The following is a 70521-nucleotide window of genomic DNA, read 5'->3' as shown; positions in this document are numbered from 1 at the left end:
CGTAAAACCGGATCGTCTCTTCAGGCTGTCAAGTGCCCCTTTATATATATATCCAAAAACATCTACTTGTGACCTTAAACGTGTGACCCATGGGTGCAGTTAAAAATAACTATTTTTTATTTATGGTAGAAGGAGTCGACAATTTATTTTTTTCAAGATTTATTTATTTTTCAGAGTGGCGGCGATTTTACTTTGGATACTTTGTGCCAATTGGTTTCTATAGTCGGGTGTTTACACTTTCTCCTGTGGAATATTACGTTTAACTTTATGAGTGTTCGTTGGGATCGAGACAGTGTTCCTTTTCCTTTTTCTTATTTTAATTTATTTCCCCCTCCTATTATATTGCACTTGTGTACGACAAACCTCCCCTTCCTCCCTGTTTATAAGTATATTTTATATATATCAAGGCATTCGTTCTTGACCTTTTTTCTTTTTTTTCTCGTGTGGGATCGACAACCACTAGCACTTAACTAGGAGAGTTTTTTTAAAACTTGTTGTTATTCTGATCTATAGTTACGTCTGAAAAGTACTTTGCAAATCGTTTATAAGGGAAGTAGTTTCTTTGTGGGTGTATATGTGCGTGTGTGTATACATGCATGTGTGTGGGAGTGAGCGTGGGCGTGTATGTGTGTGGTATATTTTTAGGAAAGGAAATTTTTCCTAAAAAAGAAAAAAAAAAAAAAAGAAAGAAAAGTAAATCCAGGACTGCTTTCCTTTGTGACAACCAAAAAAATTCTATAACCTGAAAATATTTCATGTTCTTTGCTGTGAATCTCTTAAAACAAGAAGCGCATTCTAGGGACAAAAGAGAAGAAGAAAAACCACATCTGCTATCCAAAGATTTTAGTCTTTTTCAGGGTTTTTTTGTGTGTCTCTGTTGCTTTATATAATGCAATATTTTGTAGTGAAAATAGATAAATCTGGTTTCTATCTGATGCGTTTTTCATATCTCTCATGAATGGTGAGCTGTTTTGCATATAAATAAAAGTATCAAATAAAAGCTGTTTTTTCCTAATTATTTTTCCCTGTTGGTCTTTCTGTAAGATGGGGATGCGGTGCCCTTACGAATAAGGATTGCAAAGGCTTCTCAAGTCATGCGTGGGAAAGCTTCAACAGGTTACCTGCCTCTTCCCAGGGAGGCTCGGGCTGCGCTCCCTGCACCACAGCTCCCCTGCTCCGGCTACGCTCCCACCGGCACGGGGGGCACAGCACCGGTGCTGCCACTTTCTCCCGGTCACATTACCACGAGCATCTAGTCACACGCTTCGAAGTTCGGGCAGTAAAATCAAACCCGACACTTGCAAGCGCCTGCTTTGCCACATCACTCTTCGATATGTACGACTTTTCCGCCACAATGTACGTGCTTTTTGTCCTGCCTGAGCGTGCTGGATTTTCTTTCTCTTGTTCAAATTCAGTTTCAATCCCTTTCTAGCCAGGGCCAATTCTACTGAAATATCTTGGGCCCTTCCCCTATTTTTGAAAACCTCAGCCATGCTCCTTTATAGAAGGCTCCGCTGCCAAAGCTTGTCGTTTGAGACATGGCGCAGACACAGACTCAGTAACAGACAGGTTATTACCTGAGTGATGTGACACCTCTGCGCCATCTCATTGATCACATCCTTTTCTTGTTTGGGGTTAATTTTACCTATAATTTGAATATTGCCGTTGATTCAGCGTGGCTGTGTCATCCATTGTTACTTGGTGGAGAAATAAAACCCTTCCCCCCTACCCCCCCCCCCCCCCAACCATTTTTATGGCTGACACTTTGCACGGTGGTTTAATTAAGTGTGGGCTTGACCAGCTGAAAAGCTCCATACAGAAAACCTGTCAGGGAGGCTGTTAATTCCACTTTCTACCAACGCACGCTTCCCACATCCCAAGGGAGCACCCGCAGGTTTTGGGTAGTTCAATTCACAGTTTTCAAATCCTGCATCTTTGGGGGCTGAAAGAACTCCCCCAACTTTGGAGCTGGTTTTCTTTGGGATGGGCTTGTTTCTTAGGTTCCGTCAACAGCTGGACACTGGGCCGAGTTTGACGCTCATTGCCTGAGTGATATTGTAGATCCTGCCATCCAGCAAGCCTTCGTGCTGCCGGCGTTTGGGAGGACTGGGTTCAGAAAAAGATGAACATACTATTTCCTTCTTGAGTGTGAGAACGCACGTTTTTAGGGAAGAGAGTGCTCTGCATCTCCTGACTGTGAAATACGGTGCTGCAGTCACTGGCGGTTGATCCAAGCACACAGGCGGTGGGATGAGGAGGTGGGAACCCAGCATCCCCCCGGCCACGCTCCCCACTCTTGCAAACACATCAGGTCCCAGGCTGAGAGGTGCCCAAGGTAGGTCCATGCAGTGAAGATGCTGTGGACTGAGCAGCGGTTGTTAGCCCAGGGTCTCGAGTTCCCAGCCACAGGGTCCTGTGCCCAAGTGATGAGCCAGTGAGCCCCCTGTGCTGTGAGCGTAGGAGAGCACGGAGTGTGGAGATGTGTGGGAACCGCTCAGGTTTGAAAGTAAGAGTATCCTCTGGGTCATTTGGTTTCCAATGTCCCCTGAGACACCAGAGAGCTTGCTTGCCCTCCGAGGGAGGGCGGGGGGGGCTTTGCTTTTGGTGGTATCCACAGGATCGAGTGTAACCTGCAGAAGGGTCAGGGCACTTGACCTGAGGGTATGTCCTTTTCTTCCAGAGGTTTATCTGATGGAAGAATGCTGTTCCCTATGAGCCCCTTCTCACTTCCATCCGCTCACCACCTTGCTTATATCCTCTTACCACCATAACATCATCCTGACCACTTGTGTATTTCCTGCTGGCACCAAGAAGGAAACTCATTCTCATCTAGCAGTTGATGACTGCTGAAAACAAAATATTGGGTTTTGCTTCCCCATCCTATGCCTTTTTTTATTCTTAAGAAAGATCTGAGTAGTACGTACAAGCCACAAGGCCAAAGCAATAAAAAGGCTGCACAGCTAAGTGCTCAAAAGTCTGAATTTAGGAGGAATGGGTAAACAACTTCAACTCCGCTTCATTGCAAGTCTGCATTAGACAGCAATAAAATCTAATTATATAAATCAAAGTTACTTTGCCTACATCTACGTTCCCTCAGTGATACAGGAATGAATGACCTTGAATGATAATATTATGGGAGGAATGGGGTGGAACTACTCAGTGCAAGTTTATATCATGCCTGGCCAATCTAACAATTGGCAGGAAAGAACCGGAGAGTTAATATTTCCTTTTTTTTTTTCTCTTTTTCTTTTAGGGACGGAAGCTAAGATTAAAACTATATTCAGATAGCTTGCTTTCACATGTAAAGAGGAGCTCATCATACGAAGCATGAAAGAAAGCATACTCAAGGACAGAGAAGGCTGAGAACTACCTCTGGACCTTTAGTTGGGGCTAAAAGAGGTGCTTTAAGCCTGACTCAAGCCAATATATAAAACATTGCATGGAAACTTCCAGCATTCACGGAGAGGAGGTGCTTCCAAATAGATAGATCCAGAATATCCCAGCACAAGGGATATCCAGTGCACGCTTAACATAAGGTGATAACACCTATTAAGACACATTTGCAGACCTATATGGACATACAGGGACACAAGGCGCAAAACGCACTCACATTGGTATCATTATGAAATGGCATCTAATGCATTCATCGGAGCCCTGGAGACGAGGACAGACAGCAAGCCAAAAGTAAATCCTACAAATAAACGTACTGATTTCCATGGGACAGTACAGTCAAGGGGGAACTGTTTCTGTGCGTATCATTTACTTTCCTAAGAGATTGTAGGATGTAGGGCACCCAATATTCCAAAATATAGGCTTGCATTTATGCTGCTATTAGATATGCATATTCAAAAGGAATATTTTTCTAGATTTCTAGACATGGACTGTCACTCACCAGCAGAGTCCACAGTACATGTGCATTCAGCATCACACTATTCACCAGCTACAAAATAGTAGTCTTATTGCTTGTGTTAAGAAGTGGGTGAGCCGGGCGGGATATTACCGCTGATACTTACAGCACAGAAATTCTGAGGGTCTTGGATGTGATTTGATATCTTTGCTGTATTTCTCGCAAAGAGTGTGTGTGTGTGAGAGAGAGGGAGACATGGGGGGGCAGGGGGTGGGGAGGGAGCTGAAGAAGATGCTGTATATGAAATTCAACAAAGAAATGGATCTTTTCCATTATATAGCCATGAAGAAATACCAGTGACATTCTATCTGTCTATTCACATCTCTAGCCATCTAGCCATCCTGTAACCCATTTAACCCAGCCCTTTTAGGGTGAATAAATGTGTTCTAATATCAGCCATTATTTTTCAGTACTCTCAGTTTATTCTCCAGGGTGGGACAGATCAATAACCGCAATAGCAACCGACCCAAACAGAAGAGGCAATCTCCTGGCACTTCTTATTTATTTCTTCAGCGGCAGTTTTGTTTTTCCTGCCTCTTCCCCTGGTGAGGGATTTTGCCTTTCTTGCCCAGAATGGCCATGTTGTTTTATCCTGGGCTCTATTTGCATGTGGGCTTCAGATTCGTCTTTGGCTCCTTGCACGGTTTGGGATGAGACCCTCCTGTCCCCAGAGAGGGGGGCAGGTGTTGCTCCAGTCGAGCGAATGGAACCAAATTACAGGACCGTCTGTCGCCTCCTCTGGGAGCCGGCGGAGGGAGGGGAAGAAGGGGAGGGGAGTGGGATGCCGTATGACAGAAAAGAAAAGCAGAACATCATACTGATGCCGATAAGAGCTTGAAAACATGAGTCGCCCCAGCCCACAGCCCCACCCAAGACCAGCCAGCAGCCACCTGAAAGAGAAATGTCGGGAGCAGAGACAGAACTAAATTGAGTCACTGGGCTGGAATAACTCAGGCTTAAAATGAAAGAGAGCTCAGACCCCATCCGCTTTCAGACAGATGAACACAGGCACAAAGTTGGGCCAGCTAACGCCGCTTTTTTCTCAGCTCCCTGCCCTGCATTTTGATGTCCCTCCTCCGTCCCTCCAGCACAGGCTCCTCTGCCCACCACCGCTCTCCACCAGCCTCTTGCCACTCAGGTCTGCAAGCAGCTCCTTGTTTCCCCCCCAGCAGCTCCTCCTGCCCTCCCCACAGCCACCCTGCCCTTCCAGGTCCCCGAGAGCTCCACAACTGCATAGGGGTCCTGCTTCTCCACCACCACCGCTGGTCCTTGCTCCTGCACGGAGCTGCTTGGTGCTCCAGCTTGGGGCAGAGTGACAGGACTGGTCTCCCATTTCCCCTCTAATCTGTGCAGATTTTTACCCAACTGGCCTGAGAGCGGGTGATGCTACAAAAGTGACACTCTTTTCACACCCACCTGGCTGCTTCAGGCATTCTTACCCATTTAATACACCACTCCCCCTCCCCTGTCTTTGGTGCTTTTTCCTCCCAAGCTTCACACACACCACGCATGCACATTTGCATGTGCAACGATAGCTGTCGGTGTGGCAGGGCAGAGTCACTTGGAAAGCAACAGGTGACAGTTGTTCTGCTGCTCCTCACTGAAACATGATCAGAAGAGAAAGCTGCTCTGGGGAAAATTCAGAGGACACCTGGGAGAAGGGACAAAAAAAGGTGTCATTGGAAGTGCTTAAATCAAAGCAGAAGCAGTGCAGGGTGGAAGAGAGAAAGGCAGAAGCAGCCAGGTCACACAGGTGGGGAGGGCCACATCAACCGGAGACTGGGCGTAACGTGAAGGATTTTGCATGAGGGTGGGAGGGAGCAGATGCAGATGGAGCAATGAGAAAAAAATTGTGTATGAAAAGGTAGGCAGCAAACATGGGGAAAGATGGTAGCAGATAGTGTGAGGAAGGAGAAGGGCATGAGTGGCTGGGCAGAGCTGCTTGCGTGGGTGGATGGGGAGAAGGTGCTGCAGCAAACCAGAAGCAGCAGATCACTCGGGGGGTTAGAAGCGAGTTCAGTCCAGGAACAGGCACCAGGCAGGGAAGGAACTGGAAAGAGTCATTAATTAGACATTCAGGACTACTGAGGAGAGAGCACCACAGCTTTAATCATGGCCAGAGGGATGGATTGGCACAGTAACATTTTTTCAAGGACCAGAATGTGAGGGGTTCGACATATGATGTCTATCCTCCAGAGAAGTCCTCTGTCTTTCTCCTTGCTCAAACCCATGCTGTGTTTGGAAGTGGCAGAAAGATTTGCAAACCCCAGGGCTAGAGCTGGACACAGGCTCACAGAAAAGAAACACGAAGAAAGAAAAGAAATGCAGAGCAGAGCAGGAGAGAGCAGAATTTGACTGTGTGCAGACATGACATTCAAAGACAACTCTTTTCCACGTCTTAGACTCAGTATTCCCAACATCAAGGGTCTTCTGCCCATTTAAGCAATTTCAGGATTTAAGACAGGCTTCAAGCCTTCCCTAGAAAAGACCCCTACAGCATAGAGCCACAAACCTGTATTGGGCTTTTGTTATTGCAGATAATAAAGACAAGGACTGACCATGAAAAATTGCAGAAGGACTGCGTAAGACTGATAAAACAGCACAAGAAATTCAATCTAAATAAAGTGATAAGGTGATGCATGCAGAGAATAACATTTCTAACTTCACATATAACTGATAGGTCCTGAGCCAGCCATGGAAGCAAGATCTTGTAGTTATGATTTATTGTTTCATGATAACATCAGCTCGGTTCTTGGTGGCATGGAAAAAGAAAATGAAATGTTAGCTATTGTTATCATTGTAGAGAGAACAGAATGGGTAGAGAACAAGAGACAGAGCATCATTATGCCATTGCACAAAACCAAAGTCACTCTGTGTCCTGAATCCCATGTGCAGCTCTGGTCCTCCAGTCTTTCAATGAGAATGAGTAAAAGTCTGAAAGCACCTGAGAGCGGCAGCAAGAATAACCCAGAGCACAGAGCAGCTTCCGTACAAAAAATGACTGAGCCGAAAGGACTGAGTCAGAGATGATTTTGCAGAAAGCAATCGTATCCCAGTTAAGAAGGGGATGGTGCAAAAGAAAAAAAAAAGTTGTTCCCTGTCTCTTCCAATACAATTTGATGGCAGGAGGCATCAAAAGAAACTGTTGGGTGCCAGGTTCAAAACAAACAAAAGGAGGTGTCTCGTCACACCATGTGCAGCAAAGCTGTGGAGCTCCTTCTTTGTGAAAGCAAGAACGTTGTAAGATGTTCAAGGACAGAAGCTTACGGAAGAAAAATCTGCTGAGGATTTTTATATGTGTAGAAGTTACTTCCAGCTCAGGCTGTCCTCGGGCCATAGATGGCTGAAGGCCAGCAGACTTCTAGCTGGAAGTATCACACACACCTCCCTTGTGGTGTTCCCCAGGCATCTGGTTGTGGCCCCCATTTGAACTGGGATGCTGGGCCAGGTGGATGTTCGGCCTGGCTCAGTACAGCAGCTCTTATATACATCATGAGCTGAGGGAAATGGAGCTTTGACAGAGACCAGCCTCTTTCAAGCCTCAAAGCCAAAGGGTTGGAGTTTGATGTCAGACACACAAAGGCAAACCTGATCTCAGTGGAGTTACTTATGATTGTCACCAGAGTAACAAGCCTAAGAAGGATCCTGAAGATAATCATGGCACAGTAGGATGGGGTCCTGCCTTGAATTTGGTCCCAGTCTTTCTTGTCTTGATGGTTTTTTCTGTCCTTAGTTGGACAGGACTACCTACTGGACAGGTAGGTCCTAATAGTCAAGGTCACAGGTTCTTACTTTGCTTGAATTGCCCCAGGCAAACCTAAGACCTTAATTATTCTAGCAAAGTGTTTAAAAGAAGAAAGGACTGCTGACAGACTAGAGAGTTTAGATTCAGCTATCCTGGTCATCCAAACGGATCAAAATTTGACATACTTTAGAGTCAAGCTGCAGAAAGCAGAAAGAAACAAGGAAGAGGAAGAGGAAGGAGAAGTTAAAATGGTGACAAAGAGGAGGGTGAACAGGGGAGCGCATGAAACACGGAGGGAACAGTCAGTCATCTTCTAAGCTAAGCTGGGGCTTCTTATCTATTCTAAGGTGTCTCAGACAGCCAAGCAGACTCAGACACCACGTGCAGTTGTTCAGACAATCCCAGTACCAACAGGCCAGCCTAAGTCTCCAGTATGAGCCAGGTCTTGCTGCTCTGCTAGGTGCAGCTGTGGAGTCTCCAAAAGTGGTTTGGGGATGCTCATCCCTGATTTCAAGGTGGGGAAACAGAACATAGAAAGGACCCAGAGATTCAGAAATTATCTTTGAAGGCAAAAATCACTTTCCTGTATATAGTCATACGTGTGTCTCAAAGTCTACACTCTCTAGTTCAGCCTATATCAGAGAAAGCATGGCTTTCAAAGAAAGTATCTTAAAAAACCTGCAGAGCAGCCCCTCAGCTCTCCCGGGCCAGGGTTCCTCACACAAAGCTCATCAGTGCCAAAGGATTTCTTGAGAACTACCAGATTTCTTTCCCCATGAAGTAGCTTCAGACAAATTGCAAAGCAAATCAATGCAAGACTTCCCCACTCTATTCACCCTGTAACAGCATCCAGGATTCGAACCTTACTCTGTAAAGGTGAATTCACCTTACTTGACATTTTCTTGAACCATTCTTAAAGCCGCTCTCAGTGCTGGGTTTACAGTGCATGCTTGGCCTACAGACACTCATAGCACATCCTCTGTATCACTTCAAGACATCCAGGACTCTTGCTACCGAACAACTTGCTTCTCAGTAGCATGCAAAAGGTGAAAGCACTTCATGAAACAGGATTCAGAGTACAGATTTACAGGCTCCCAGAGTGCACAGTGTCATGAGCAGCCAAGGCCAGGGCCAAGACCCATCAGTGGCACAGGGTTTCTAGCACACAGCTGCATTGAAGCCAAAGGGTAGAATGCCCCTGCGACCTTTTGAACCACGCAGATGGTGTCAGTAGTCTCTTAAATATTTCCATCTGAAATCGAGGTTCAGGTGAGAGCCAGCTCAGTACGGGCTATTGAGGCAGATCCTAGTGGGATGAACATTTCAGAGTCTCAGAACCTGAAACCCAAGGGGCATTTGTCAGCCATCTGAGAAGACAGCCCAAGGACTAAACGCACGGTGAAGCTTGCATCTGGCCTAAAACACAGTCTCTCTAGGGTAGGGTTAAGCCACGCTGGCGGGATGGCAGAGTGAAACCTGCATTGCTTGCTAGCATAAACAAGCCGTAATAGCATTCATTGCCTTTCTGCTCAGACAAACCGCATTTAATTACCGTGCGTCCAAGTTGCAGTAATCTGGATGCAGACAGATCTGAAGTAAATTGAAAGGAAATGGATTTTATGTGACAATGTAGAAAGGGAAAGCACATTCAAATAAAGATGATTAGGTGGATTGGAAGAACCTTGTAAAAGATAATTGCATTCAAAACAATAGCATCTTCAGCAGGGGGATTTCTGTCAAACGAAAGTTATACCATTGTCACACTCTGAGAATTGTCCATACCAGATCGGTATGGACCTGGTATCTTACTTTGCATGGTGACTCCTGGAGTTTCCCTAAGAGCTGCAGCTTCTGGCTTGACTGACACCAGCAAAGCCATTTCTCTGAATCTCTGAATCTCACAGCCAGTCTGGTATTTCTCTGTGCCTCACATCCTCCTGGGAGACAACATATGCTTCCCTTTTCCACCCTTTACGTGTTTAGACTGCAAATGCTCTGTCAGCGGTACAAGGACCTGACCCACACCCAGTGGGAGAATTCACAGCCTGCCCAGTCCCACCCTGTCTCTGAAGCCGACGAGTCCCCCCTAGCTCCATCCCACCGCGAGAGGTGTATAAACCCTTGGCTCACACAGGTGCTTGCTCAGTCTCGTGAGGTGATGGAGCTACTCTGCTGTGTGCCTCTGAAGAAAAGAGAACTGGCTCTTACTCGTTGAGGGGAGTCGCGTGGGGATCTAATCACTGTTTCTAGCAGTGGCATCCGAAGCAGAGGAAGGGAGCTGAGCAGGACTCTGTTTGCCCATCTGCAGTCAGCCAACTTGTTAAGGCATCATTAGATCCATCCACCGAACTGGGAGCCAGTTTTCAAGCGGTTCAACGTCCCAGGCTGCTCTGATACAGAGCAGTGGGTTAGTTCTGCTTTGCTGCTGGCTGCTGCATTGCAGGGGCAGAAACTCTCCCTAGTTCCTGAGCGTGAGTAAAAGGTTGCACCCTTCAGCAAGTGCTCAGAAGCAAGAAGGTCACCATCCATCATCACTCCTGGAGTGGGTGGTACAGTATGACATGAGTCTCCGTATGTGCTGCACCACAGCTGTTCCTGCCTGCTTGTCCCAGAAGCCAGTTACCGACAGGGATCCCCATATAACAGGATCCTTGCCTGACATCCCTGCAGCACAGAACTTTGCATAAATACCTCAAAAAACTAGAAATATGCAGTTAATCTCTGGGTTTGCCGGTCCAACAACGCTAAGCCTATTGTGTTTTAATGTTTCCTTTGCAAGAGCAACAGGACGGCTGGTCCAGGCAGCAGCAAGTCTGCTCGATACGGTCACGTTATGTCACCCGTCTCATTGTGACCCTGCTGTCTTTGCATGAGGCCCTTCCAAAAAGATGGCTGCCTTACTCCAGCTTCATTTTTACCAATGGTGTGAGAAGATGCTTCTTGTTTCCTCACTGTATGCATCTACCTGACAACAGCCTTCCGTGGTGGTAGGGCTAATCCCACCGTTTGCAACTTTGCCTCCTATCATAAGGATGGGTAATAGAAACTCCTGGGTCCCTGAATCTCATATTATTTGTTTTGTCTTGGGTTTTTGTGTGTTGGCGTCCCCAGGAACTCTGATTCCCAGCATTTTGGTCAGGATTTTTCTTGTTCCTCAGTCTCCTATTGACCATGTGACACCCCACACTGCTGTGGTACCACTCTGAACCTTTATATGGTGCTGAGCATCCCTCTGAATCTGGGTCTGTGTCTTTCTTCAGTAAGTACTTTAGGAATCAATCCAATAGGTTGGGGACTACATATATTTTGGTGTCAGGTATACTGCATCAGGAAAAATTGCTTCCCTGCATATGGAATCCTCTCGACTGCTGACAATTGACTGGTTTTGGAATGGGTCCTTCAGTCAGCTGTATTTACAGGATTAATTTTTGCTTCAGAGTCTTGTTCACTTCAGCCTCCGTGAACCTGAGGCTCAGTTGGCACCCAGCACCTCTGAGTTCTCATTTTGGGCACCTTGTGGTTATTTTCCTGCCTTCCTTTTGGGATAACAGGAAGATCAATGACATGTTTGATGTGCTGTAATCTCGCTGCCGTCCTCCTGTTCATCAGAGCCCGTATCTGCTGAGGAGATACCTATCCGTGCTGGGGCACTGTTGAAGTCCAGGCCTGAGATAAACAGCATCTTCCTCAGTGTCTACAGGTTTGATTGCTGTCCATCATACCCTTGATGCCCAATACAGACCAGCCTTTCCACCCTTGCTCTATTTCTTCTCCCTGTGGTTTCACACAGATCCATTTTTCTGTTCATATTTCATTCGCAGTGGTCTTACTATTTCACTCATGGCAACCCTACTATTTCTGCTACTTATCTCTAGATACTCGACAAGCTTCATCAGCTTCCTTGATGCCACTGGCCTTCTGATGCCATCATCAAACACCTTTGGCTCCTCTTTGATTTTTTCAGTTCCTGAATACCTTTGATGTATCACTTCGAACATATTTTTCTTGCCTACCTGGCTGTGTTAACTTCTCTTTCAGGCACATCATTTCCATCATAAGAAATAGACAGTTTTACTTGTTCAGATGGAAACCCAGCTTTTTCCAAGGTTCCTCCAAGCCACCAGTCATGCTATTTGTCTGTTCTTCCCCATACCCACATATCACCGCTGCAGACCTAAGTAACATTATACCACCAGCCTCGCTGCTATTTCCTGGGAGGGGGGTAGGATGTGAAACGCAGCCCGAATGTCACTCAAAGGAAGGGATGTTTCCCAGAAAGGGTGTTGGACACATGCCAGTGAGCGTTCTGTTTTCCTAAGGCCTTGTGCCAGAAGCCTTCTGATACATCACGTTCAGGTAAAATATTTGAGGATCACAAAAACTGCCTCTGAGGGCCTGCAGTGAAAAATATTGCCTTTAGTTTGTTTGTCTCACATCAGGAACTAAAGGAAGAATTTTATCTATTTCACGTATGACAGCAAATATCTGCCTAACTGACTTTTCTCCTTGCTCAGTGACTGCTGAGATGCTGTAAGTCTATCTGGCTATGCTTTTGGCCATTGGTGAAATGCAGAAGAAACGCTCCTCTGTGCACCTCTCAGCTATACTCCCACAGTCTGTGCTTCATGCTCGACCTTGTGGTACCCAGCCCCACATGGTGAAGCACCTTGCAAGAAAAAGCAGTAGGGATGGGTCACGCACAGTGGCTGGGCGTGCCAAGGGTGGACAGGCAGTCTGGCTGTTAAAGTCTGACAAAACCCCACTGGGCAAGCGCAGATGAGGTTTAGTCTGATTTTCTTTGGAGGTTCACGATCTGGCCAGGCTGGGACAGTTTTTCAGGATATTAGGGAAGTTACGTTTGGCTTTGTTGTAGGACATCGGGAATAGATTCTTACAAGGCAACCAGCCTTGTAGAAAGCGTTGTCAAAACCTGCGTTTTCTTGTTTTCTACAAATAGCTGTTGCAGAGAGCAAATAGAGGAGCAGAAAGCAACCACCTATTGATCTGTCCCTATCTGCAATGCTAAGGGCCCCATTTCTGCCACATTTGTTTTGCTGCCTTTTCAGTAAACCAGCTACTACGGTGCTCCCTTCTTTCAACCTCTGCATACACCCACCAGCGCATTAATCCCTCGAAATCGCCTCTTGCGGTTGCCTGATGGATGAATTCAGCAGAGGCACGTTCTGCTAATATATCAATAGCGTGTGGCTAGGCTGGGCTCAAGGGGTCTGCTTTCAAATGATAGACAAGAGAGCAGCCATGGCGTGCACTCGGTGTGTGAGATGGATCCCCTGCGAGAAGAGGTGCAGAGAGGAGAGGGGGTGTGCTGCTCATGCAAATTTTCTACATTAGATTAGCCCCCAGCATGGAGGCACAGAAGCAGGTTGCTCCCGATCGCTAGGATTCAAAAGGAAAGGGACACAAAGGAGCAGTGCTGGCCAGTCCTATGATCCCTGCACCTTGTCTAATCCAGCCCTGGAGAAGAATAAGTGATGCCTGCTGGAGCCGAACAGCTCCTGTCTGAAAGGAGCATGTACCTGCCTCGCTTGGAGTGGGAGATGCCAGCCAAGGGAGGATTTCATCCATAAGGAAACAGCTCCACCTGTGCGATTGAAACAAGATGTGAGGCACTTAGATTTCTAAAGCTTACATGAGCATAACCACTGCTTGCACTCGTTGCTTTTAAAATGTATTTATTTGCATTTCTGTTGGCATGAACAGGTCAGCTTCATCTTGTTCGTTGTTTTTGATCTGTTTTGTTTTTTCTGGCTCCTTCTTTTTGAGCCGGTGGGCGTCAGGCACCCTGGGGTGAGGCACCCGCACGCACATCAATGAACCTGCTGGATCGGTAGGGGGTGATGGACACCTTCGGTGGGATCTGTTGTGCGCCGCTTCTGAAAACAAGGCAGAACTGCTACCATAGCTCTAGAAATCTCACTTGAAATGATGGTTTCTGAAAATCCTGGCCAGGACCGGATCTTGTGTTTTGCAAAACTCTCTCTTCTCCTCCCCAAGACTGATTCTGTTACTTTGCTATGTTGATTGCAACCTGGGTGCAACTGGTTCTCAAGGTGAATATCCCTTTAACAGTCCTGCACTGATGACTCATGTGCTACCTGCTCTATGGAAAAGAACCAGTGAATCTCCATTCTTTACTCATCAAGGATTCCCTTGCCTCCCTTTGCATCGTTACATTTCTGGAAGCTCTTTTCCTCCTTTTTATTTTAGTCCTGGGTGTCCCCTGAGCTCCGTGATTGCATTTAAAACAGACACAACGACATTATGAAGCATTAAACTAATGGCATTTGAGACCATTTTTCTCCCGTAAACCATTACGACGTCCCTGGAACGGCTGGCAGAGGGCTGAGCACCAGCGCTGCCATCCAGGGCTGCATCCCTCTCTGCCGCTCAGTACCCGCTTTGGGATTCGAGGTGCCGTCTCTTGTGCTGCTCTCACTGTAACAGTCCCCGAGAAAGCTGTTTTGATCTTCAGATGAGTTGTTTGGCACGACCATAATGACAAATATGTGAATGGGGGTTAACCATGAATTGCAAAGTACCCATCAAATCCCCAAGGTGGAGAGGAATATATCTTCCTTCACACCCTTTTGATGTATAGTTAATTACACGAATCTGGAACTGTTACCATGTGCAAACACAGTGAAAATTGACTTTCCAAGCCATCCCTGGCCCCTCTGCATATGCCGCTTGCTCTAGCCCAGTGCCATGCTCTGTCTGTACACACACACATATATAATCAGTGCTGGTTTAGACTCTTTTTTGATAATTCAGTTTTTTTAAATGTTAGAGGGATAGAACAGAATGTAGCAACCTTCAGGCCTGATGCAGCTTTTTTAAAAAGAAGAAAAAAAACTTATTTTATATTGGTTGTTCTTTCTCTTGCCTGAATAAAAGCTTTAGCACAGCTTGAAAGGGTTGCATGTGCTGAAATGTAGCCCAAGGATATGTGTTATTATCCATCCCCTCTTGACCAGCAGGGTCTCGGCTCTCTCTCCCTTTCAGCCTTTTGTTTGAACAGATGGGATTGGGGAATGAAGGGAAAGAAAGGCAGTCTGTTCTCATTAACGCTCCCAGTACACAAACACAAACCTGAGCACTGGGGACCTTACAGAACAGGACTGCTTCCACTCCATACACATCCACCGAGACCATATGTACCCACACACAAAGGCAGACAGAAGACCCACATCGAGCCAGCTACTAGGCATTTACCAAGGATGATTCCTCACCAACTAATTAAAAATATCTTTTTTTCAAAAGCCCTCATAGGTAATTTCTTTTTTTTTCAGCTGCACAATTGAAAAAACAACCTTCAACTGATGTGGTGTTGAGGCTGCTTGAAAAAGATTGTCATCAAATTAGCTTAAAAACTGAGCTGGGAACATTTACTGTGGGTTTTTTTGCGAAGAGCTATCAGGCTGAACCTGCCAGACCAGGGGCAAGGTTCATCCAGCCCAGCCTCCCAGCAAGGGCCAAGGCTGCTTCTTCTGGAAAAGGTGCTCAAAAACTTGCTATCAGCCATGAAGGACCACCTGTCCATTGAGAACATCTTCTCACAGTCTCTGCAGCCAGGGTAGGCTGTAACACTTGAAAGCTGAGTTCTTCTGTTGCCATCATGGCTTTTGCATAGTTTTTCCATATTTACTGGTAGAAGTCTTGGAAGCACCATGTAAACAAATACTTAATGCTTTTTTTTAAATTGTGCATGGTCATTGACCCTCATGATCTCCTGTGGCAGCATATGAGGAAACATCTCCTTCCAGCAAAGCTTGACTCCTCACTTCAGAGATGGACAAGCAGCTCCAAGCTCTGCAGCTTGGTGGCTCACCATCCCACAGCAGCCAAGCAGAGGTGACCACCTACAGCTTGCGAGGAACCCAAAGCCATTTGAACTAGCTTGGCTTGTGAAGATGGGGAGGTGAGGTGGGTTCCTTAACACCCCACCGCACACCACACATCCATCAGGGGCGCGGGGCACACAGAGGTGGCTACTGCGGCATGGCTGGGACACGGCAACTCATTAAGCTGCTGTACCACAGCCACACACCGTGCTCGGACTATGCTCCTCTGGATCCAGAGCTTCTCCTGCTCCCCTTCCCTGGTGGCAACCTGCACTGCAGCACGGAAAGGGATTTTGGGCAACTTGGGTCTTGGTGCCTCCTCCTTCCTTTCCAGGCCAGCTCTGGCTCTGTGTGCGCCCCCCTGCCCTCCCCAGCTCTAACGGGGTCTGGCCTGAAGGGAATACATGTCAGACATCTGCAGGTGCTCAACAAAGTGCCCCCAGATCAGAAGCACGATGGGCACTGGTGGCTTTGAAACAAGAACTGGTGAAAACGAGTAGAGTCAGGAACCGATTCCCCAAACAGGGTCCTTGGTTAAAGCCCCCGGCTGACCTCTGTATTTGATCATATTTCCCCAGGAGCCTTACTATACCCTAACGAACGTCATATCTTTATTTAGCTGCTGGGTAACAAGGTGAGCGAAGCTTGAGAGTGGCTCTCCTCCAGCTGCTGCAGGCTGCTGCAAGCTGGAGATGTGGCAGGCTCTTTCCTCAAGTGTATAAGGAAACACCCTTGTGCTATGGCCAGCATCAGGTAGATCTATATTTCATTACAGCCCCAGGCATTTGACATGTAGTCTCAAGAAAAGATAGCTGTCATTTTTTCCCCAGGGAAATATATATTCCCCAGGCAAGTATAGCGAATGCAGAGCAGAAAATGAAGTGGTTCTCCCCACAGGGCTGTTTGCAGGAGGAACACGTTGGGGGGGGTTGGGCGCGCGGCAGAGAAGCATTAGTACCTCTGCTCACAAGCTCTCATGTGTTCTCTGGGCATGCAGAGGCAGGTTTCCACAGCCACATACCTCCTTTGCACATCATTGCTGCGACATGTGAGCTTCAGATTATTGCCAGCAGATGAGCGACTGGCAAGGTACCCTCTCCTGACTTTTTTCCACGTGCAGTTGCCCCGTTTCCACAAATAAGAGCAGCAGGGGCAGAGCCCCAGTGCAGCCCCCTGCCACCCAGCTGGCACGGAGTGAGCTGAAGGCTTATGGGTGGCTCTGTGGGTGGTGGGTCCAGGTTGCACGTGAGCTGCACCATGAAGGTGGAGGCTCCGTGACAAGCCACCTCGGGCCTTACTGCTCTTATTAGCTGAAGTACCGCTGGTGTCTTGAAGCAGCATCACCTCAGCGCGGTGCAGAGCACGGCTCATAAACCCTGGTGGGCCCATGTGGGCAGCGAGCAGGCATGGCACGGCCTCTCCAGATCGCAGCGCAAGTAGCACAGCAAAGGGAGCCAGCGCCAGGAAGCATCACTCGGCACAAAAGTTCCGGAGAAACCCCTGTATCTCTGCAGCACACCTCCCAGTGCTCCCAGCCCAGGACTGGGGCTGCAGCACACCAACACCTGCAGTTAGCACCATTCCCCACCAACACCTGCAGTTAGCAGCATCCCCCCCCCCCCCAAGGTCTGCCCCACCCCACAAGCAATGAACTTCAGCTTTAATTGCACAGCACTTTAGGCAGGCAATGGTTAGCAGAAGAGACCAAACCACCAACCACCATTCTCAGCAGCCTGTAAGAACAACATCATTATCTCTAGGCTGACACTTTGCCATTAGCACACCTGTACGGCACCAGGAATAGAAAATAGTTCCTGCTCTTAAAAACCCAGTCAGCCAACCAAGGAACGCAGGCCCCCAAGCTTTTCAAAGCAAAACACTTGAAGTTTGGGCTCGGCAAACATGATATGGCTCAGCAGCTTTCACTCTTCCCAGCAATGCTTTCAGCCAGACTATTACAACCTGTTTACAAGGGGAAAAAATACTCAAAAACCCCAACAATCCAGAAAAATCAAAACTTACAAGTCAGAAGGGTCAGCTGAAGTCTAGGAGTACTGTGGTTCCTCCCTTTTCCTCCACCTTCCTGACAGAGGCAATTCTACAAATTCAACTCTTGCTTTCACCGCATGCCAGAAAACCAGTTAAGTTTCACATCTAACAAAATCTCTTTGCAAAGAAATGAATTTCAGGTCAATGAAAATATTTTGCTTCACCTTAAAAAAATCCCAACAACAAACAACCCTAAGTGACAAGCTTCTTTAAAATGAAATATTTGAAATATTCAGAACATTTCAATAACTTGGAGATATTCCACCTCTAAATTATTTGGGGCGGGGGGTGGGTGGGAAGTTCCTCACAGTGCAGCTGCAAAGCCAGCAAATAGCTTGGGCTGAGAGTGTCCTGCTCCAGTTACGCTGTGACATAGGAAGATTGATCAAACTCCTCTCCGTGGGTATTTCCAAAATGCCCCAAAGTTATAAAAGTAAGCCTGGTAGGTAGAAAGCGATCCTCCTCCTGGTAGCTATACCTTTTCCCTACTCAGCTGCTACTAGCCAGGCTTGGAACCAGGATGCTGAAAGACAGCTCTTTGGTCCAATAAAGTTGTCACAAAATTGCATGTGATGTTTTGCTCCATCATGTACCAGAGACTCTCTTTCAGACCATCTGTGCCTCTGAGCGCAGGACAGCACGGTGCTACCTGAGCCTGCAGTGCCACGGGAGGGGTCAGCCTGAGCCAGGCTGTGTCCTGGTGCTCCCAGACCACCGCTGCTTGAGCTCCATCCTCTCACACTTTCTTGGGACAGCAGCTGTCAGCAGCTGGATACAGCCTGGCGTACCCCAGCTCCCGCATCCTTTCAGATGCCTGGAACAGTAAACGGGCACAGCCCCAGGGTACCACCAGTAATGGGGATCAGGGGGCTACATCCCAAATGCCAGCTAGCAGGGGGGGAGGGGGGCTCAGTGCCATCAGCAGCACTCCTTGGACCTTTATGATCTGTTAGTGCAGAAATACCCGTTTGTGTCCAGCTGGAAAGGACCGAGCGATTACATGTGGAGGCCAAGCGGAGTGGCCTCATCGCAAATAATGCCACCCACCTTCTGGGCTACATTAGGAGGAAGGTGGCCAGCAGACTGAGAGAAATTATTATCCCAAGCTGCTCAGCGCTGGTGAGGCTGTGCCTGGATATTTTCTCCTGTTTGGATCCCCCCCAGTTCCAGGGGGATATTGAGAAACTTACAAGCATCAGCTGAGACATTGAGGTGCTTGGAGCACAGAACCTATGAGAAAAGGTTACAGGAGGTGGACTTGTACCCTGGTGAAGAGACACTGCTAGGCAATGTAAGAGCAGCCTGTGCTTATTTCAAAGGGAGCTCCAGAGGCGATGGAGCCAAACCCTCACAGAGTCCCAGCTACCCACAGGCTGCGGAGATGGTGCGGAGGGGCTGGAGGGAGAGTTCTCGGTGACGGCTCCTGACGGCAGGCGGAGCGGCTCAGGGGTTGGAGCCGCTGCAGGACGCGGCTGCCCACTCTCCCAAGTTTTCCTGAGATCAATAGCCAGAGGTCTCAGTGCAAGTCAAGGGTCAAGTGTTTTCATTGAGCTTCAAAAGTTGTGGTAACTCCTCTGTGCAGCAGAGGCTGCTCCAGAAATACCTCAGCTGTGCAGGGATGCTGTTAAACCAGTTCTGGCTCTAGTTTTGAGTTATTTCCCTCCACCGCCCTGCATAGCTCCCCTGTGCTGTGGGAGCATGACCATTCTAATCCACCTACAGTGTTTAAACTTGGATCCCAGCTAATACAAAGCCGATGGAGACAGCAAGTAAAGCACTGTACGTTAATTAACTTTGAAAATTGCAAAAGTCCAAAGCCAAAATTTGCATTCATCGGAACTCTGCAGAACTGCTGATACAGATGGAGATCTGAATCTTGCGCCTGGCTGATCCAAGTGCTCCTAAGTGGCAATCCCCTATTGATGGGGGAGGATGGGCTGGCTGCTGGACTGCCACTGCTAGCTGCTGCCAGCTCCCGGTACTTCAGCTCTGCCCAGCCTGCCACGCGCTCTGTTGTCACCAAAAGAGCTGAAGCTGGGATATCCAGCTTGAACAGATCTTCGGCTTTGCTGCTTGAACCGTTTTCTACCTGACAGCTCACTCTTGCTCCCAGTCACACAGAAAAAACAAGACACCCAGTGTAGCTATGGCACAGACTGGGGCTTAGATGCCAAGCTGTCAAAGAAAAGGGAAACTGAGGTGGGTAAGGAGGCCCACCTGAAGATGGGCTCCACCTTGCTTCTCGCTCCAGGGCCCAGCTCCATCAGTAGCTGTGTTATCAGTAGTCAGGAGAGCTCAGCTCCCCAGCAGCTGGCTCTATGCATTTGCATTTAAGCCCTGCCTATGTGATTGAGGGTCCTCAGGAAAAAACTTGGTCCTTTGGTCTTAGATGGTGGGTGCACACGGAAGATAGCGGAGAGAACAAGCAGCCCACCTCGCAATCCAAAATGAAATAAGAGGGCTTGGCAGTGGCAGCACTGGCAGGAGGAGCCACGGTCCCTCCATGCTGTCTGGAGCATTTCCCAGAAGGGACGGCAAGGCCTATTTAATCAGGCTCAGCTGGTAATCAGGCAAAGTCCAAACTAGCATAAAGACTAAATTATCCCTTAGTCCTTCCAGCTCAGGGGAAAGGATATTGATAGGGGAGGCGAGGGTGGCTGATGGACTGCAGCTGCCAGCAGCAGCCCATGCAGACGTGGAAACATCTTTCCACCCAACCTACCCCTCACCCCATTGTCATTCAAATCGCTGTCGCCTGGCGTGCAAAGGGCACTTGCAAATCCCCAGGGTGCTGCTCAGCCGCACACCAGCATAGCTGCGGGCACCCCGGCCCTGGGGGGCATGGCACCATCTGTGCCTGCAAGCCCTCGCCCAGAGCTGCCTGAAGACCCCCCTGCGGTTCACCCTGACTTTCTCCTCTCTCTGGTCTACAAAAAAGGGCAGTGATGCCAGGCTGAGTTGGCATGAAACTGGGGTGAAGCAGACGGGGCTAAACCTGAGCCCAGCCGGCCGTGCAGCCTTGTTTCCATCCGTGCTGGAAGAGAGACTGTGCAACGTCCCACCGCGGGCGAGGGAGGGCTCTGCTTGGCTGCTGGATTCAACCTGGGGAGAAGGGTTTATCACACCTTTAAAACTCGCCCCCACCCACCCCAAAATCATAGCCCTCAAAATTACATGACCAACTTTAAATTGTAAGATTAATTTAAATAGACTTTTTTTTTGGGGGGGGGGGTGGGGGTGGTGGTTGGGAGGGACCAAGCTCTGTTATGCTTTGGTTTCTGAACTTTTAAAGCCTGCCATGGATGATGATTTCGAGCTGCCCTCTGCAACTGCTGGGGCTGGGGGAAACCTTAGGTTTTAAAAATGGAAAGCCAAGACCTGAACTTCATACAAGCTGTCACCTCTACAGGTCCCCTGACCCAGCTGCTCCTCCTCACCCCTTAGCCGCTCTGATGGCTGTGCGAGCACTGGTTTGCAGGGATCACCCTGGTGCCCACAGCTTGGAAAATCTTCTGGTTCAAACACCACCCAATGGAACAAGGAGAAGGTCCTTCTTGGACAGGGCCTGTTCTTCGATCTGGACTGTGGTGTAAGCCCCATGAGAGGCTGCTGGCACAGCTCAGGGAGCAGCCGTCAGACCAAACAGTGTTACGGGTCAGGAGGCTCTGAGCTGGAGAGGCAGGTGAGGAAGAAGATAGCATCCCTCACAGGACATTACTGCTGCTGCTTCTTCCAGGCATGGGTTTACCATTCAGGCATGGGTTTATCTTCCAGGCACGGGTTTACCTTCACCTTCCAAGCATGGGTTTACCACCCAGGCACAGGTTTACCTTCCAGCCACGGGTTTACCATTCAAGCATGGGTTTATCTTCCAGGCATGGGTTTACCTTCACCTTCCAAACATGGGTTTACCTTCATCTCCCAGGCATGGGTTTATCTTCCAGGCACAGGTTTGCCTTCACCTTCCAGGCACGGGTTTCCCCCCACCGCCCAGGCACGGGTTTACCTGTTGGCCCTCGCACGGGGCGGTGCCAGCCGGCGGGCGGTGCGTGCCGCAGGCAGCCCCAGGCGCGGGGCGGCGGCGCCACCTGGCGGCGGACGGCGGCGGCGCGGGGAGCCCGGCCCTGCCCGCGGCGGGGGGGCGCGGGGGCAGCGGCTGCTCGGCGGGGGGGGCGCGGGGGCGCGCCGGGCACAGGGCGGCGGGTCAGGGCCCCCACACGGGTGGAAGGGAGCGGGGGACACACACACAGGACAGAGTTCGTGGCGTGTCTTTGCTCAGCGGTGATTTCCTGAGCGTTGTGTTGCTGCGTGGGTGACAGCCCCCGCCCGTGTCCCCGTAACTTCTGAACTGGTTGGACGGGTATCCCACACCGGGGAACAGGGAGGGCTCAAACCCGCGGCACGGCGCCTGCAGGCTTGGGGAGGGAGCGGCCGGGCAGGGGCAGAGCTGGGTTATCGCCCCAGGACCAAGCCTTGCTTGCAGTGCCGTGGCCCACGCAGAACCGTGGAACTAGAGCGACCCCGTCACGGCGCAGGGGTCAGTGAGGTGTCAGTGTCCATGTGGGTGCTGGCCAGGAGCCGGGGCTCTCTGGCCTCCCCCGTGTGTCCCTCCCCACTCCCGGTGTTGCTGCCCCACGTTTGCACAGCACCCAGCGCCCAGCGCCCAGCGCCCAGTGCCATGGGTGGCTGCTCTCACGGACGGGCTCCTCCGCGCCCTGAGCGTGCGAGGGACGCCTGGTCGCTGTGTTCCTGTTGAAGGACACAGACCCTGCAGGACCTGAGGAACAGAACAGGCCCAGGGCAGAGAAGCCAAGGCCAGCAGGCTGCAGGGAGCAACCCCACTCAGGGGCCACAGTCACCCCAGCGCCTATTTGCCTGTGTCAGAGGAGATGAGGGGTCCCTGCCTCCTGCAGCCGCAGGCACACCACCATGCAAGTCACACGGGGCTGTATCCCACCGCCTGGGAGACCCAAGAGCCACCAGCTCAGCCCGATGACCCGGCCACCCTGCAGCAGCTGCTCCCAGTCTTCCCACAACTCCGAGCTAAAGCAAAGTCACTTTTGAGTTTCAGAGTTGGGGTGCTGATTTAGACCCCGGCAAGCGGGCACTGGCTCTGCAGGAAGGGACAGCCTTGGTCAGCTACAAAAAGGCGCCCCAGAAGGGACTTCGTTAATTAGAAATTAGTGATGTGTGTACAGCTGATAGTTTGTGAGAAAGTGCTGATGACTGGATGTCTGCTCCTGGCCAGCCCAGCCTACCCATCACCGACCAGCCACTAATAGAAAAGAGAGCAGAATCGCATTGTATTAATTGCACCATATCATTTAAGAAGCTCTATCTAGCTAAATCTTGAAGGACCTTGGGGAGTTGGGCTCTGATCCAGGAAAACTCTGACCCACTTGCTTAACTTCTAGCGCAAGGGCAAACCTAATGGGATGCAATATTAAGCACAGGTCTAAGTGTTTTTGCTGGGTTCAGGGCAATACAAGCTGACACTTCGGAGAAGGTCAACGTCTCGCAGCATGTCAGCATCAGTGAGGAGGCAGATGGAGTGCTGCTCCCGAATTTTACTTATGCTAATAAATTCCCTACCTGTGTCCAGTAATTTACAGGCAAAAAAAAGCCAATCTACTGTCACTGGGTAGCTATAGACAGCAGCTGGTCGTAGTGTCTGGTGCCACAGGGTTCAATAAGTGAAGTCTTTCAGGTCCTGAGGACTCAGGGCAGGTTTGGTCACTCCTGAACCCTTACCCTGGGTACCAGGATCACCAGGTTCCCTTCATGGTGCTTCCAGTAAAGGGGGGGAGCTAGTGGCTGATACTCAAGCAGCGGTCTGCCAGCTCTCATCTGGTTAAGTACAGGAAGGAAATTTTGAATAAAAATAAAAATATTGCAATTAAAAATGTCAAAAGAAATATTGTCACTGTTTTATTGGAACAGTTCTGTCAAATTAAAACATAATTGTAGAGTCCGTTATGTTGCAGGATCTGTGCTTTCTGCCACAAGAGAGTTTTAGCTGGATATTTTTCAATTAGCACTGCAACTAATATAATTGAGGACCTGCCTGAGATGATTCTGAGGTAGTCTTTCCCTTTTTGGCATGTGCCATTATCTGGGTTCACGCTGTCAGCATAAATGATGCTGTTCAGCCACACAGTTCCATGTATGTTCACAACACATGGAAGTCAAAAGGACTTAAGTATTAAGTACTTGGGGTCTTCAGCAGATTTGAAAAATATTAAATGCATCACTGAATCAGGCCCTGTCTTGATTCGTTTAGCTGCCTAAATCTCCGCTTTGTGGGCCTAATCTGGACAAACAGTAATCAGAACAAACTGTGGGAGCAGAAAATAAAAGAAGTTTCACATCTTCCCAAGACTAGCCTTATATATCTAATTGCCTGTTTAAACCCTGCAAATCTGCTACTTGCAAATGAATAGTGATCCAGAAATGACTGCAGCCTGAAATTGGCCTTCAAAAGGGCATTGTGTTCATAAATCTGCAGCGTTTAACTCAGACAAAATAGTAATATAAGTAGTCCAGAAAATGTCACTTTATGGCAAGGCGGGCGTTTGTATCTTTGTCAAAATGTCCTGAGCAGCATAAGAGAAGCTCTGTAATCCTCCTGCAAATCTTTCCCCCTGTACTAGATTGAAATGGAAAGGAAAAACCAAAAACAAAACCAAAAACAAACCAGAGAAAAAATAGAAGGGGCAAAAAATTGGTCAAGAAGAAGATCTTGACCAAGGAAGGGTGGGGATCAGTTATATTTACTAAAATAAAGCAATTTCTTTCCTGCTACTGGCTGGTAAGAACTGATCACAAATGGCTGTGCTGGATCATTTTAGATCCTCTTTTCACATATGACATTTGCCTGACTGCACTAACTAACTCCCTCCGGCTCAGATTACTCCCTCCCTGCCCTGTATATCCACACCTGCTAATCTGGGGAGCTTTGTAGGAGCTTAGTTGCAGCCTTCAGCGTGCGGATGCTACACACAGCGGTGACGTGCGGCTCCCGAGGAGGAAGAGCTGAGCTGGCAGTGCCGGTCCCTGACACCGCGCACGTGCTCTGAGACAGGACGAAGATGACCACCAACGTACAACCTCACTCCTTACCAAAAACCTCTCACATCCTCTGAGCCGACTCGTATCTCCTGCCCACCAAAATCGCCCCCATTCAGGGGTCTCCAGCCTTCACTAGGGCCACCGCACGCAGTAAGGGACCTGTTGAGAGCAATGTCCTAGGTTGCTCTCCCTGGCAAACCATGAGGAATACCTGAATGCTGGCCACAGGCTGGCATCTGGTGGCCTAAGTTCTTTGCTATCACGCCACTTGGAGTGTACCATGTTGTACAGCTGGCAGCGGTACAAGTCAGTCCAAAGGCATCTTTGACAGACTCAGAGGAGAACGGTCCAAGCCACAGCCGGTGCCGGAGCCGTGCCCGTTGTTTTTGAGACCCTCCTTACCCACAGCGCCAACTGAAATGCACCCGAAGGAGAAAACTCTCCACCTGCCTGGAGACAGCCTGTCTCCCACGGGGGTGCAGTGGCTCATGCTCCCCCTGCACCCCTAGAGAAAGCCACACACCTCCCAGAGGTTACACCAGAAACGTGGTGCCGTACCGCCTGTGCACCCTCTTTGCCCCATCCCCTTTCCCCCCTTGGAGCGTTCTGCCGTGCCCCCCAGCCGGCCACCCCCAGTCCCATCTGCCAGCAGGTGGGGGGCCCCTTGGCACGCGGGGATGGAAAGAGGAGCACCCCCGGTGGAATGAGCCCCGTGCCCGGGGCAGAGCTGACCTCTGCAAGCTGGCACACCGCAGCAGAGGCGAGTGTTATAAATACGAGCGAACCCAGCAGCCCTTTATGGCAGCCAGGGCGCGGGCTGCAGCTCGGGGCACTGCCAGGTGGTGCTTAGCTAGGGAGCCCAGGCTAGAAAGCCAAGCAAAGCCATGCTCCGGCACAACACCCTGGGCTTGGAGAGACACAGCTAGAGCCTTTTCTCCAGGAAAGTGCTGGCTGCATGTTTTGGGGTGTGTTGGGCTTTTTTTTTTTTGTATCACAGGACAGGGCTGGTGCAGGAGGCTGCTGCTGGGGGTCTCTCCCTTCTAGCAGGGCTCCACGAAGCGTTCAGCCTCACCGGGTGGATGGAAAGATGAGCACACCACGTGGAATGACTCCAGTTCCCAGCTTTTCACAGAAGGCATGGCCAGTGGGCTGGGCTGGGCTCCAGCCTCATGAGGCTCAGAAGTGCTCTGTCCTGGGATGAGGAGGCTCTTCAGCAACACAAACCAGTGCCTTTTCAAGCATGGGTGACAATTTCTAAGGAGAGGTGCAAAAAGAATCAAAAGGAGCTGGTGAAATGTTTCCTCCAGCCAAAAAGCTGCTCGCCACCCCGAGTCACGGGTCACAGCTCATTTTCAGTAAGGCAGAGACATGCTGCTTCCCACCATCAGCTGCAACAGCAGGTTTTGGCCATCCCTAAGGAGCGAGGCAAAATCTCCACCTTTTTGTTAACTTCAACGGTATCATCATCTAGTTTGTGATTTTTCAGGTCCTTGTGTGGCTTTTGACAGCAGGTTTTGTGCTATTTATTACTCCAGCATTTCAGCTTCCATTTTCAGAGCAGCTTTAATAAAGAAGCTTTGCCCTCTTTTGTGGCTGCAAGCAAAAGCTTGAGCACAGGCACCCAGACGCTGCCATGCGGGGAAAAAATATCACAAGCAAAACACTTCTTAGATTCCCCGGATTCTAGGCTGACTTAATGATCTGAGGGAAGGGGATACCTGAGTCATTACTTCTGAATCCTTGGGAGCACTGTGTAACTGTACCCCAGCTACATACCAATATCTGTGGCAGGTTTGCTGCCAGTAGGGCTTATTCACATAGAAGAATTTGGATTAAAAATTTGCCTGGCATTAAGGGGGGAAGAAAAAAAAAAGGCATGCCTGGAGCATGCATAAAGGGCTGCCTGTAAAACATCAGTACTGCCTGGAAACCTATTCACCCTAGAAATGGCAGTGCCTGGCTTTGCCAACAGACTTTTTAGAGAGATTCTGGCACGTCCCAGACTGTACAAAGTCCAGGTAGAGAAGAGGGAGGTTAAAACGGAGAAGAAATTCAAGAGCAGCAAATCCTTTCTGTCCCCTTACAAAATTAAGGAGCACGCTAAGCTTGTCCAGCTCATCATCCAAAAGGAATGAGGTTCCTGGTGGCACAGTGAGCTCATCCCAGCTCTTCTCAGCCCTGCCAGCTGCGCCCCGCAGGCGTCACGCTCAGGGGAAGGGGAGGGGGAAGGTTTTGAGGGGCAGCACAGAAGGATGGGAGCAAAGGGGAACTGAGCTACTGAGCTACCACTCCAGTGCAACAGGTGTAAATCTGCTAGGCACAGCTCTGTCAGCAGCAGCCGGCGCCACACCGCTAAATTAAACACCCTCCAATCATCACGATGTTATTAAATACGCCAGTGCTCTCATGGCTAGGAGAAACCCGAGGTGCAAGTGGCACCCCAGAGCTGGCCACCCCGACTCTGCCTGGTATGGGATCCCCGTTTTAGACCCTGGCCCCAGAGGGATGGGTGGAAGCAGCACTGGTGGTTAATGTGTGCATGGGTGCGTGCAAGCAGGGACATATGCTCGGGCATACTGATCATGGCCAAAGCTAGGCAGGAGTCCAGGGACCCCACCTCCTCCAAGAAAAAGGCAGGAGACTGATGGAAATGGCCAGATTGTTTGTACCTAAGGGTTTCCAGAAGGGGACATACTGTGTCAGACCATGTGGTTTATTTTTTTTACTTTATTATTAGTGGTTATATTATTACTATATTATTCGAAACTGCTGAGGTACCTGGGCCAGAGCTCAGCCTGCACTTGTTCACACCCCAGCTCTCAGGGGAGACCAGCTTTGGGCCACACTTTTAAACCAGCTCAGAGCTTCGCTGTGGATCGCTGGGTTTGCACAGAGACCGCCCAGAAGTCAGCTCTCAGCATCTCTAAGTAGAAGACACCTGGCCTGGTCTCTGAACCAGCTCTCCTGGAAACATGGCCAGCAGCAGCTGCATCCCCTTCTCCAGCTCTCCAGGATGACAAAACCTTCAGGAGCCCGGCCCAGGCTCCCTGCTTGCCTAAGGCACTAATCCCCTTCAGTCTAGTGCCTAAGCATCTTGCAACATCATCCCATCCCTGCACCCTGCTGGCATGGTCCGCATGGAGAACTGAGACACAGAAGGGTTTTTCAGAAGCCCTGTGGGAAGCCTGAAGCAGTGAAAAACTCTAACATCCATCTCCTACCGACAATCACCTCCTGTCCCCCCTGAAGCACCCATCTGCACCTTTCCCCCAGGGGGGACATTATGCCCCTGTCTCAGGGGCAACTGCTTTAACATCACAGCACAGGGCGGTGACATAAAATGGGGCAGGGTGGCAGTGACATGCCATGGGATTTGTCCTAGGGGAGAGTTTTTCAGAGTGTGGCACTTGAGTTTTTCTTAAGTAGGGTGCATTAGAGACATCTAGGGAAAAAAAAGACCTCTCACCAACCAGCTTAAAACTGCTCTGCAGAGACCTGCACGGGCATCAGAATGACTTTAGGAGCTCATACATCAAAAACCGCCCGAAATTCCCAGTGCGAAATGTGTGTCAGGCCCCTTCTTGCTCCCAGGTGCTGCAGAAGAGGAGGTGGGCAGGAGCCCGCTGCAGGCAGCAGGGTGCTGGGTCTCTGCTCGGGCTGCCTCGGGCATGAGATCGGCAGAGCTCTGGGTCACACCTGTAGGACCCCAGCTCACCGTGATTGCTGGCAAGGCGAAGATTTTACTAACCAGGCTATGGCTGTCACATCTCCCCATTTTCAGGTTAGAGAGAACCAGAAGACCAGATACTAGCTTGAAAGTCTCTTCCAAATGCCAGTTATGTGCTCCCACAAGGCTCCCACAAGGCACAGAGCTCCCTGCTGCCCGGCCTCGCAGAGGCAATGTCCTGCAAACGTGGGGTCTCGTTAGGGGCTCAGGGGAATAAACCTGGGGCTGGTGTCCCTGAGCAGGGTGCCAGTTGCTCCGTTCCATGAGAAAGGCGGTTTTGCAGACAAAAGCACAGGGAGCAATGGGACATCTCAGCGTAGCCCTGCGAGCTTATCAGCTCTACCTGGAGCCCGCAACATAAGAAATGGTCTTTCTTGGGACATTTGCAGCTCTGGTGGGTTTTTTTACCATCTCTGCCCACCCATTGCTAGGATTCAGGCTTCTACTAACATGTTGACCACAACGCAGGTACGTCCAGGCGCAAAGCCGTCCCTCCGGTTGCAATTCATAATAATGCCATTTTTAAGCTCTTCTTTCTTTGAAATTGTTGGGGTGTATTAGAGGTAGCACCTGTTTGCTGGCACCTGCATAAGCAACAGAAACAGTTCAGAAAATCCTCCCATCCCAGTGCTACCTGCAGGAAGCCCTCCAGGGAGCCCCTCCATCCTTTCCAGGGTGGGTTGCAGGCGGACAAGCCATACCCTGCTCCCAGGGGCTGGCAGAGCTCCCAGCCCGGCCGGGAGGAGCAGGCAGGTCGCTGCCCGTGTCCTGCTGCAGGCTATCTGCAGCCTTCGCCAGCCCACCTGACGGGTCCCCCAGGGGCTGCAGCAGGTTGCCTTCGTCTGTCCCTTGTCAGACCTCTGCACGAAGCAGCAGCCTTGTCTGCTTCCAGTATTTCTCCTTACACTTTTCACTTTCATTTTCTTGCTCTTCTCCCCACCCAGTTTCCATCCATGCCAATGGGCCCATTTCCATTTGGCCACAAGTGAGGTCTTAGCTAAATCCTTTCTTGCTGTGTAGGGTTTATAATCCCATTAGGAGGTAACTATCCCAATCCTTCTGGGATCAGTTTTGACCTTCTAAAGTACTTTCTGACCTCTAGAAGACACAGGTGCCAGACCAGATCCCAAAGGCAGAGAGGTGCAATGATCCCCGTAAGGTAGCACAGAGTAACTTTGCTCTGGGGGACACGATGCCTAAAAAAGACAGGACTTTTTTGAAATGTCTATGTGGCTGAGATTGAGTCAGGACTCCTGGGTCTTCTCGTTGATCTTCCCTTTATAACTTCTATATAATTTAATATAAGCAAGTGCTTTTGTCTGTGCTGTGTTTTATTCTCCTCATCAAAGCCAGTGTCTGTGTGTCAGAAAACAGAAGGGTTTATAGCATCTTCTTATCACATGGCAGGTCTCAGGACACCTCAGTCAAAATATACAAAACATTGTCAGGTGCTGCAAAGATCTCTGGCAGTTTAAAATGGGAGAAAAAGGGAGGGAGAGCAAATGACACAACTTCTCTGCCTTGTATTTGCCATCAGTGACATGACTGCATTGGAGTACAGGCAACGTAAAGCACCACAAAGGACCTGTCACCTTTCAGGGCTGAAGGGAAGGGAGAGAGAACTAGTTTTTCTCGCACTGCAGAGCTTTCCTCGGGATCATAGTGATCCCCTCGGTCTCCCTAGGAAGGTTCAGTGTGTCTCTGAGGCTCCCAACCCGGATGAGAGCAGTGCACTGCAAGTTATTACAAGCTGTGACCTTGCTTGGCTAGCTGGTGGCAAAAGGCGTATTTTCTGAACACTCCTATCTTGCAAAACATACAAGGTCTTAGAAGCTTGAAAAGAGATTAGCTAAAGCAGAACCTTAAATCCTGAAGCCCTGGAAAAAAGCCTCACCGAAGCATTTGGATCAGCGGTGGCTGGGGACCTCTCTTACTGTGTGAGATAGAAAGGACAACGAAGGTGAGATGGCAGTGTGGAGTGTGGCTGCAGCAGCCAGGAGGGCAGAACAGCAAATGTATATCCCTAATTTATAATACAAGTAGGGAAAAAAGCCAACAAGAAGGAAATTTTTATTTACCCTATGTCCCCACCCAGCATTTCTGCAAGCCTGCTGTTGCTGCCTACCTATCCTCACAAAATGCAAAGAAACAAAGTAAAATCCTGCTTCAATGAAAATGTCAGGGGTAGTTTTCCAACCTTACTCCCAGGAGCCAGGATTTTGCTCAATGAATGTACACCAAAGAGCCTAGAACAGTGGGTAAACCAACAGCAAGCTTTTCCTTTCATTCTCTCTTTCTCCGCCTGAAGTTTTGGCACCAATTTGGAAGGTTGTTCGAACGATGTGGGCACCTGCCCGGGTGGACGGGCATGGAGCCAGGTCAGCACATTGCTCAGAGAGAGGGCAGTGTCTCAGAGGGGAGAGCGTTGTACCGGATTCTCAAGGCAGAACGAAGAGATGCAGTAGCAGAATGTCTGAAGGAGTCAATGGCTAAGTAATCAAGAGTTGGGAGGCTGAGTTTGGCAGTTGACTTGTATCAGAGGGCAAACAATGCCAGCTTTGCCAGGAAACGAGCTACCTGATCTGAAAGGCAAGTGGCCCAGGATACAGCGCTGACCATTTCATTCCCTTGCATGGCACAAAAACAGATGTGGTGCAAGCGTGGGCAGCTAAAGGAGATCAGGAAGACCTTGGACTATGCAAAAAGATAGCACAAGGTATTTGTAGTGAGCTGGTGAGTGCAAAATCCAAGATTTTGCAGAGAAGCTCTTTGTCCCCCTCATCCTTCCCTCCTATGGACATCTGCTGTTGCTCCTACCCCGTGGGGGAGGATCTGATGCACAGAGAAACCTTATGTCAGCGCCCTGTAGAAATGGTCCTTCAACAAAACTCTGGATCCCCAAATCCGTGAGGTCTACACACTGTCCTTTCGACAGTGAGCCTGCCCCAAAATTCCCAACCTAAACTATTATCTGAGTGTGGCTGGACGGCTTCGAACTCCAAGGAGATTTGCTTCTGGGGCAGAGCTGGGCACCTTTCAGTGTGCAGCGATTGGGACCCAGAGAGATGGTGAAGAAAAAGACACAATCCTCAGGGCCTTTGTCAGGCTGTGGGAGTATCTGCTTCAGTCCCAGCTCTGCTATTGGCATCCTACAGCCCCCCAGGACAAAAAGCAGCTCTGTTCAGACTTGTATTTAACTGCTGTTCTCAACATCCCAGAACACGTGAATCCAGGATTTCAGATCTGTATCTGCAGGGTTATAAGGAGAACATCTGCTTTCACTAAAGGTCATTAGAGTTAAGAAGTTCAGGTGATCGAGGCAGTTGTTCAGATTTTGAGGAATCCATCCTGACTGTCTTCATGGGTTTATTGCTTTCGAATCAAACACATAAATTCTGCGTTCTAGGAAGCGTACAGACATTTAAACCACTCCTGGCTTACTGAACAAGGTATCTTGAATTTCAGATAGGTACAGCTAGAGCTAAAGACCATAGAAAATGTCCACTGAATTTAGCACTAAGAGTCCCACTGAGGTTTTGAGCGGAGAGACCAGGAGATGGACCCTCCGGATGACCATGACATCCACTGTTGGCCTGCTGGAGGAATCCCCTTTTGAGCGGAGATGAAGCCGAACAGTCACGGATCTTTGCTACTCATGCCAGGGGAAGATAAAATAGATGTGTCTGGGGGTAACGAGGCAACACTTTTTCTGAACAGAAAGCATTTTTGTTCCTTCTTTTGACAGCAAAAAGAGCAGAAAATGAAAATGGGATTGTGTCTATTTTTAGGCAGATTAAAAAGTTATTCAGACTAGAGAGAAAGCGCCTCAAAAATAGCTTGAGCAGCATGAAAGTGGAGCAATTGCTGAAGATCTACAAGAATAAAAGGAGGGCAGGAGCCTGGGAAGCCAATGTTGAAGTAGCTGTGAACATTTCATTTTTACAGCCCTGTCTGATGTGTGCCTGCTTTAAAAAATACTCTGATGCCAGTGGAAGCCTGCTCCTGCATCCCAAATCCATGGGTTCATGCAAAGGCAACCACCAGCCTGATGTACGGCTGGTCATCCCACAAGCTCAGTTCCGTTTTGCAGCCTAAACGTTCAGCAAAAGCCTGGCCAGCCGTTGCCACCCACTGTGACACAAGTCTTGTGGCTCCCACTAAAAGCAACCAGACATCCAGGATTGTCACATCTCCCTCTAAAAACGAACGCCCCTGTACTCCTGAACTCCTCAGTAGGGAGTGTATTTTGGATGTCATCTTGCCCTGGCTTTTACCTGGATTCCTCAGGCTTCATCATTAGGACTTCAAATTGCAGGCAAATGTTGAATTTCTGGGAAGGCATGAGCAGAAACTAAGAGGAGGCTTTGGAAATAAGAGAGACTTGGAAACTGTTGCCCACAGAGTTTCAGTCAGTGTGTGGTGGGCTGTTCAGGTTGGAAGTGAAAGCTGAGGGGGACACGTGCTCCTAAGTCAACGAGGACATGGGTATAATCTGCCCAGGGAAGCGGTTGAGTCACCATCCTTGGAGGTATTTAAGAGGCATGTAGATGTGGCATTTGGGGTTTAGCGGTGGACGTGGCAGTGTAAGGTTTACAGTTGGACTCAATGGTCTTTTTTTTTTCAAAGGTGTTTTCCAACCTAAACGATTCTATGATTCTAGAATTGCTAAGGAATGCTTGCTTTTCACTCCAAATATTGAAATAATCCCAGCCATACAATTAAATGGTTTATGGTTACACTCAATGATCTTAAAGGTCTTTTTCAACCTAAATCATTCAATGATTCTATGGGAAAAGTTGGCTGGGGCGGGATTTGCATGCACCAAGAAGGGACATCTCTTCCCCGTCATGGATGGAGCAAGGCTGTGATGGAGCAACACGCAAAGAGGAGGCCTGATAAGACCATCACTTTGGCATGGGCGGGGAGACGCGTGCCCCCTGCCAAGCTCTTCTCTGCCAGCCCCTCCGCATGCCTTCTCCTGCAGATCCACACCAGCCCCGGGGCTGGCTTGCAGCCAGCTGGCCTGCCTCCACCTGCCTGTTGCTGCCCATCATGGGGCAGCGGTGACAGCCCGGTCAGAGGAGGGGAAGAGGTGAAAGCCTGTGCCACCGAACCGTTGTCCCCCAGCAGCGTGGTGCAGGTGATGCAGCAAAGCGGCAGCCGGTGCTGAGCTCCCCGGAAAGGGGGAACCTGTCACCGTTCCCTGGAAAAGAAAAGGAAGGAACATGCAGGATGGCTTGCTGGGAAATGCAACAGGGTTGTGTCAAAAAAAACCTCCAGGCCAACAGGCAGGTCCCAGAAAGGGAGGCCAGCAGCAATGGTGGCATCTGTCCATCACCTCGAGGAGAGCACTGCCTCCTGTCCCAAACCACTGGCCTGGGCACATGCCTCCTGCCTTTCATCCCCCATAGCACACCAAGGGTTTAACCGCTCGCCAGCAATGGTAATGGGCTTGGTAATTCCTGTGGGCATGGGAGGCTGCAAGAGAAGCTTCCCTCAGCTTTGGGATTACAGGTCCAGGGGCCAGCAGTTCTCCTGGTACCCCACAGGTAGGGAAGGTGCTTCAGCAAAGAGCTTGAATGTCAGCTGGCAGCTCCAGCTGGTGCCCCAGGCAGGAGGAGGAGGAGGAGGGAGTCCCATGAGCGCTCACCTCCTTCGCTGCTGAGGAAGCAGGACTTTTCCTCTAGCAATGCAGATGAGGCTCTGAAACCGTTTAACCTGAGATCTGTTACCCAAAGCCTAATCACTGTGATGCCCGAGGGGATACGAAGAGAGATACCCTTATTATAAATTGCGGTAAATACCTTCTATTTTTGTTAAGCCCCAGTAGGACAGGCTGTGCCTTGGTTCCCTGTACAAGTCAGGTCTGTCCCTTTGCAAACCTTGCCTGCACAGTCCCAGCACTGACATCTTCCACTCCCTCCCTCTTGCTTGCTCCCTCTCTCTCAGATGATGCAGCGTGCCAGCAAGTCCCTCAATGGTGTCATATCTGTCCTTTTTATTCATTGCAGGGTTTATTTTTAGCCTGAAACAACTGCTTCCTAAAAATGGAGTTCCTAATGACACGGGAGCTGGACACAGCTATGTAAGGTATCCAGGGCTTGGCCAGACAGCTTCTCCTGTCTGTCTCTTTGTTGTGAGCCCAGGACAGCGAAGGCGGCTGCTCCCCACCAGCCTTGCATTTGCACTGATCACTAGGAAGACAGCAGAAAGAGAAACTCGGTTCGAACTTCACCTGGACCCTTTCGTCTCCCCCTCTTCTCAAATTAAGAAGGAGGGGGACACTTACCTGCCCTCCGCTGCACACCAAGGGCTCCCCCATGAAGGCGACTTGCTGGATCCTGGCAGGTTTTTACCTGCTTTTCTGCTGCAAGGCAGAAGAGGGACTGAACTTCCCCACTTACGATGGGAAAGACCGAGTGATTGACCTCAACGAGAAGAACTACAAGCAGGCCCTGAAGAAGTACGACATGCTCTGCCTGCTCTTCCATGAGCCTGTGAGCTCGGACAAAGTCTCCCAGAAGCAGTTCCAGATGACAGAGATGGTCCTGGAGGTAAGCGCCACTGCATGTCCCAGCTGGGGTCAGTACCACAGCCTTGTCTGGAGCTGTGGAGAGGAGCTACGGGGTGGGACAAAGGGTCATGTGCATGGGGGGGTTGAGCATCCAAAAGTTTGCGTTTGTTAACTTGGATTTAAGTTGGCTCCTGAGTTCTGCAAAGCCCAGGGAAAAGCTCTTTGGTGCTCTTCTGAGTTGTTTGCCGGGAAAGAGTCTCTCTGGATCATGCGTCGGAAATGCAGGGAAAAGCAAGCAACCTTGCAAACCTCAGCAACGTGAACTCAGCTGAGCTGAACTTTCCCAAATCTCAGCACAGACCCGAGTCTGTAGCTTGAATTTTTTAGATCCTTTCTCATCCTGTGCAAGCCAGTATCCCCTTTGTACTCTGGATTTGGTCCCATTTTCTTTGTCACTAGGAGCAATCAGCCAAGAAGCCTTACCAAACTGTGCTGCAAACAAGTGTCCTAGCTCCCTCTCTCAAAAGCTCCCTGTTGGTGCAGCATTAAATCCCTTTCGGTTTTTCTGACACTTGGTTGCCTGCTTGGAATCAGTTTGTAGTCATTTGTTAATGCAACCATTCACTATGTGCTGGAAAAAAGAGTGTTGTTAATTCTTTGGTGAAAGAATGATTAATCACTCCTCAGTAAAATAAATCATGGTAAAAATTACAAAGTAGATTCATAGTATTATTTCTTGCAGAAAATCTAGGGAATCATATGGCGGCAAGCCTAGATTGTTAGGTGCTCATTTCCTACCAGGGGCTTACAAATACTCCCTCTTAACTAAAAGACACGTTTGGAAAGAAAGTGAGAATTGCAGAAGAAACACATAAGCTATATTTATCAGATCCAGAGAGAAAATGCATCTCACCCCTAGGAGTATAGCAAACGTGAATTAGGAAATATGCTTGCTGAGGGCTAGGATCTGACAAAGTCCATTGTCAAGTTCAAAGTTTATTGACGTCCTCGGCAAGGCTGACAAGAAGGAAGATAAAAACCTAAACAGATTTTACTCACCTGTCAGGAAACAGTTAGTTGCTTCAGGTGAGCAATCAAATAACGTTTGTCAAAGAAAAGAAAAAATAACACTGGTGCTCCAGCTGAAATGTTTATGGTTGGCAGTATAATTGCATTGTTATTTAACAGGATAGCTATTTCATGCCTGATAGATGGCAAGCAGTTACTAGATATGTATTTATAGAAACCTGACAGAGGCAGGTATCTGCTGTGTCCTATCAGTTTTAGCCCCCATGACACCTATACCCGTTAACAATCAGCCATATCAAGGGTGCGATGGCTACAACACAATGTGGCTTAAAGCTTTATTTTGCAGGCTTTGATTCAGCAGTGAGTCCTTTAGCTTAGGGCTCGGGTGATCTGGTTTCCAGTTGCCTCCCTGCCATGGACTTCTTCTGTGACCTTGGGCAAGAGATTGAGGATTAGATCTGCACAGGCTTTAGAGAAGCGTAGCGCTTCAGCCCACCAAGGCTCAGCCACCAGCCAAGCGTGCCACGCATCAGCCAGCACTTGTGGCTTTGACCTCAAAATTTCCCAAGCACTTGCAATGCTGGTTCAGTGCACCTTTCACACTCCCCATGTCCCATCCCCCGCCCCGGACTGGGAGCTGCAGCAGCAGCAATCTGACAGCCCAAGCGCAAGAGCAATCTGCAGACTGAGCACTCCTTTGCCTCTGTCGCCCAAGGGAATCACATGGGGACAGAGGCTCAGGAGGCAACAGAGAAGATAGCATGTGTCCTATCCTGCATAGGACACAGCCCAGCAAGGTGTTAGTGCTCCCAATTTCTGTACTAACTCAAGTAAGTGGGCAAGCCAGGTTGTAATCTGCTCCATCTTGTGACAGCATACACTCCCTCACCTCCAGCCAGAACGTGTTGTGCCATGGAGGTCACTCTCAATCTCCCCTGCCAGAGCTCATCCAGCTGTGGACCCCACCACGTATTCACCAGGACAGGGAGAAGGAAAGAAATGGCTGCAGTGGCTCCATGGCTGAGGTGGGAGCCACTCACCTGGGAGATGAACTGCCTGGGATCAGACCCCCGGAGGCAGCCAGCAGCTGAACCCAGCTCTCCCGTAATTTGAGCAAGTACTCGGCATGGTGAGCTGCTGGGTGGGCACAGGGGCAGCGATAGGGCCTCTCCTCCCAGCCAAACCTGGGAAAAGTTCACTCAGGAAGGCTTTACGTATCTAATTTCAGTAGAGGTTCAGGGCTCTGAGCACTGAAGGTCCTTTACGCCTGAAATGAGATATCCAAGAGGCAAAACCACTCCAGCCCTCGCTATTCCCTGCTGGACAGAACGAGAGGTTCCTGGCGCAGGGTGCTGCCTGTGGTGAGATGCTCCTTTCTGGAGCAGTTCCTGGTTTTCCGTCTTACTGTGCTGATGATTCACCTGCTGATTCACAGTGAGATGTGGTGCTTCCACAGCCTGGAAAACATCATGTCCTTAGCTCCCCTTCCACAGAATGGCACTGGTCTCCATCATTTAGGAATAATAGGGAACCTTCGTCTAAAACACAGGCAGGTGTAGAGCTGAGCAAAGATCTGAGCTGGGTGGTTAAGGGTTGTTACGTCCTATTGCCTGATGAATGGGTGTGTGTGCACATGGGAGGGAATAGGCTTAATGGCTGTTAAGGCCAGAAACCCCCCGAAGAGTCCACCCTTTCTGTTTCTCCCGCACGCACCTTATGAGGAGGGTAGAATTCCAAAGCCTTGAAGAAATATCAGACACCAGGAAGAGAACAGGAGAGATCCAGAATGGTTTCCTTGAAGTATGTAGCTCATGGTCAGCAACAAGCTCTGACTGGGGCTTCTCCCACGCGAGGAGCACATGAGGCTCTCTCTTAACTGGGTCCTTTGGTGTCTTACAGGGGTTGAGCTCACCTGACAACACTGCCTTCTTTCAGGGCACTTCAGTCTCTTCCCTTCCAAGTCCCTCTTCATGAAACTTGCAATAGCTTTGTTATGCTTGAGATCCCTGCCTCCAGAAAAAAATTGGCTGAAAAGGGCCAATAGCTAGAAAAACTGTTAAGGGAGGCAGCTGACAGCCAGACCGGGGGGGGGGGGAGAGAAGAGAATCACAAGGGTCTCATCCTTAGGAAATCAAGCTGAAAACCTGACATACATGGGTAAAATTAAGCACATATTTGAGGACTTCCCCAAACCGTAACTCTAAACAGCAGGGTAAGAAGAAAGTGATCTGGTAGGAAAAATGTCCCTCCCAGGACAGGAGCCCAGCGTGCAGGACTGACTGACGCTGTGAAAAGCTCAGGGTGCAGACCAGCTATCACCAGAGAAGGGATGTCACCGTTGAGCTGACAAATTACAGTGGGACAGCACATGGGGTCTTCAGCTCCCAGGAGTACGGGGAACCGTTACCAGATTCCTACAGAGCCCAGGGTCCCTTTCCAGGTTAGAAAAGGAATGAAGGTGATGACGATCGTGACGGAGCCCTGACAGCTCCTGCCACCTACACTGCTGGGTGCTGCCTGGTGAGGGCAGGGGCCAGGGACAAGCGGGTCCCTCTGGGAGCAAAAGCAGCTTCTTCGGACCATCTTTTGTGCATGACAACAGCTCCAAGAGTGGCAGTGCCAGCCCGTCAGGTCAGGGTGGGAAGGCTGGGGGCTGTTGGGTTAGGCTGTCAGGAAACTAGTCAAAGCAGAGCTCGGGGATGCCGCTGCCTACTGCCTTCTGGCTAGGGTGGAAAAGGGTTGGGGAAGGGTTGTTAGAAGACAACCCGTGGCAGAGAGAGCATGAGCACAGGCTGTTTCACAGCTCAGGTTAAAGGGCTCTTCTCCTCTGCATGCCTTTCTTCAATGACTCCACTCGGCACCAGTGACTACTGAAAAGCACCAGCAGCTTGACTGGGGCAACGCAGAGGCTGAACCAGGCAGCCTGGCGCGGGCAGTAGCTACTCCTGCTCTGTGGCAATGTTTGCAAGAGCCCTGCATGCCCCATGAGCTGAGCACAGTGAAGAAGCAAATGCAACAGCCAGGCACAAGGTTTGACAATAATTATTTACTAGGTAAGTAAGAAAAAAAGCTACTTGTCCTAAAAGGTCTCGGTTGTAACAAGGAAAGGCAAAATAAGGAAAAGACCAAACCAGCAAAGCTGAGAAACATTTGTTCTGCTTTTCTTCTTTGTAATTCCCCTACCCTATTTTGTCCTGTCTTGTACCACCACTTCTCAAACCTTCTCCTCTCTCCCTCTGATCTCTGAATCTCCTAAATACTGGAGTAGTTTCACCTGCCAGTGGGCCAGCCCCTGTCTCTAGGAATCATGTAGCAAGAATAACGAGCAGCGGGGTTAGGGACTTTTCTTTTGCACTTGAGAAGCCCCCCCCAGCAACTGAGGTTGTCTCACTACCATAGCAGGCTGCCTGCAATGCACTGTTACCCTCTCCTCTGCTGAAACTCGCTCAGTCCTGGCTCCCCTGTCATTCTTCTCTCGTCATCTGTGTGCATGTCTGATAATAAATATCCTTAAAAAAGAGGTTTGTCAAGCCCAGATATTGTAGGCTTTTCAATGCAACAGTGGCCCTGGGCTGAAAATTCATTAATAACTGCCCTAGCACATACCAGTCTGATTAGAGGTAAGAGAAAAGGGATGTGGTGCTCCCCTTTTCAGATGCGGTCGAGCATCATCCAGGCCTCTAACAATAAATGGCAGAACAAAGTGAAACTCCTCTCGTATTTGGCCCATTCTGTAACACAAGGGAAAATTCCTCCTACGAACCAGAAAGTATAAATCCATGAGATTACATTGCATGAGATCCTCCCAGTGCCCAGACACAGCCAGCGGCTACCTGCCGTATGAGAGGGAAAGTCAGATTTTGAATCCAGTAAAAAGCGAGGGTTAAACTGTGCATAAAGCCTACCTCCCAGTTCGCTGGAGAGCAAGGATTTATTTTCAAGTGTTGAAACAACTGCAGCTTCCAGCTCAGGATGGAAAAACTGGTGCAAGATCAGCTGGTTTTGGGGTAGTTCCACCCACAGGGTCTTGAAATCTCTTGGGCGCAGATGTTCCCATGGGATTTCAGAGCCATGTAACATACAGCAGAAAGTCCTTCGCTGCTTCAGATGCAACACAGAAAAAAGGTTCACAAGTTCAGGTCTGTGTAGTTTATCCAAGAAATTCATAGGAGCCAGGAGACAAGATTCTAGTTTATCCCCATCTGTAGGTAGAGTATAAACATAAATACAAACATACACCCAAGCCCTTTCTTTAAGCACCCGTCTCTGTTTGTTTCACAGACCCACATTTCGGTCTATTTCTTTGAAAAAGGGCATGTTCATGAGACAGTGCCTCAACATAATTTCGTGGGCTGGGTAGACGCCTTATACAAGACATGTTCACTGAGTGTCACAGAAACTGTCAGGTCTCTGGGTCCCTACGGAACAAGTCCTCAGGTGGGAGATGAGGCACACCTCTGGACAGGTATGTGCGGGAGCCTACAGTGCCAGTGCCTTGTCCGTACCTCTAATAAAAGAGGTGTTCTGGTTCCCAAGGCTACTAAAGCAGTGGCTTCCACTACAGCTAAGTTAATGCAAGAATAAGGAAGGAAGGGATGGAAAAGGAAGAAGTGTGTGCTGATTACTTTGCCCTTCGAGACCATGTAAGTAGGTTTCAATTCACCAACAGTCAGCAGAGCATGGATTTTTAGCAGCAGCACCTAGGAGCAATTCACTCACTGAGAAGCCAGTCACAAAAACCAGTTACAGAGAGCTCCCCGTTTCACAGACGGGCACACTGACGTCCAGGAACAAGTATGTGGTTTGGTCTTTCTGTAGAACAGTGGCAGAAACAATTTCCAAGGCTGCTTTACCTGTTATTGCCCAGTTTCTTTCTTTGAAGTCCCTCCATCAGTTCCCAGCAGTGAGTCTGCTCAGATGAGCAGCACCTCGTGTAGGACCCCACTTCCCATGCCATACCACTCTTCGAAAGGCATCTTTCTCAGCTGCTGAAGTATGAGTGGGGAGAGGTGTGCTGACCACAGTTCTCGGAGCACAGACTGGCTGTAATCCCAGGATCTAAAGAAAACCTAGCTGGTTTCATCCAGAGACCCAATTTTTATGCAAATGTCAGCTGGAGACATGGCAGAGCCCCATGAGCTTGGGTTGGCTTGCTGACTCAGTGCAAGGCCAAGTCTGCTTGGGTTTTGCTGGCTTCCTTGGCTACGAAGCAGGGAGCTGAGGAGATCTTCTCACTGTCCAGCTGTTGTAGACAACCTCTGTAGGTGCCACACGAGACCTTAAGCTGCATGGAATCTCCTTCCCTTCTGTGTCACTCCTCCTTTCAGAAATGCAACTGAGGAGAAACATCGAACAGCCCGTCCTCTTAGCTCTCAGCCATCCTGCCACACTGGCCAGCTTCCCAAAAAAGTGCCAGTGAGGGTTCCCAGTGCCATACTGCTGGGATGGCTCCCAGTGGACAGGGTCTCACTCTTGTATAACGAGGTCCCTTTGCCCCATCCTGAGTGGGCAGGGGGTGGGGCAGCTTAAAAGGACTAGCTTGAGCGCACACTTGCCTACTCACTGGGCATGGGTGGTGTTTTCAGTTATCATTTCATGTTCTTCGCCCCAGACCTTGACATTTCTCATGATCCTGCCTGTGGGCTGGGGCAGCTGTTGCTCTGCAAGGCAGACGGGGTATGGTGGGCCACGCCATGCTTGCCCACCGTGACCTTCTTGCAGAGCTTGGTCTGCTAGTGCCCTTCAACTAAAACCAATCAAAATCCACGATTGCCCTTCCTTTATGCCTGAGCTTCATTTGTGGGGAGAATGGAAAGGGGATACGATAATTCTCTTTAAACACCCAAGAGGGAGAAGAGCTATTTAAGCGCAAAGCCTAAGGACAAATGGGCTATGAATAAACCAAGTCTGGAAACTAGGAAGCCCCTAGTCACCAGAGGAGGAAGACGTCAAGGGGAGAACGGTCCAATGAGTTTTAAACGGACGTTGACTAGTTTGTGAGGGAGATTGAATGACACGGTCCCAGGTTTGATGACCAAAGATGTCCTCTGTCCCTGAATTACAGGCAAGGAACCCATGGCCTAGGAAAGAAGTGACTTAGCAAGGTCCAAGTTGTCTTTTTTTTTTCCTCCTTTGCACATTGGGATTTACCTACATACATGAGACAAAACCTTGCCCGAGGAAATAGAGCGAGCAGCGGCAGCGAGGAACTCGGTTCCCAGGGGTGGCCGTGGAGCAGGACGGCGGCTCCTGCCCTCCCCAGCGCTCCTTCCTGGGCAGTGCTGATGGGGCTCATTCCTGCCCGCTCTCTGGCACAGCTTTGGCCGAGGCCAGCTGCCGTACATGATATGTTCTTTTTCTGGGAACCCTGTCCGGCCCTGGCAGGAGACACTGCTGTCAGCTAGCAGACCTCCGACACCTCGAACCCTGCACAAAGCAGGCTGTGCATTTTTAAAGCTTTCCTTAGTTCTTATTTCTTTCTGCTCGTTCCTTGGGTAAAAGACCTTTCTTGCCTCAAGGACCCCTCCATTCCCACAGAGCCCCCCATCGGTGATTCTTCCCACGGACTGAGAGTGGGAGGTCCTGGCTCTTGCCTGCAGCATCCTGGACCCTCCGGGGTTCCAGAAGTGCTGGCTCACACCCACTCGGGCAGGAACTCCAGAAATCTGGCTTGTTCCTGGGAGCTGGAGGCGTAGGAATGACATGGGCTGCGGAGGTGAACGGGCTGAGTATCAAGCATGCTCCCCTCCTCCAGGACCTCCTGAAAGGAGCCAGTTGTGCCCTGCATGGGCTTCACGGCAGCATCCACCCTTCAGTTTCAAAGCAGCTTCTCTGAGGCCAGAAAGGCCACAAGGCAGAGGCAACTTCACTGCTGCCGAGGACAGCCCCCACCTTGCACCTCCAGTCTCTGCTCTGTCGAAGGGGAGCTTAGTGGGGTGGCCCCTGGCCACTGTCCCAGACCCCACAGCCTGGCTCGGCACATGCAGGCACACACGCATGCCCTGGGCGGTCCTCGGCGTGCAAGCTGCCTGGCCGAGTCGGCAAAACATCTATGATGCGGTGCCAGCGAGGACTGGCCGGGAGCAGTGGCAGGTGGCCCCAGCACCCATGGGTGCTCGGTGGCACGGGCATCGGCCCCGGTTAGCTCCACGGCTGGGGGGGCTGCACTTTGGCTTACAGCTCGCTAAAATTAGGGATGCCCGGTCGGTGCAGATAAAAATACATCCCTAAGTATGTGAAACCTTTAGGGAGGCAGCCAAAGAGCACATTGTATGTCTAACCGGGCTGAGCGAGTGTGCAGCAATTAAAGTCCCAGGGAGGCGTTCTTGGAGTCCTACCTGTGAAAGCCACCTCTGCAGGAGTGACCTTTGGTTGTTCCCTATTTGGGGACTTGCCTTTTAGTCTGAGGAGCAGTGACCCCCTGGGAAAGCAGATTCAGCAATAAACAGCCTCGCCGGGCAGCTCAGGTGGTGGAAAAGGGCAGGAAGGTGGGATCAACATGGGACTAACGTGGTTTCTCAAGTGGTAGCTGCTCACCAAGCTTCTGCCCCTTCTCCTTGACAACCACGATGCTTCAGGACCCCTAATTCACCAGGCTGAATTATGCAAGAATCCAAAAAGTTACTAGTGGGGTACGCAAGGGGATGCTAGAGGAGACAGCACAGCATTTGGAAGGAGAGGTGACCCCCTCTACTCCAACAAACTGCCCACCAGCTTGCACAACAGAGAAGCCAACTGTAGCGTAGAAGGCATGAGTCCTGCATAAAGATTCAGATCTTTTGGGGAAAGACCCTAGGTTTTTGCCACCCCCTCCTGCTGTTTCTGAAAATAAAGCCCTAACATTTTGGGATAGAAAATCATCATCATTACATCAACCAGGTTCTGACCATCAACATAAACTGCAGCTTTAAAGAGAATAGGAGAAAAACAGCAGAGAAACACAGATTGCTTGAGGGACGTTCCCTCATCACCTCCTGTCGCTCTCCTCCTTGCATTGCTTGAGTTTTGTTCTTCCACTGCTACTAGCTGGGGAAACAGAAAGCTCCCTACACTTAAATTTACTCATGGTGGCTCTCATGGAGACCCAAACATCCCCAGAACACTGCCTCCCGGCCTGAGCCACTGGGGAAGATGAGCCTTTACTGGCTGTGGGAGCTCCAGGCAGCTGCTAGAGAAGTGGGAAGAAAATCCAGGCCAGAAAGCCATAATGTCACTCCACAATGACAACTGACCATGCTGAGACACCCACCCCTCCCATCCCCATTTGTAACCCTTTCTGCTGGATGGTGTCTGCCATTTAGCAGCAAAACTCACACCAAATGCAAGGTTTGGCACAATCAGCATTGTCCATGGCTGGAACAGGAGCATGGTCAGGCAGCTGGTGATGCTTCTGTTGCTCTATAATCTAGAATTTCAGAATGACCCTGTGGGACTTAAATCACCCGAAAGCTTCCCAGCATCACACCTAGTTCAGATAACTACAGTAGGTGTGGAGGTGAGACATTCTGGCCAGGAGCTGTTTCTTTCCACCCCCATTATTCAGATTGCCTGTAACTGCTGACACCACCCGAGAGGAGGTGATGCTGCTTACTTGCTGGTACTCAAGCTTCACTTTGGGCTGGCACCTCTCACATCCCAGAGGGCCAAGCAATCCCTCGTGCTTACCCAAATTCCAGTATAGCTATTACCTGAGGGACGTGGGAGAAAGGAGGAGTGTTCCCAAACCCACACCTCCTTTTCCCAAGGCTGCACAGGACACAGTTTGTGATCCTGTGGCTGGACAGTGTGCATGGCAAAGGCTTCGGGCACATGAGGAAGTCTGCAACACGTGCATGGGATATGAGCTTACAGGCTACTGGGATCTTCACTCATGCTCTCAGCCAGCTCTGCCTGCCCAAAGCTCCTGCTGTACCTCAGGGACTGCATCACCAGTTAAGTCCCGTTCTTCCAGGGCAGTTTCTCCCCTCCATCTCCCCATGCAGCTGTTGAAGCTCAATTACTTGCTATAGAGGCTGACACAAAGGCAAGGGATCTGGCTGGCCAAGGCTTCAAGCGATATGAATTTAAAGGAAGGAGGAGGAGGGGGAGGAGGAGGGGTTGTGTTCTTACATTACAGTAGCTTCTCTCCCAAGGTCCTGAGCCAAGAGGATTGTCAAGATTAGAAACATTATCTGCATTCAAATCCCACTAGCTTTATGGAATCAGAAAATACTGTAAGGGGATATATAAATGCTGGATACTGTAATGAGCAGGGGGCAACTAGCCAAGCTGCTCTGCCTCTGGCATACTCTGTATTTTGCTGCCTTATGGATTCAAATACAGGTGTGGGAATACATCCTCACCTAAGCAGTGGTCAGATTCAGCTGCTGCAGTGGAAAGGAGAGACAGCAAGGGCAGGAGTAATGTCCAGCCCCTGCCTAGCTTGCATTTGAGAAAGCCACCGTTGGTACTGACACGCTGCAAAGGTCTTCTGCCTCCAGGTGCTGCCACGGTGGAAAGAGCTCCCAAGATCTCACATTGCATAAAGATTTCCCCAGTGCAAGGCCCATGTGCTCTGTGGATGGGCACAGGTTGTACCACTCAGCTTATTATCCCATTAGCATGAAGGTCCCAGTGAAGGAGGCAGGCTTCCCGCTGCGCTCCCAGCTCCAGCCCCAGGCACATGCGCACATGCACCCTCCTATATACACGCACCATTGCACATCTCGTCTTGAGATGAACCTTTGCAGAGGCACATCTCCAAACACTTGCAGCCACAGTACATACCCCTCCCAAGAGAGTCTCGCCAGATACAGCCACACAAGCCCTGCCACACCAACGGGCACACCTCCAGCATTACTGTGACCTTTTTTGCCTTCCAAGCCCTAACGAGGTGCACACTCCCACAGTCTCACCAAGAGGCTTTCATTCCATCACCCACGTTTTCTTGACACTTTTACCCTTTCCCAGCAAGATCCCATGCTCACAGCTAAACGGCTGCACCCACACCCTTCCGACGAGCTACCTTCTGCATGCTGACATACGTTCCTGCTGATCAGTGCCTCCTCTCTTGCAAACTCCCCCGCTCACACCCAACCACTTGTCTGTGGCAGGTGTTGCAGCTTTTGTGCACATTTCCGAGCTGCTTCAAACACCCCCAAGAAACCCTAACCATCTCCCGTGGGCTTGAACTGCCTGGGCTTTGCCTGGCACGTGGCTAACAGGTATGGGCTGGACTGGACGTGACTGAAGAGCCTTCTTCCCTTTGGGCTTTCTGTGTTTTTCCTCCGGTCACCGTGCAGCCAGAACCTCAGGTGTTGACTCTGAGGAATGGTCTACACAACTACCAACAAGCGGGGACACGCTGACAAAGTCCCCAAAAGCTGATGATCCTACAGGCTCCATCCTTTTGTCCAGGAAAAGCAGATCCCCATGACGGGGAGCAGAAAGCAGCTTCTCACCACCACCTGCTTGCGGATGGCTGGGGAGCTCACAAGGGGTGTCCATCCCTCCCCGCGTTACTGGGTACCAGCTGCTCTCAGGTGCTCTGACATGGACAGCCATGGCCTGAGCCAGGAGATGGGATGCCAGACCAGTCTGACCAGTGCTTGGATGCCTTATCAATGGATGTGCACAGGCCAGTGCTCTGCCCTGTCCAGGCAGTATCCATTGTAAGCACAAGCCCTGAACACGCAGCCTCACCTTTTTTTCAAGTCACTGGCAGAAAGCAAGGAAAGAACAGTGAGATCACCTGTTTCCCGCATAACATGAGCACCCCTTTTGCCTCAGATGGTGGTATTTCCCCATAAAGACAGCAGAGCTGGTAGCCACAGTGGGATCAAGGCTGCAGTGATGCTGTGGTGGTGGGTGGAGAATAATATGTCCTTCTGGAGAACTTTGGGACTGGCCTGGGGATGTGTATTTGGTGGAAGAAAGAAGACAACCACGTTCTCCATTGCTCCCCTTTGCCTAAGCACCCTGATTGCCAGGGTTCCCACCATCATCCCCCAGGATTTCAGGGAAGGGCTGGGCATGGGGAGCTGGCTGGCCCCATGACACCTTGGCGGACAGGCAAGGGGGCTACCCCACTGCTTTTGCTCCCCTATGCTTTCAATTATCCCTCACTTTCACCATGGCCGGGCACAGGCAGAAGCTATTTATAGCAGAGAAGCCAAGGGGCTGCACAACTGTGGTTGCAGCGCTGCTGGGTGACATTCAAACTGGCTTTGAGGCTGGAAGGGGATGGCCAAATGGGTCCTGGGGGAGCATGTTCCTCATAAATCAGCCCGCCATTTCTCTGGATATGGCTTTTCTTCTGCCCTCCGCCAGCCTCCCACCGCTGAGCACAGGCAGCTGTGCCCTAATAGGGACATTCCTGTCCCGGAGGCCCCTGACCCCCCACCCCCATCATCCCCCCACATCCGGCAGGGTTAGGAAGGGGAGACAGCAAGAAGACTGTCAGCATCGGAGGCATTCATGGAGCAGGAAGGGAGAGGGAGCAGGACGGGGTTCTTACAGCTGCTTGGTGGTCTCAGAGCATCATTGCTGGCTTGGATGATCTCTGGCATGCTTGTGGTGGGGATAAGTCAATCATCTGGTGAGTAAGTGGGCTCATTTCCCAGGGTCACTGCGTTCTCTATGGAGCCCATCTGGAATTCACAGGGTCTCACCCGGCCGCTCCCACCATGGGGCACTTGCAGAGCGTCTCTTCTTTCCTCAGATATCTATTTTCACAAAACAGGCAGGAACCCGATACCTTCAAGAGGCCCCTTCGTCAAAAATGGTGTGAACGGGGGGCAGTGGTTTTGCAAAGCTGCAAGGAGGCAAACGTGAGCGTGGCTGGGATTAAACTCGTTTCTTTAGGAAAAAGAGGGGACTGGGAACTCGAGGGGTGACTGAAGCCTGGACAGGAGATGTGACTTAGAGCATTTCATAGGGGAAGGGACTGCTTTTGCACAGCCACAGGTCCCTCTGCTTTATTTTGCTGGAAGCCTGCTTTGGCCACCCCGTCACATGTATGAAGGAAATGTGGTGCTGCAGTGCCCTGCATTCCATCCAGTTTTCAGCCACTGCTGCCTGGCACCAAACACTTTCAGAGCTAAAATGTCCATAGTGTCCACATGTCACACTCTCCCTCAGGAGGCCACTGAGACACAACTGAGGAGACAGTTTTTGCTTTGTGTTGGTGGTACAGGTCTTTCTCCCAGCCATGCCCTCTGCTTTGGTGCCCTCAGTGTGGTTGGGAGCCCTCTCCCGACGCCCAAATGACAAACAGCAGCTAACAGCATGTGGTATCACCAGCAAACTCGGTGCTGTGACACAGTGGGAAGGAACTCAACCCTTGTAGCCTCCAGGCAGCGTTATCTCAGCAAGGAGGCAGCATGTGATGCATTGCACCCGTTGGTGCTGTCCGAAAGCAGAGTGTGGGTTGCTTGTGTCTGTTGTGCCATGCTAGCAGGGCACGATGCCCTTTAGATATCCTGTGGTGTTAATGCTGCTAATGTTGGGCTCTCTGGTTCCTCCCACAGCTGGCAGCTCAGGTCCTGGAGCCCAGGAGCATTGGCTTCGGGATGGTGGACTCCAAGAAGGATGCCAAACTTGCCAAAAAGCTAGGTGAGTCCCATGTCTGATATCTCTGGAATAGCTTGGAGAGAGAATGGGAGTGATGCCCAGCAGCCAGCCCTGTAGAGGACAGCCAAATCATTGTCACCAGGATGGGGAGGGTGACTCCGTTGACCACCTGCCCTCCCCAACATGGGCAACATCAAGCTGGGGGGTCAAGGATGAAAGCGATGAGCCGAGAGCCTTACAGCAAAAAGCTTCCTGGCTGGGAGTGCCAAACCAAAACCAAGTGGAGAAGAAAGCCAATTCATGCCATGGCGATGACAGGGTGGAAGGTCACAGCTCGCTGAGCAGGAACTGTAAATAGGTGCCATGGAGTAACTCCGTGCTCTTCCTACGCAGAGACAGGTCTGACACAGCATCTCAGAACCAAAACCTACAGGGAAATCACACAGGCTCCCAGATGTCACCAGCCACATGGCAGGGTGATCCCCGGCCACTAACAGAGGAGCCACAGCCTTGCAGTGCTTTGGGAGTCAGGTGCCAACCCTTTGCTCCCCGGAGCAGAAGAGGAAACCTGCTGTAAAGGTGAACGACTGCTGCACTGCCCACCCCTGTAAGAGCTGCCATCCAGGGGCTGGCAGTCCCTTCATATTTTAGCCCCCAAAGCAATATGGGAATACATAAATACAACATTACACAAATATACCACTAGCCTGAAGGTCAGAGACTAAGCATACCGGACTGTGCACCGGTTGCGGTTTTCTTTCCTAGATTAGAGGCTGTGTATGCTGGTGGAAGCTAAACTAAAGCTGAGAGATTCTGCCTCTCCAAGACGGAGCAAACTACCCCGTGGTGCCCTGCCACCGAGATGCTTTGGCATCCAGCCCTCAGTCCAGCCATCCACCATGCAAACCTGCCAGCCTGCCGTCTGCAGCACCTCTGCCATAGGTTTCTAACCCTTTTGCCAAGGCTAGCTAAGCCCCTGAGAGTTTGAAGCTCACTTTGGCTTTCAGGTCACTGTTTATGTCCACATAGTTCAGCCTTCTCTGGGCAGTGAGCACAACTTACATCAAAATCCATTTCCATCTAGTGACAGGCTGTTAAAATTTGGGATGTCAGTTAGAGCCCAGTATTACTTACTGCAAGATAGAGAGCCAAGCTAAAAAAAGTTCCTGGTACAGAATTTTTCCAGCTGAGGCCAACCTGTGACCTGAATTAAAAGTTCAGCGTTTGGGAAGGGAAGAATCTAGCACAAGTTCTGGCTGGGGTCTGTCCCTCGTGCCATAAAACATCAGGCAGGAGATTGCACAGGGTGTTTCTAACTGGACCAACACGGCGAATTGGCAATTGCGTTTTCCCAGGAGGTGTTGCTAGAACAACAAGTAAGATACTCCATAGTAAAAATGTTTTTAGTGACTTGTTGACCACATTATGTTTCCTGTCTCCTTCTTTCAGGCTTGGTTGAAGAGGGAAGTCTCTATGTCTTTAAGGAGGAGCGGCTGATTGAATTTGATGGGGAACTGGCCACAGATGTCTTGGTGGAATTCCTCTTGGATGTAAGCACAGATAAGCTCAGAGCTAGATAAAGCCTCTTAGAGAAGACTGCAAATAATTTGCTGAAAACCACAGGTTTATCTTTATTTGAAATTCCATCCCTGTTTGCTACACACTGGTAGAGATGACATTTGCCAGCTTCCCAGATACTTGCCTGACCATGAGTTCCCAGGAAAGCTGGCACCTTCATATGCCACCAACCACTTATATCTGAAAGATGTTCTGCTTTCTTTCCTGTTTATGAAGGATTTGATTGGAAGCAAATAACAGTGCCACGTAACTGACTGCTGGTCACCCAATCTTACTCGGCAAGCTGGCCTGCAAATGCTTAGCCATTTGTAAAATCTCACTTTTTTTTTTTTTTAAAAGGAAGAGTTATTTTTAAAAAAATAAAAATCTAAGAGGTAGCATTCTCAAGAGCAGCTAGAAAGACCTCAATTTGTTGAAAAAAGTATATGCTGCTGTTTGCCTCTTCCTAGACACGATCGCAAAAACAACGTAGTGTACTACTGCCTTTTCAGTAAACTTTCTGAATTGCACGGCCAGAGTTAGAGAAGATTAAGGTCCCAGGATTTAGTGCTTTTGGGTCATTTTGTGCCCAGGCACAACTACCAACTCACTGTTGTGCCGAAATGCAAAAGAGGTGCTGACTCCTTCATCAATATGTTGCACTTCTCGTTCTTTATGTTTTATTCCTAGGAGAGGCAACCGCCCAAAAACATGGTCTTTGCTTTCTAGTGGAAACATTTTACAGCAGCTTGGCTCTCCTTTGATATCAGGCTCCCTTTATGAGCAGCCGCGCAATAATGCAGATAAGGGAGGTCAGATGAGCAGCGGAGCTGGCAGGGTTTGTTTCCCAGGGTGGCACCTTGCCTAAATGTTCACCCACAGTGCAGGAGCGCTGTGGGGAGAGGCATGGCCAGGGAAGAGAATCAGCTCCCTAGGACCTTAGCTCTCCTATGGCAACGTCTGTGCTGCGTGCATCAGATGTTGTGGCCCAAACAGATGCAAGTGGCTTCAGCGATAGAAAGGGGCATCTGCCCCACCAGAAGTGGCACAGACAGGGCTTTGCTGTGACGCCAGCAGGGGTGGGCTCCCTGGTTCCCATGGCTCAGGCCACTGTGGAGCAGGGAGCTGCACCGGCTGCTGCGGACACAGCAGAGGCACAGCCTCACGCCGCAGCATCTCCTCTCGCAAGGAGAGCGGCGTAAGGCTCTTTGTGAGGTTTCGCTTGCTGTGCTTTGTGGTGTGCCACTGAAAATTCGTGCTCTGTGAACAAAGGTAGAGAACAAAGATTTCTGTTTGTGTGTTTTCCACTCAAGAGGGAAAATACCCAGCAAAGCAGGGAAATAAAAACAAACACAACTGTCGCTCCCTGGCAGCCTGATCTCAAAAGAAAACAAACCCAGAGGTTCCCTACTCCTCTGTGAGCTCTACAGTGGCCTCTCTGCATTTTTTGTACTAGCAAAGCCACACCTGATTTACACCAGTATTGCCGGGCAAAATAATCAGACCGAATCTTTTCACCAGCAGTGACTAGTTAAGAAAACAGAAACAAAGTCTGAATCAATGACAGGCTGAAGCAGCACGTAGGTCTTCCTCGTCAACACTGTGAGGTGACTGGGGCCAAAGCATAGGCTGAACCTGTTCTGCGTAGGAGGATCAGCCAGGCAAATGCACATCCAGACTTTCTGTGGCTCCCAAATGCTGTCTGGCCACCCTCTAGCATGCTGAGTTTAATATTTTCCAAGAGCAAGTCCTTTGCAATGATCTCTTCCAGCAAATGACACTTGAAAACAAATATATCCGTCATTCACAGAAGCTCATATTCCCCATTCCAGCCCCTTTCAACTGCTCTCCCTTCTTCTCAGCCTCACTAAAACCAGCTGCATTGCTGCCCTGCTCTCTCTCGTCACAGCAGGTCCCTCAGCATCCATTTGGGTTACCCAGAGCTCACTCAGCTTCCCTCTTGATGCTTCAACCTATGCAGTGAGCCTACTAACGGCTCCCTCTGAAGGTGACCCACATCTCTGGGTCCCTCACGTTACAGCAGAGAGCACTGAGTAGGGCTCCCAGCAGCAGAGAAACTGGGTGACCTCTTTCTCCCCACTTAGGCTGCTAGTGACACATCCTGCCAGGCATAGGTTGGTGCTGCAAACCGTTGCATTATCAAATGCATTTGTCATGGCAGCTGCTAGAAGACCCTGTGGAGATCATAAACAGCAAGCTGGAGCTCCAGGCCTTTGACCAAATCGACGAGGAAATCAAACTCATCGGCTACTTCAAAGGAGAAGACTCTGAACGTAAGATGAATATGTTCCTCACGGGGCTTGGAGCCTGGCTGGGGGCTCCAGGGGCCAGGCACTGGTTCTGCATGAACCTTAAGGGTGTGAGGGGTATGTGGCAGGCTGTGACAGTGCCAGAGTTGCCCAAGGACGAAATGGGGTGTAGACAAGTTCCTGCTGTTGCTATGCCTGAGCCCATTCCTACACCAACAGTGGTGACCCGTCTGCAAGGGGGCAATGATCCAGGGGCTCCTGAAGCCAGTCTGCCTCACCCCAAACCAGCTGAGGTTACAGTTACACTGGGTGAGCACCTAAAAGGAGCAAAGCTCTCCCTCTTGTAAGGAGTCAGCCCAAAAGGTCGAAGAAAGAGGGAGGGAGGCAAAGGGAAAGAGGAGGCTGCACATAAAATACTAACGAGCCCCGGCAGCCTCCTCTGCCAGCCCTGTGCTCTCCGGGCGGTGCTGGCAGCATGCACCCCACGCCTGCAAGGCTTGCTTTTAGCAAAAAGACAGGTATTCTTACCTGAACAAGCAGCCACCAAGTCTGCTGCACCACAACAGTCCATCCACCTCTCTCTTCAGCTTCCCCACCCGCTCAGAATGGGCAGCTTGGGCAGGTAACGCTGTTCGGTAATAAGTATTTTGAAGAAAGGTGGGGAATACCTGTTGTAAAGAGCTCCCAGCAGGCTCGGAGCATCCTCCTTGACCCCAGCTGAGAATCTGATACCAATAACAGTAAAAATGCCCCTGGTTCCTGCCCCCTGCCCCCTCCTCCTGCAGCAGGGGGAGCGTGCCTCATGGCGCTTGCTGACTGTTTAGGGAATGGCAGCAATCGCTAATGCTGGAGCAACTCCATCTTCTTCCCAGGCTGAACTACTGCTCGTGCAAGAGGGCAGCGGCAAACGCCCTTATCAACAGCCCGGAGCTCTAGCCCCCGGACCTGCTTCACAGGGCTGCTGATTTCAGCCCCAGTTAAGCGTGGCGTGCTGGGATCTGCAGCTTTCCTAAGCACTGTGGGTCTGTGCAACGTGTCCTGTTCGCCTCACATGAAATGGTCCTTGTTTGTAAGCCCTGGAAGGGTGGAAGAAACATAGTCTCATCATCTGATGTATTTTGCAGTAATTTATGTTTGTTCTTCCCTGATGCCTTCTGTGCTGATCAAAGCACGGCCAGCTGTCTGTGAAATCTTTTCTTCATTCCCTTTTTCTCCATCCAGATTACAAGGCATTTGAAGAAGCTGCTGAACACTTCCAGCCCTACATCAAATTCTTTGCCACCTTTGACAAAGGGGTAAGCATCCACAGTCTCCAGGGGAGCTCACAGGCTCCACCACCTGTTTTCCAGAAGCTCAGGCTGTTCCCAGATTTAATATCTGGCTCCAGCTTTTCGTTGTCAGTGTTCCTGTAATCTGTGGTATTGGTGTCCGCGTTTGGATTTGGCCCTGTCACAAGAGGCTGTTCCTGCAGTGTGGAGGCAGGTCCTGATCCAGGTTTGGACACCAGCCCCATTAGGTTTGTGGGACCTTGATCTGGCCTTGCTCTGCCCTCAGTGCTTGAGACCAGTAGTGCCGAGAGCATTGGTGTGTTTTTAATCAAGGAAAACATCCGTTTTTATTTTGTTGGCCACCCCTAAGAGTGCAAGCACCTTGGCCTCAGCTCTGCCACCAGGAGAGATGCTGGGCAGGCAAAGAGGCACATCAGGCTCCTCACCTCTGACCATCTGCACTGCAACAGGTTGCCAAGAAACTGGGTCTGAAGATGAACGAGGTGGACTTCTATGAACCGTTTATGGACGAGCCTGTTCACATCCCTGATAAGCCTTACACAGAAGAGGAGCTCGTTGAATTTGTGAAGGAGCACAAAAGGTACGTAGCATATGGGACCCTCCTGGCCATGGGAAGCAAATGAAGGTGTCTGTCATCACAGGCTTGCCTCTCTAGGGCATCCCTCTCAGAAAAAATTAGGATAACGACCACTTTTTGGTGATTTTTTGACCCAGGTTTGAGCTTTTGGCTGGTCATTTCTTACCACCAGAGGTGCACCTATCTGTGCCACCATCAGAGCCCACCACCATGGGGCTGTGACAACACAGCTACCCTCCTCCTCCTCCCTGACCAGTCCTCCCCCAAAGAGCAGGGAGGCCTGCAGGCAGTGGAGAGCTGAAACCTTGCCCTACTTGCCCATGTTTTTAGTTTAGGTCCGTACAGAAGATGATCTTCTCCAAGGCCTCTCAAGCCAAATCCAAATTCTGCCCAGTCCCAACTTTCCCCAAAACAGTTTCACTAATGGTACATCCCTCTCCTGATGTCAGATATGTCTGTAGGTGGGCTCTGAGCTTGGGCCAAGCTCGGAGGAACCATGATGGATTGAGAGGCTCCTGGTGACCACAGGCACATAGAGGAAGGCACTGCTGTTCTGGCTGTGCTGGGCCTCATGTGGCAATGGTGCTGAGCACCTACAGTGTTTGACATCTCAACAGGAGCTGTGGATGCTCCATGCTTTTTGCAGTCAGGTTTATTGGATAGTTTAGGTGCTTAGGGACTCAGCTACCAACAGTCTGGAAGTGACTGGAAAGGTTGATCCCGTGTAAAAGCACAGGGTTAAATACAAGGGCACCACCACCGATGAAGTGCTGTATTTTTACACCTTTAAAAATACAGCACAGGATAGTGACACGGGCTGTCTGCTGCTCCTGCAACTGCATTTTGCAGCAGACGATCAAGGGACCAGAAAAGAGTGCAAGAGAAGCAGGGCCATCAACCGGGGTTAGGGGACCCCAAACCGGGCTGAGCTGGAGGTTTGTGTTCGCACACAGGGGTTTAGAGGCAGGAGGTCATCTCCGGAATCCACAAGTCACCAGACTTGGAAACAGATCTCTGCTTTTTCTGAAATATGAAGGGGTCTTCTATCTCCCATGTACTCAGAGGTCACTTTGCTGACCTCCTGGACTTCCTGACCTCAGTCCTTCCCATCTCTTTTTCCCAAGCCCTTTCTGTCAAGCAGCAGCATCAGGAGGCTGATTAAACACAGGCAGCTAAACGCCAGGCTAATAAGGCAAGGTCTTTGCCAGCACAAAATTGTAGTGGAAACCCCTCGCCCCCCCTTACATATTTCATGATGCTGCCATGGCAGAGGAAAGACTCTGGGATGACAGTGATATGTTCCCAGCAGTTAGTGCTGGAAGTCCCTCAGAGAAAAGTGCTTCTCCTGCCTTGCCACCAGTAAAAGGCCTAAAGCTGAAGGCTGGGAGTGGAGTTAGGCACGGAGATGATCAGGCCTGTCAAGAAAAACAAAATGACCTCAGCAGCTGCCACCTGCTTGTTCCCTGTAGAGAACTCAGCAGCATCTTCTCCTCTGCAGGAAGGTGTAGAGGACCACTCGCCTCGTCCCCCTCACACAGCAGACTCACTCCACCCCAGCCGGCGGGCAGGGGCTATGCCTCCACTGAGCTGCAAAGCCCTGCTGCCACCTCTCCATCCCATAGCAGGAGCCCCGTCACCTCGCTGGGAAAAGCTCCCAGTGGTCCGCAGTACCAGGCCCTTTGGCATGCTTTAAACAGCCCTTCCAGCGAGGGCTCCCGGCTGCTGTGCCCAGGCAGGCTTCACCACCTCTTCCTCCAGCCCCGCACAGAAATCGGGATGTGCTGAGCTTTCGCTGCAGCCTCGAGGCAGGAGCTGAAGCAGGTGCCCAGGAGGAGCCCGTACGCAGCCTGGGCAGCTGCAGGCGCTGGTGAGAAAGCTCATCCCTCCCCAGCAGGTCAGGAAGGCAGCGTTCAGCACGGTGGGGTGACTCTTCCAAGGCTGCACAGCCAGCTGGGTGTGCAGCTGGGGATGCTGGCCAGGCGCTGTGACTCCAAGGGCTCAATCCAGATTTTGCAATTGTGCAAAAATTTGCAATTGTGCCAAAAAAACCCGTGCAAATGCAAGTTACACGGCAGCTCCTCTGCCCACAGCAAGAAGCCTCTGTGTTTACGCCTCTTTCACACACAAAAAGCTGGGGTCGGACACCCAACTCCTACTCCCGTTCTCTGTGATTATGGTGTAGAGACGTGGGGGCTGGATTCTGCTCCCACTTACTCACCCAAACTCCACTTACCCTGTTCCCTCCAGCACAGGGAAGTAACCAGAGTAAATCTTGAGTAACTCTACAGAAATCAGTACACGTGGGTGTGAACAGATCCTTCTCACTGAGTTTCCTTCCTCCAAGAGCTGCTCCCAGAGAAGGGCTAGAGAAAGTGGCTTGAAAGCCAGGTACAAGTATGCATAAGTACATATTACGCATCCACCCGACACAATCTCCAGTTTCTGACAATCAGTAATGAGGAGACATGCTGGATCAAAAATTCTATCCCTGATCTTGTGCTTAGTGGCTATTTCTTTCGTTTCTATAGTAATTTTTTATCTCATTTCTATTTTGATGCTGAAAGTATCCAATTGTAATGGGTTCACAGCTGAATTATGCATTGCATCAAAAGAGCATTCCTATTTGTTCTGTTTATATGTGCTACCTAATAATTTCGCTGTGCACCTATCAGCTCTTGTGTTAAGAGGAACAATGACTAGCCATTCCCTGTTTCACTTTTTTCTTTTTTACCATTCCCGATTCTTTTAGACCCCCTGTCAAATCCCTCTTCAGTCACCTCTTTTACAATATAAAGAGTTCTGCTCTATTTAATCTCCATCAAACAGAGGTCATTTCATACGTTCATTCACCACTGGCATGTTTCCACATCCCTTTTTCAGTTGTTCCATATCATTTCTGTGATGAGATGACCAGAGCCACACGTACATCCACCCTGGAGGTGCGTAGTGCAGCTGTCCATCACCATAACAGTATGGTGTGTTTTACTCCTTAGTCACTTCCCGACTGTTTGTAACCTTCTTTCTGCCTTTTGCCTGTGGAGCTTCTGCTTTCTCAATTTGTGACACCCAGGCCCCTTTTCTGAGAGGCAGTAATTAATTATAACTAATTTAGAACCCATTGTTGCACCTGTCTAATCAGGGTAATTTTTCTGCAAGTGCGTTACTTCCTATATGTCTATCTATCACGCAGACACTCAAGCCTCAGGAGATCTCTCTGTCTCTCCTCACAGTCAGGCCTGTGTTGGTCGTCAAAGAATCGAATATGATAAGCAAATGCCTCCATATTCCTATTTCCCATCTTTTTCAGATTATATGAGAATATGTTATGCATACGACCATGCCAAAGCATATGCTATGAATCTTGATCAGTTAACTCCCTCTGTTGTGAAAACTGACCATCCATCTCCCCCCTTCATCTCCCAATGTCATTCAGCCACAGGAGGACCCCTCCTCTGATCTAACTGCAGCTCAGCTGCTCTGAGAGCCTGCAGGAAGGGACCTTGTCCAATGGGCCTCTGAAGGCAGCTCACTGCATGGACCAGGACACCTTCATCCGCTCATTGACTTGCTCGGAACTTCAGCAGATCCATGGCCATGACTTTCCTCTTAAAGGCCATGCATCTCTTGTGCCATCGCATCATATTCCTTCAAACGCCTGTTAACTCTACTTTTGCTGGTAGCGTTACGCCCATAAGGAAGTTGCCCTTCCAGATCTGTGGCACTAGGAACCTCTGAAAAATGCTCCTTGTTTCTGCTGTAAGGCAAACTGAAGTGACAGGTTACACACCTCACTGATGCCACCTGGTTTTGGCATCAGAACGCTGCTGCCCCCTTTACCAGTCTGTTGTAGGACCTCACTGACCAACACTTCTCTTTGTGACAGCTCCTGGGGCTGGTCAGCCAGGGAGACAGACTTGCTCTGCTGGAGGAGCCAGTCTCTGGTGCCACAGTGAGCAGAGGTGCAAAGGATTACCTGGGCTTGTCTACTATGACCTCGTGTTCCTTTGGTGCCCCTCTAACACCCCAGCCAGCTCTCAGCCTACCAGGCTCTCTGCCAGGCTGACTGCTGCAGATGTGTCTGAAAACATTTAATTTTTTTTTTTTTTTTTGTCCTTTATGGACTACTTCTAAAAAAATTGCTTTGGCCAGTTTTATGTTTAAGATTTTCTTGTCAGTGGTTGTTAGGATCTAAATTTTCTTCCCTGAGGTTATTCTCTCTTCTTTACTGCAGCAGAGTTTGGGAGGATTTTTGTGGTGGAATTATGCTGGGGTAAAACCACGAGAAAAGGGGAACAGAGCCCACTAGGAATGTCCCAGGGACTGCAAGACAGAAGTGAATGGGTCACCTCATGCTCTCAGGGTGGACAGGACAATCTGCCATGTGTGGGCTAAATCACCAGCACATGCCAGCACAGAGAGGCGTCTCATCTTCCCAAGCACAGTGGCTGCAATGACTCCATGGGGGCAAGGGCAGGGTTTTATCACCATAAATAAAAGCATAAGTTGACCTCCTGTGCCCCTGTCCTTGCATTCAAAACACAGTGGTTGACGGCACTGACTCCAGCCACCGACCCAACGTGCCACGGTGACCTCCCCCGTGATGCTGGCAGCGTCATGTGTGATGGTGCTGGGCATGTCCTCAAAGAGCGTTTCTGTCTTCCTTCCAGGGCCACCTTGCGGAAGCTGCGCCCAGAAGACATGTTTGAGACGTGGGTAAGCATGTGTGGGTGGGAAGCCTTGCATCCCCTGTGAGCTTCCAACAAAAAAACACTACTTGAGACCTCCGGCTTCTGGCTGGGCAAAACATTATCTTTCCTTCCTTGGAAAGCCACTTTCCCTCCTCTGGGAAGAAGGGAAAGCCTTGGCTGTGATGCCCAGTGCCCGAGTTCGAGCGGTGCGCTCAACTCCTTTGCTCAACAGTCGTGGACAGTTGAGCTGGGTCCTGTTTGCTCTGCAGAGGGAACTGGACAAGCTAACCAAGTGTGCTAGGCAGGTGGTGAGCCCCTGCAGCAGCCGTGATATAGCGGTGGAGAGCATCCTCGGCAAGCAGAGCATCCTTCCCAAGGATGCTGTCTCACTTCATGGGCATCAGTGCTGCTGGTGGGGTGATTTCAGCAGCCTGCTCACTGGGCAAGCTACAGAGATTGTACCGAACAGATGACTCATGGAAATTGTACCAGAGCAGTTGTACCACTCAAAATGCAAGTGAGGGCGGTTAGTTCAGTTAATTATATAGATTATGGAGCAAATCGTGCATTGACTGCACCTCTCTCAGTGTGAGCAAGCGCAAGTCAGCGATTATGAGGAACTAACCAGCAGTTTGGCACCTATCACACAGAGAGGACTCTCCTGGTCTGCAAGGGTGAGGAAGGGTGGAAAAGGAAGGAAAATCTGTGCATCACTAATTATCCTTTTGCCATAAGTGAGTACGATGTTAATAGCCACTCAGGGACCTTCAAGTGCCAGCTAAATGCTGAAAACCAAAGCTGAACATGTGCTTTACAGGCGCTAAAGAAAATGCAGTTACTCCTCTAAAAACCTCGGCACATTTTTAACAGCATTCAGAGACCACCTTGCTTGGCTGTGTAGCATGAAACACTGCGGGACTCTGAAGCACCAAAACCTTGGGAGTCTTTAACACAAGGCAAGGAGTAATAAAACTGAACCAGGACCTATGAGGCACTTAAGGGCATGATAGCTTTAAATTCTGTTTTGAAATACAGATCCTGTATAGAAGGCAGCTTCCTACATCCACCTGAAGTCCCTCAAAGTTTTTTCATGGGGTTTCAGTGGGACCCAAATTTCACACACAGTGGTTTTGCTTTCATGCTGAACATATTCTAAAATAACCTCAGGAAAAGTGTGAATTCTCAGCGGTGGGCTGTTCGCTTTACCAGCAGCCTGGGAATACGGAGCTTGCCTCTGCTACAAGCACAAAACTCGTACCTACAGGAGACAACAGGCTGGATTCTGATCTCGCTGCAAATTCAGAACATCCTCGGTGCCTTTACTGGAGTTACTCCAGTTTTGTTTGCTGCCTTGGAAGTCAGAATAGACCTATATTATATAGCTGTGTATGTAATTATATATCGTGCATATATATATATATATATATATGTATGTATGTATTTTATTTTGCTGTCTGACAATGCTGCCAGCAAATATGGAGAAAGAACAACAGTGAAGGTTTTCCCAGCTGTAAATGGTCTGAATACCAAGTAAATCTGCCTAGAACGCCTCGGTGAAAACATATTCCCTGAAGATGCCAGCAAAGGCCCAGCATCCGCTATTGTTTTTAAAGATAATGTTTTCCACTTAATCTTTCAGGGTTTTTTTTTTTTTCCCTTTCAGTTTTTGATGGTGACTTTGTCACCTCTGGGCTCAGAAGGGAAAAGAAATTAGCATTTAGATGGGAATTTTTTTCCTCACATTAAAACCAATTGAAATGGAAACCAGGACTGGCAGCGGGCGAGGAAGGCGAAGCCGATCCGCGGGATAATTCAGAGATGACATTCATAGCAGGCGGATGATGAACCAGCTGGCAGACCCATTGGCCTTTGCCAATTTTGTTACCCATTACTCACGCGTCACGGAGGAAAGCAGTCAGCCAGGCCATCATTTCTGTCCTCCACTCACTGGAGCCCCGAAATGAGCCTCCCACTCCATTCCCTTCGCTGCTGATGGAGACCTGCACCTAGAGCAGAGACCCGCCACCTTCTGAAAGGGGCCCAAGTGAGCCACCTTGCCTCTCACAGTGTGAGGAAACCTCCTTTGCTGGCCCTGAAGGAGCATGCTGGGGGGCTGAGCATGGTGCCAGGTATTTGTTTCCCTACAATCCATTCCCTGGCAGCTGCAAATCTATGAGGGCAGGTGGCCTCAGGCACAGACGGTGAGCCCATACTCCCATGCTAGAGAGCCCTTGACCTTCTCTGCTGGTAAGGTTTTGCCCCACACCATCAGATGCTCCCTCACCTTTGCCATCGTGGTGCCCACCTCATTTTTAGCTGAAGGCTTTCAGCATCGCCAGCCCGATGACCCGCTTTGGTGTCTAATACCTCCATGGCTTGGCCTCACCTCGGCTCCCATTTCTGGTGTCTTGGTGGGGCTCCAGTCAAGCCTTGTCGGGTTTGTTTGATGACATCCCACTGCTCCTCATTTCCAGCAACCACCGGGACTCTGTCCTCCCTTCACGGCCCATCAGTAACGGTTTTGTTGTTTCCAGGAGGATGACATGGAGGGAATCCACATTGTGGCCTTTGCCGAAGAAGATGACCCAGGTAGGAGGACGTTTTCCTCTGTGTGTGACTCTCCGTCACTCAGGACAGCGCAGCTTCATGTGCTTTGGTTGCACTGTGGAGCCTCGTGCCCTGGCTGGGAATGGGAGCCCCAGCCCACCGGGCTGGGGAGCTGGGATGCTTCTGGGTGTTCACACTAGCAGGTGTGCCAGCTGGATTTAAGTTCTGGATATAAGCAGCCAGCTGACTGGGATAAAAATGTCATAAGTCATTCCCTCCATCCTGGGGCCAGGATTTGCTCCCTAACTCTGCTTCTACCTTGCTGTGTGGCTCCAGGAAAATGCTGAGGGCTGGGTGTGTGATGGGAAAGTGGGAAACCCGTGGGCATCAGCTCCTAAAAAGCCATTGTGTGGATGCTTCTCGGTGCCATCGGCATGCCAACAAGCTTTGGCCTCTCGGGGGCTCGGTTCCTCCCTCGCCACAAGAAAATAGTGACATTGTTCCCCTCCATGGAAGGATTACGAGTCTTAATTCATGTGTAACTAATTTCAATAGCCGGGGAGGATGCTTGAAATTAAAAGCCTTATTATCAGAAGAAAGATCTGGGAGACAGCATTTTAATGAGAACTATAAACAACTCCTGCGTGTATGGTGGGGTGAGGGAAGTTGAAAACCCCACAAGCAAAACGTGCCTGCGTGTTTGCAGGAGAGAGCTGCAGCGGTTTGTGTGTCGTTTCAGATGGGTTTGAGTTCCTGGAAATCCTGAAGCAGGTTGCCAGGGACAACACCGATAATCCCGACCTGAGCATTGTCTGGATTGACCCCGACGACTTTCCTCTGGTGAGTGGTGGGGGCTCCTCGCCTTTCTTGGTTTGATTCATGGATGGAGAGTGTGTGCGTGTACCTGTGTGTGCACAAGTGCAGGAATTGCCCCAGGGAATTTGGGACGGGGAAGGACGGGACACCCAGACCACGGGTGATCCCTGAGAGCAGCTCGCTTGGGTCTGCCTCCCATGAAGATGGTGTCTTGGGAGCATCCCCAGAGTTGTCACTTTGCCGTGTGTGGCAGCCCGAGCTCTCTGGGTGCACCCATGGATGCGCGCTCCCTGCAGCGCAGCCCAGCCGGCGGAACTGATGCAAAGGGTGTTGCAGACACCCTTGTCTGAGCTTTGTTTCTCACTCCTGCAGCTGATCACTTACTGGGAGAAGACCTTCAAGATTGACCTGTTCAGGCCACAGATTGGAGTGGTGAACGTGACTGACGTGAGTAGCTTGTGCCCAGAAAATCCAGCGCTCCAGGATTATGGTGCTAGAAAGGATGGGAGTTGAGGTCTGCTGGAATCACGGGGATTCCTACTGTTAAGTGCAGGTAGACCAGGCGTTTTCCTCAGGGAAAAAGTGTAAGGACCTCACCATTGGCACGTGCAGCAGGGTTCATAATGCCTCCAATGCCGGGCTTCAGGGCTTGGGTCTGAGCATGTTTCTGCAGCCAAGTGGCACACAAGCCGCATCGGCTGAGGCCAGGACCAGCCCCTGTGGCCTGAGCTTCAGGGATTTGCCCCGTTTTTGTTTCAGGGTCTCACATTTCCACCCTGACCCACAGCGCGCTGCCTTGTCCATGCCCTGCTCTGCCTGCACCTGGCTGGGTTGGTGAAGCAACGTGTGACGGGGCAGGGGAAGCAAGCCATGCTTAGGGGAGGGGAAGAGGAGGAAAAGAAGGGTGGGTTTGCAGCAGAAGCAGAACAGCACAGCTTGAGTGTAGGAGGGAAAGATGGTCCCCAATAGATGACAGGGAGAAACTGCACAGCTTGGAAAAAAACCCAAATAAATACACAGCTTTAATAAGAGTACAACATCAACTGGTAACGGAGGGGTCCTGCTGGGATGAAGAGGGTATGTTTGGGTCCATGCAGGCCCCCCTCCTCCTCCTCCTCAGCTAGTGCTGGAGGGATTTGGTGGGAAGAGGAGACATGTCCACCCCATGCCCCGTGGCAGCGTTGGGTTCCCACCCCACCTCACAGCCGGCAGTGCTGCAGAGGGAGAACTGCACAGGCAGCTGCTGCTTGGGCACAGCCACGGTGGTGCTGATCCCCACAGCACCCACAGCTGTCCTGTCGGGCTGCCTTTCTAGCACCTACTGTTTTTACCTTCAAGCCAGAAAGCCATGGGGCTGATGTCAGGTTGCTCGCACACCGTGAGCTTTTAAGGCAGACGGGAGAGGGACCCAGCTGACCCCCACCAGCAGAGATATGGGGAGAGCTGCTGAGCGCGATGTAATGTGCATCACAGCCCTGACACACCTGTGGAGAGAAACCGTCTTTCCTCTTTCTGACAACAACAGTCCAGATGATCAGAGAGCACATAGTGCAGCGTGCTCCAGCCTGGCTCGCTTATTACCTTAGGCTATTTTTGATGGTTAAGTGCTGGGTGTTTTAATCTCTTTCAAATGAACCTGTGTGGGTATGTAAATGTGTCTGGAAGCAGAAATCTTTCCACTGCAGAAGTGTTTGTAATTTGGTACATGACTTTGTGTTTGAAGCTTCAGCTGTATGGGAATCTGATGTTTCATTACAAGAGAGCAGATAGGGACTTAGAGTTGGGACAACTGTCTGGGGCTGGGCGCTGGTCCTGGCCCCACCACCAGTCTTGCTCCCAGCCCCCACATCCTCTCTCCTGTACCTCCCCAGAAAAAGAGGGGTGGTGAGGCTGTACTAGATGATTGTGCCTCCTGTTACAACAAATGCTGCAAGAGTGTAAGATGGGAGACGTGGTAGGGAAAGCAGAGCGATGGTGTTATGAAGAAAGTGGAAGCCCTGGGTCTCGCCAGTCCCATTGAGGGGAATTAGAGGCTGGCCTGGGAGTCACGGCGTGGACGTGGCGCTGGCTGGGTGTGAGAGGGGCTTTACTTGTCAGAGCAGCATCTGCCAGACCATGGGACGGACACTGGCAGTGAGGACCCAGTGGGTTAAGACTTGTTAGCAGAATTGTTAAGGGAGAGACAAAAGGGAAGAGGGCCAAGATGGCACCTGTCACCAAAGATCATGAGAAAAATGAACAGACAAGCCAGAAATAGAGCTCAAGTCTTCCAGTCTTTTCCCCTTATTACTAGCTTGCAGTATCTCCCTTCATTATATTTACCGCAGTTGGCCATGTTTAAGGCATGTCAAAGCTACATTAAACAGCTATCCATGGGAATTCATGGAAGTAGGATTGTCAGCGGCAAGACAAGCACATAGAAAGCAGTGTTAGGCAGGAATATATGCCTTACTATCCAGCAGTCGCTGAGAGACCTGTAAAAACTCATGCATTATCTAGCTTTGATACAGTAAATGTTTCAGGTTGTTGATTATAGTATTTGCAGTTTTTATTTCACTCCTCTTAAGTCTGTTTTCTATTCCTCAAGAGAGAGAGATTTAAGAAAGTTCTGGGTTGGCGGGTGATATCTAAAGCAAACAGTGAGCTCATTGCATTATTTCAGTGTTACATCACCGCATTCAGCCAAGTTACACAGGTACAAAGTGGGGCTTGCGCAACGGAGTAAAAACAAACACTGCTGTTGGCTTAGGTGGACATAACCCCTGTGACCCCATTGCTTCTCTAAAAACCTGCCAATACAAACAGCAGGGCTCCCAGTGGCCCCCACCAGCCCATCACAGCGTGGTGGCTCAGGACCAGGGCCACGATGCTCTGCAAATTATCGCCGCTTCATTTGCACAGCATCTTGCCCAGGTGCGATGGGCCCACTTCCAGCTGTTTAAAGGGGTCCCTTTTTGCCACACAAACGGTCCTGAGGTTTGAAGACAAGACCATTTGCATGAAGCAAGAGCTGTGGATCTTTTTTATTACAGTTTTGGGGTTTTAGGAGGAAAATATTGGAAGGATAAAACAGCTTTCAATGAGCAGAAATCGGCCAGGCTTTTTAGCAAGCCATAAACCAGACAATTAGGTACCGCAGACGGGGAAAAAAGCGGGTGCGTTTGCAAAAGCTAGTCGTTATCTTCTGACATATGAAAAGCACTTGTTTCTGCAACATCAAACGCTAAACGAGGTAACCTCACAGCACCTCTGGAAAAGAGGAGGCTGATCCTATTTTATGAAGGGGAGACAGTGAAGGGAAAAGTGTTTACCCAGGCGTTTACCCAAGGAACCTATAGCAAAACAGAGAGAAATCTTTCATTTCCAGGCCTCAGAGACCACCTAAGCTATGTTTCCTGTCCCCGGGTAACAGCCACGGTTTGGACAGCATCTTCTCACTGCAGTTTAGACGGCATCTTCTTACTAAATCCCCACATCCCCTCCAGTCTATGGAAGCAATGCAGACAGCTGGAAATAAAGAGCAGGGGGCACCTGTAGTCCAGGGTATCGGTGGTTTTCACCATGCTTCAGTTGGAGTGTGGTTGAGATGATCTGAGGAAAGGCTCTTCCAAGAGGAGGAACCATTATCACATGTGGAGGGTCCAGAGCAATGTCCTGAGGAAAAGGTGATGGTAAAAAGAGGCTGGAGAGAAGGGGTGCTGACAGCAGGGTGCAAAGGCTCAAAGGAGGAGGTCCCGGAAGGGTTCTGGAAGGGAGAAGGAAAACGCTGTGATGTCCTGTGAACCGGGGTGATGCAGGGGGAGCTCGCATAGGTCTCTTTTTTCTCTCTTTGTGTAGACCTGGAGTCTACAGACCTGGCCAGACAGGGTGAGGATGACGCATCAGGTGGGCGACGCTTTTGCTCACAGGTGTAGGTGGTGCAGGACAGGAACAGGCAGCGGGCACACATCTAACAGGGCAAAAAGTACCACACATCCATGTGAACCCACTGCCCAGTCCCACTGCCCCCAGCCAACGCGTGGGTGGAGAGACACGGTGGCTGAGCCTGCCCACAGGCTGTGGCAGAGAGGGAGCTGATGCCACCCCCTACCCCTGCATCCCACCTCGGGTCCAACCCTTACCCCACCAGTAGCAGCGAACCTGGCCACTTCCCTGTGTCTCTGAGGTTGGCTAACCCCCCCCCCCCCCCCCCCCCCCCCCCCGACCTGTCCCTGCAGGCTGACAGCATCTGGATGGAGATCAGGGATGATGATGACCTGCCCACAGCCGAGGAGCTGGAGGACTGGATAGAGGATGTGCTTTCTGGGAAGATAAATACTGAAGATGATGATGATGATGATGATGATGACGACGACGATGATGATGATGATGATGATGATGACGACGATGACGATGACGACGACGATGACGACGATGACTAACTGTGACTCTGTGCTGTTTGACTTGTGGGGGCTGAGAGCCCCCCCGCCCGTGGCAGGTCCCTCCATCGGAAGACCTGTGTTTGAGCGTCAGCAAGCACCGCTGCTCCTCTTTCCCCCCCTGCCTCGCTCTCCCTGCCCTTGCCGTTGCCGGGACCCCCCGGGCCTGATTCTCAGCGGTGCTGAGCGGCCAGGACTGCCTGCAGGCACCCAGCACCGCTGCAAATCATGCCTCCTTAGTAAGGACAATAGGAATCTGCAGGGAATCTGCCCCGAGTGTCCCAGGGCAGGAGAAAAGTGTCTGCCTGCTCGCTGCCAGAGGGACACAGGGAGCCAATTTGTATTTTCCATGCTCATCGGCCCAGCACTTAACATCCAAAGACCAAATCTCCCTTCAAGACATAGGGAAGGTGACTGTAAAGTTCAGTCCTTTTATTAAACACAATGCCCTTTGCAGCTACTCTGCCAAGACCACTCAACCCTGCAAGTTCTGCTGTGGGAGCCTGTAGCTACTCATTAACATGCTAGGAGCAGCAAAAAGCTTTGGGAGGGGAGGAAGGTTTTAGGGACGCTATTTAATTTTTCAGTGATCCCATATAAAGACAGGATATTCTTGTCTGGCAGCACAAGGTAAAACCAAACACCACGGTCCCTGTCTGAACCTCTTTCTTCTTGAAGGCTCAGGCCAAAGCTAGGGTAAGTGCAGGTGGTGGGATATAGGACGTCAAAGCTTGTGAGCTCCCGAACTGTTGGAAAGGCTGATCCAGGTCTGAGCCCACGCTCTTGTGGCTGAAGATCATGGCACCGAGCCAAACCATTGCTCTTAACCCCAAAGAAACACCAGAGCAGACCCCAGGCCAGCTGCAAACATCTGCAGCCAGGGCTGGGCTGGGCCAAGCTTCCCTTTTAGGGGAACCTCAGCTGGATTGAAGGTGGTGCACATGAGACAGACAGCACACTCCTGCCAGCGGAAACATTCATAGGGGCCCACCTTGAAGCCCTCCTATGCCACATCACCTACCAGCTTTAGCTGACTTTTAACCCAAAGCCTGCAGAGCATCTTTTCCCATGACCAAGATGCTGGGAGGGAACACATCCGTCCAACCCTATCAGATGCTGGGTAACGTGCGTCGGGCAATGAGCAGCGAAAGGATGCAAGCTGTTTGGCGTTTAAGTATTCAGTTGCACAGTTACTCCCTGCTTAGAGACTCGGCTGTCCCGTGGTAGCCTGTGAGAAGCCTCTTTTGACTGCAGACAGAGAAGGAGCTCGGTCAAGGGGGTTACTCACAAAGCAAAGGGTCAGCAACTCAGTCCTGGCAAGCGCAGCACCATCCATGTGCAGGTCACTGCCACAGCGTTAGGTCTCCCTGCTTCCCCGTGCCGGCAGATTTCAGTTGTCTTAGCTTATTAGGTTTGACAATAGTGCAATGAATGGAGAGTTTGGAGGTAGTTTTATCTTTATAAATACATTTATAAATATGTTCTCCAGTCGTTCAGACTTGTTAGCATAGGTAGGGTACACATGTCCTCTCTTGCTACAGATGAAAAACATTGTTCTGACCTATCTTATACTGGCTTGTGTCAGAGGTAAGTGACGTTAGGGGAAATAAAAGTGCGAGGGACAGGAGAATCAGAGCTCGTTATACAAATGTGAATCAGCCTGATGAGAAACAAGGTTTACACACTATATATCTCCTTTATCAGATGAACTGCAAAGCAAGATTTTATAGATTATTTTTTTTTTCCTGCCTGTTGATCAGTCTCTTTGACTCTCTCTACATTAGCTGAAATAGAAATTTGAAACTACTGGTATAAAAAAGTACCGATATGTTCCTATGTGTGCCATCTCCTCTCAGTGGAAATTGCCAGCACAAACAACACACAGCTGGATATCTGTGCATCTCTATGTATACGAACGAATGCTGTGCTTATACGATATACGACTGTAGGCCACGTTAGCTCCTCGTGGAACATCAAACATTCAACCCGTGATTCTAAGGCACAGTCTGTGAGAAGAACAGACAGGACAGCAAAGCCCCCAGGTCAACTATTTGCCCTTTCTTGCTTCTTTACGATACACAAGCACCGCCTGGAAGACTCAAACTAAGTGTGTTTGGGGAGAGCATCCACCTGGTCACACTGGGGTTATGAACAACTCATAACTCCCCATCCCAGAGGACCTGGTGGAGACCTCCAAAAGCCTTAAAATGCAGAGTGTGCTCTCAGCCTCGAGGTCTCCTCCTCTCTTCCATTCACCCCCTCCTCTCTCCTGGCCCGAGGGGTGCCCAGCACCCTCCTTCTGCTCTTTTCTTTCACCTGTTTCCTCGAGAGCTTTGCTGGAGGACCCCAGCTCAGAGGGAGGGAGCAAGCAGCACTCAGGGTCTCGTTGATGCACACCCGTAAGGAGCAAGAACAGGCAAAACCAGCCCTTTGGTAGTCTCCTAGTCTGTGGTTAACGGACAAATGCTGACCTGAGAAAAGTACTTGTTTATCTCTACCTTGGGGCTATTCCCAGGAGTAAAACGTGCACAGTTTCACCCTGCGTAAGGTAACAGCCTGGCCAGACGCTGCAACTCCAGATCAGTCACTGCAAAATGCTGTGAATTTCTATAAACCTAAAGAATAAAGGAAGAGTTGCTCTATTGCCTTTCCCAGCTGGCACTGTCTGGGACATCCCGATTGCCTGGGTACTTTCCATGTACCTCTCCCCCCATCTGTTCTGATGCGCCCCTCTCTAGATGCTCCGAGAGGCAGAGCTTACACAGGCAGACCCTGCAAACAGCACTACACACGTGTTCAAGTGCGCACGTGTTTCACAGGCATGCATGTGTTCCAATGCATAAAGCAACAGCTCTGGGGGAAAAAAAGTAATCCATGTAGTGGTGCTCAGGCTTATACAGAGGCCACTGAGGCTGGCGGGCTGGTGTCAGTGGTTTATGGAAAGTTTCCCTGGAGTTATGAGAAGAAGGGTTGATCTTACAGCTGCTGCTCCTTCAGGATGCCAGCTCAGCCCTTGATGGGACAAACCTTTCCCTCATCCCCCGCTATGGTTTTCATCATTCTCTTCGCCCAGGAACGGGAACTTATCATCAGCTTTTGGGATAAAAACATAAAACCTTAAGAAAACATTGCAGCAGAGGAAGGATTGCAGCAATGAAGATGAGTGGGCAGCAAAGCCTCTGCCTTTCACCTCATCTGCCCTGAGTTCACGGTGACCGAACCACTGAATGAGGAAATACCCCCTGTGAAGGAGAAGACAGAACTTGGGAGTCTTCCTTGCAAGGACAGGAAGGATGGTGGTACGGGGAGGTATCACACACAGGACCCCAGGCACGGGCACTCTGGGGCTCCTCTGTCAGAATTCAGCACAACTGGCATTTGAAAGGCACTGGTGGCCCCAAGGAGCAAAGTCAGCCTAACCCTGCCCACTACACATGGAAAAGCAAAAGGTCAGCATGTCTGGATGAGGAACCATAAACAAAATCCCTTCTTTATTAAAAACAAACAAAAAAATTGTGCATGTGGGCAGCACTGGGTGTTTCTGCAGGTAAGTCTGTTCAGAATCACAGAGTGGTCAGGGTGAGAAGGGACCCCTGGAGATCAGCTATTTTCTCCTGTATATTCACCTCGAGCAGGTTGCACGGTGGCATCCAGGTGGGTTTTGAATGTCTCCAGGGAAGGAGACTCCACAGCCTCTCTGGGCAGCCTGAGCCAGTGCTCCGTCACCCTCAAGGTAAATAAGTTCTTCCTTATATTCTGATGGAACTGTCTTCATTTCATTTCATGCCTGTTGCCCCTTGTCCTGTCCCTCTTTTAGCCAATAGTTCCTTTTTCTGCAAATCATTAGTTAGACTTTGTATTAAATGGGTCTTAATACACATAAAGACAAGGAACTGTATTTTGCCCTCA

At 50.1% G+C, this 70521-nt stretch overlaps 2 protein-coding genes across 2 annotated transcripts in view; both read left to right on the top strand.

The window, feature by feature from the left end:
• Window positions 1–995, top strand: part of NHLH2 (nescient helix-loop-helix 2) — a 4810-nt gene extending 3815 nt beyond the window's left edge. The window contains 1 exon segment of the mRNA XM_056342152.1: window positions 1–995. This exon segment is cut by the window's left edge and continues 191 nt beyond it. The gene's annotated coding sequence lies outside the window, so the exon portion shown is untranslated.
• Window positions 996–34491: 33496 nt separating this feature from the next.
• CASQ2 (calsequestrin 2) lies at window positions 34492–69270 on the top strand. The gene is made up of 11 exons (XM_056342059.1): window positions 34492–34912; window positions 48408–48492; window positions 49900–50000; window positions 52190–52301; window positions 53499–53572; window positions 54016–54146; window positions 58811–58856; window positions 61366–61420; window positions 62118–62218; window positions 62567–62641; window positions 66412–69270. Exons 1-11 carry the CDS (start codon window positions 34679–34681, stop codon window positions 66613–66615), a joined length of 1218 nt encoding a protein of 405 aa, XP_056198034.1. The 5' UTR covers window positions 34492–34678; the 3' UTR covers window positions 66616–69270.
• Window positions 69271–70521: the final 1251 nt, after the last annotated feature.

The sequence above is a fragment of the Falco biarmicus genome, chromosome 5 (assembly GCF_023638135.1).
Source record: "Falco biarmicus isolate bFalBia1 chromosome 5, bFalBia1.pri, whole genome shotgun sequence".
Taxonomy (NCBI): domain Eukaryota; kingdom Metazoa; phylum Chordata; class Aves; order Falconiformes; family Falconidae; genus Falco; species Falco biarmicus.
This window is presented reverse-complemented; position numbering and strand designations above follow the sequence as displayed.

Bases quoted from the DNA above. Each gene is read 5' to 3' on its own strand.
- CASQ2 (XM_056342059.1), top strand. From the start codon at position 34,679: ATGAAGGCGACTTGCTGGATCCTGGCAGGTTTTTACCTGCTTTTCTGC. The intron at 52,302-53,498 runs GTAAGATGAATA...TTCTCCATCCAG, and splicing joins CAAAGGAGAAGACTCTGAAC to ATTACAAGGCATTTGAAGAA. The intron at 58,857-61,365 runs GTAAGCATGTGT...TGTTGTTTCCAG, and splicing joins AAGACATGTTTGAGACGTGG to GAGGATGACATGGAGGGAAT.